Here is a 72089-nt window from a genome sequence, read left to right on the forward strand (position 1 = left end):
ACTCAATGAACTACAAAAATAAATCAATGAGAAATGCATTTGTATTGTTAAGTGCAGCTACTATATACGGATATATATTTTTGACCAGAAAGTACATAAAATGAAGCATGCTACATCATTTCAGTTAAAACTTCATTGACAAACGTGGCTTGGACAAGATTCTTTGCATTCTTTATGCAGCATTGTAAAAGATACATTACATATTTTGAAGGAAAAATGCACAATAACATCACCAATTTTGCCCCAAAATTCACAAATATGATTTCATGCATCTCACCTAAGTTCTGTATGCTGAATTATCACCCGTATCAGACATCTGAGCTGGTCATTTACAAAACCGTATTGCCCTACATTTTCCGAAAATCGGGAAGGGTAGGTATATTGTTTGTATTTTCCTCGGTCTCAATGCGCGTATTTACTTTGCATTTAGAGACGACACAAAATATACCTTTGTATTTTCCCTGGTCTCACATCCGGGCATTTTAGGATGCGTATAAAGAGATACACTTCATAAGGATCCGCGCACCAACAATATACGTCATAATAAAGACAACGCTGGATCCCAGCGTTTGCAAGTACGTCATAATGGTAAAGTGCAGAGCCTAGACCGATATTAACATGACACAATAGAACTCTATTTTTAAAAGAAATATCCCCATTATCATGATTTTTGCTCTAGATATCTGATTTGGATGATAATAAAAATATTGACTTGCTCTTCTTTCGGGGAACATCAAATATATTGCCCTTAAATGACCCATATTGCCCTCGTCTAAAGACTCGGGCCAATATGATTCATTTGCTGGCAATATATTTGATGTTCCCCTCAAGGCTAGTCAATATTATATAATTACGCAACAGTCTAGTAACACAAAGGCACCAAAGATTTCAAGTTGATTTACAAAATAAATGGATACATTGCTCAGAATTCCACTATAGCCCACTATCATAAGCAAAATAGCCATTTTAGCAGAAAAAAATATTTCAGAATGAGAATTCACAAGTTTTCATTTCTTCTCATTTCCATGATTAAAGCAAAGTGTACATGAATATTTTCATTCTAAACTACATTGCAAAAGCTCGGATGAACACAAATCTTGCATCATATATCATCTCTTTGCAGCTCACATATATATATCTAAATAACTAGGTGTAGAAGAATAGCACTGATATTTCTTTAATATATTTATATTTATGAAGACAGGTTTTCCACTTCTTAGTACCGGTATTCAAATAAGAATAAGTCAGTTGGGTCAACTCGCAATAACCGACTCAAACTCATATTCTGGAATACTGGTATGGGATTGCTAATCCTGTTCATGAAGATGTAAGAACATATATTTCACGAGTTCCTATTTTGCCTTCATATTTTTTGAAGAAGTACATGGCAACATGTTTTTCAAAAAGGCTGATTGCACTCCAATAATACAGTGCGTCATCAGCTCTACTGTGACTCAAGTGTTTGAAGGTTTTTAGGAGTTTTAGGAGCAATGTTGTTTAGTAGATCCGACTCTAATCTTAGGAACAGAGGCCAAAGATATATAATATATATATATATATAGATAGGTAGACAGATAGGTAGATAGATAGATATATGTATACCCATCCCAGTTGAAGTGAATGGGTACCCGACAGGATTAATTCCTCGAATGCACCAAGTAAGTTGCCTTATACAGCAGCTGGATCTAAAGCCATGACAATATATAGTGAGCCATTGAATAGGCAACTAAATAATAGGTTCTTAATGAATGCTATGTATTATCCTTTTTTGTCCCTCTGGTGCCTATTATTACCTGGGTAGAGAGTGGCAAATGTAGATCAATGTCTTGCCATTGGACAACTGTGTTGGGGGAAATGTTTGAAGAGTTTGCCCAAATGGCATCTTCATCAAAGTCTAGATGACAACATTGACAAGACTACAAGAGAGCGTTTCAGCAACGTTTTTGTCCGACAAATTGTCAGATCTGACAACTTTTCTGGATTTTGGTTGGCTGAGAAGCACTGTTACTATGGTAACTATCGGATAAAATGGGACTTGTCGGATAAAACGTCTGACAAGTCCTTTCATGAAATGCTCCCAAGGTTTGAAAATGGCAAGCCTATTATAACCTGGATGGAGAGTGGCAGATGTAGATTAATAATGGGGAAAAAGTTTTCCTTGAGGGACAACAACTTTTTTTCCCAGATTATAGGAATTAAAATTGAAAGAAGAAAAAATCTTCAACTGAACAATGAGTCCCAAGCACAGGGAATAATAATAGTAATGTTTTATTTACCCAGGGTAGCCACTTCAGCAAGCCCTGCATGACTTAATGTGTTACTATAACCCTTCTCCGATCTAAATGATGCACGCCTGGCAAGAAGGCAGAAGGTCCCATTTTTATACATCTTTGGTATGACTCGGCCTGGGATCGAACCCATGACCTCCCATTCATGAGGCGGACGCTCTACCACTGAGCCACCATGCCTGGTGTTTCAAGGATTAATCAGATGATCTACAAGTGAGATCCCAGGATATCTTTGTAATGTCAAATGAAGTTTGTAACCACTTTGAAATAGAAACACTGGCCCGTATTCTGAAGTTGGGTTTAATTTAAACTCTGGTTTTAAGTTGTGGTTTAACTCTGAAAAGCCAGTTGTTACATAAATCAATAACAGTAGAGGTTAAGTGTATCAGCTTCTTTGACTCCCAAAACATTATTAACTGCCTTGGAAAGATAAGTATGACAATTGTCTTCACCATTAACTAATTAGTAAAAAGCACAGTTAACACAAGAAGCATTCAATGTAAAAAAATTTTTTAAACGTTTGGCTTCCCATAATTTTAGCACAGAGTTAGACCATGCAAGTTGAACCCGACTTTAGAATACGGGCTACTGTGACAAATGAATGGTGCTCAGTACACTTTTGTCGACCAATCTCTCAGAAATTATGTGAAGGAGTGACATACACAATAAGGGCACAACTTGCACGAAAGAATTATGAAACACACAAGTTTTGAATTAGATGAGAGCGACCTGGTACCTTGTAAGGGCTTGTGGAAAAAAAATCTGAGTTGTATGGCCCTACTGGCTATCTCTAATTGCAATATAGTTTAAATAATGTCTGCAACAGAAAATGCACTTCAGCATCATGTGTACAGGTCACCAACAAAATTCAGTTACATATATTTAGAAATACTTATTAAAGGTCAAGTACATCCCGACATGCTGATTTTGAATAAACAGCGATGAACCAAATATAGACCTGAAAATTTCATCAAATTGACAATACTGACTTATTCATAGGGAGACTATACATAAGCTATTTTTTTAATAGTTTATCCTTTATATTCTTATCATCATATATCTGTCTCGTATGTGTTATTACCATTGTCTCATTTCTATTGAATTATTGTAATGTACTATTTAATTATTAATGTACCATTCTTTCTTGTTGAATATTATACTGTATTATATACATGAAAATAATCCAAACTAAAACTGAAATTGAAAATAAGATAGGAAAATTACAGCATTTCAAAGTTTACTTAATTTCACCAAACAATTATCTTCAAACATGGTTAATATGCATAAGAGATTGGATGTCACACGCTCAATATTCATTCTGTTACCTGTTGGAAAGATGAACCTGACCTTTAATTTCATTAATTGACTTTGATATCAGAATAAAGAATAATTGCTAACTATTTCTTTGGTGATAGATATCTAGGTAAAATTGCAGATTTGGAAGCCTAAACATGCCTGGTTTATTACCAAGAAGACAATTATACAACAAACATGTAGATATTGAAATCAAAGAATGCATCCAATCATCACTGCCATCTTACATGAAATTTGCGACAATTTTGAACATTCAGGTATGCACAGGTACCACTCCAGCATTGTACTACTGACCCCTCCCCGCTCCCCATGAAAAGAATATGACTGATATTTTAAATGAAATGAATAATTATTTAGAGGATGATTCAGTATCTTGTGTTTATCACCCCTGCTTTAATAAAATGTTGGAGACTGGCTGATTAAGCAATTATATAGGTTTTCCATTGACACAAGTCTTGAAAATATGGGGGATCAGTTTCTGCCAGGTATAAAGACCATTTGTTTCATAATTAACATGTTAAAAGAAACATAAAATTTTTCACAGAAACCAATGACAATTTCCTCAATATCTCAAAAACACAAAAATGTCAGTTATGCCCTTTTGCCAGTGGAGGGAGGGGGGGGGGGGGGGATCATTGTGGCAATGCTCCTGGGATTGGAAGTACAGGGATGTCGCATCATTTCTCAATCTTCAGAACCTCAAAATCATCTTCAAAGTCCTCTTCCTCACCAAACTCAGCACCATGATCCGCCTCCGGGTTGTGGGTTTGTTCACCAAGAAGGCCGAAGCTGCTAGTGGTGATGAAGTCGTAGGAGGCACTGTTGGTATTCTCAGGTGACTGACTGATCACCGAGATGTCATCAGGACTACCTATGGAGGACGGTGTGGTGAATCCCGTGGGAAGGTTGGATGACTCTGTGGTTTCCTCATCAGGAGCGGAAGCCAGGTGTCCTCCATGGGTATCTCTTGGAAAGGCTTCACTGGCCTCTGGTTCTTTAAGGGATGACTCGCACATTGAACCCATCAAGGATTCCCCATCAGACCTCTCTGACGCAGGATGGCTTACCAAGTTACCAGATTCGCTATCGCCAATAGATGTTGCTCTTTTGACCGGTGTCTTCTGCCTGGAAGGCCTGTGACTACCAAAGTCTTTTGGTCTAGGTGTTGGCTCATCCGCTTCTATAGAGTCTGAGCTGCTTGTGTCTGTATCATTCCGGAAGGTTTGTCCAGATTGAAGAGGACTGAACTTTGGTCTAACTGCAGGACCTAAACTACTTGGTCCCACTTCATAGCCCCTTTCCTCTTGGACTAGGCGCTCATCCCTCTTCACATCTGGAAATAAAACTTTGTCTTGAGAGCTGTTGAACTGACCATCTCTTCTGATACCCCGTGGGTGATCATCAGTGTCACCTCCGACTGCTCCTTGAGGCAGATGTTGGCTGCCAGGGGGTGTCTTTTGAGCAGAACCTTGTTTCCTGGGAGGTTCTTTCTTTCCTTTCCCAGCTGCAGGTAGAGTTGGCGGTTGAATATTTTCTATCCTGTTTCCTTCTCTATCATCCCCTTCAAGGTCACCATACTCTTCGTGTTCAGCAATCTGAATGAAAGAAAAAAAAATCAGAGATTTTGTTAAGTAAACTATGTCATTACTTAACACTTGCTGAAAATGCTCTGGTAAGTAAGGAAACTTTTACAACATAGCAAGGCGTTTATCTACATTTGCCACTCTTGACCCAGGTGTAGTAAATGGGTACCCGGTAGGAAAGAATTCCTGGAATGCTCGATGCGCCCAATCAGGGTAGCCTTGCTAAAGCCGGGGTTATAGTATGCAGAGCTTAGAAACATTTTTGTTAAGCGCTATATAAATGTTGCATATTATTATTAACATGAAAATCTGTCATGGCAGGAAATTACATTGATCGCCATCACATTGTATTCATAAGATGTACAGAGTTTGCATCGTCATTGGATTGTTTGATTGCTTTCATAATTGTTTCATTTTGTTGTAACCTTGTTTTTTATTCAATTTTTAAAACTGGATAGATTCTCAAATGCATGCAGTAAATTTTTGTCTCTGCCATTGCCCCATCAAAAGTATATTTCACACACAACTTCTAACATTTCAAATGACCTGTGACCATTGACCTTGTCAGGTTAGCGTCCTTTCAATATTCCTACTACTCTTCATTCGTGCACTGTGGTACGCTTTCTTTCTATTTTTGTCAGTCTCTAGCACAACCCCTAGCCTCATTCCAACACTTCCATCCATTAGTGTTTCTATCCTTCTCTACAGTTCTCTCCACCATGCGGCTTTTGGTCTACCCCCCCCCCCCATTATTTCAATATGCATCTCTTATATGATCCCTCAAGTCTTTATTCATGGTGAGAACGAGCTATTTCAAACAATGAAATGACCTCTGTGACCTTTGACCTCATGGCCCCAGAATCTAACCAAATTGTTGTCACTAGTATATGCATACATGAACTCAGTTTGAAACTGAACTCTTGAATGGCTCTTTATTCATTGCAGGAACAAGATATTTTTTGCTCACTGACCTTTTACCTCATGTCCTCAAGACCTCAAAATGTAATTAAATCATGGTGTTTTTAATATCCTTACATGACACAAGTTTGAAGATGATCCCTTAAATGGTTCTCTATTTATCGTGAGAATAAGATATTTCAATGTTTATGATGACCTCTGTGACCCGATGACTCCAAAATCAAATCAGTTCACTCTTACTCCAGTATGCAGACATAAACCAAGTTGAAGTTGAATCACATAATGGTTCGCTAGTTATCAAGAGAAACTGAGAATGTTCATTCAGGGATATATAAACTACCTCTGTGTCTGTTGACCTAGATAACCATAAAACTATCATTGTTAGTCTTATGTCCATGTTTGGACCAAGTCTGAAGTTCATACGTCAAAAGATTGTTTAGTTTTTGTGAGAATGAAAAGAGTAAGGAGGGATTGACGACCTGAAAACATGATGCCTCCGGCAACCACCAATCGTGAGGAGAGGCAGAATTAATCATCATATTACTGTTGGCCTTATTACTTTTAAATATACAGTAAAGCAGCAGCTTTGAGTTCCTTAATACACTTTGGGACCAAGAATTAAGTTCAGTTTTCACAGGGCTCACAAATGTTGTGCGGAGGATGGAAATATAAAAAAAAAAAACAGTCCAACTTTTGCATTTTATGTGGCATATGTCTTAGGTTTTAAATCTTCTTTGAGAGGGTTTTCTTTAGCTCAGTGCAAATTTTTTGTTAAAAATGTCAAAAGTACTTGCAAATGCTTCTCATGATCAAGGACACCCTTTTTTCTTAGCCGTTTGTTTGCAAACTCTTGAAAATTTAAAGTAAATGCCTTACTGGTAAGTTTTGCTCCTGGGCTGCTCCCAAAGCTTGTTGGTCTCTTCTTCTGACCATCTGTTGAGGGCGCTCTCTCAGGACCCTCCTTGGTGCGGATATGTATGCGTGGAGAGCCAGGAAACCAAATACATAGCAAGACACAAGGGCAGGTAGTGCTGCCCAGATAGGCAGGTCCCTGAAGATCTCGGCATGGAATTCACTGACGGCTCGACCAAAGTATTTGAAATTGTCTACAAAGAGCGATGAGATGGTGACGGATAAAGCCTGCAAAAAAAGGTGATGTGATTACTTTGGGAATTTTGTTGTCACTATCATCTTCATCAATATTATCATAACACTCCAATTTATACATTAATAATTATTTGTACAAGACAAGATTTGCTATTGTTTATATTCCTGGGTAGAGTGCAGTAGAATGTGGATTGATTTCTTTCGAAAGCAAGATTCAAATCCACCAGAGCATGACACTCCTGTGACATCTGTTGGTGTTTAATTAAAAGAATGGGTAAGCTATATAAACATGAAGATTAGCCCCAGAGAACATCATTGTCAACATTCTCATTCTTTATTATTGTGTAACTATCATCACTATCACCATTATCATCATCATCATCATCACCATCACCATTATCATCATCATCATCACCATTATCATCATCATCATCATCACCATCACCATTATCATCATCATCACCATCTTCATCATCACCATCACCATTATCATCATCATCATCACCATTACCATCATCATCATCACCATCATAATCATCATCATCATCACCATCTTCATCATCACCATCACCATTATCATCATCATCACCATCACCATTATCATCACCATCATCATCATCACCATCACCATCATCATCATCATCATCATCACCATCTTCATCATCACCATCATTATCATCATCAACAACATCAACATCACCATTATCATCACCATTATCATCATCATCATCATTATCATCATCATCATCACCATTATCATCATCATCATCATCACCATTATCATCATCATCATCACCATCATCATCATCATCATCACCACCATCATCATCACAATGATCATCATCATCATCATCATCATCATCATCACCTTCATCATCATCACCACCACCATCATCATCATCATCATCATTATCACCATCATCATCATCACCATCATCATCATCACCATTATCATCATCATCATCATCATCACCATTATCATCATCACCATCATCATCATCATCATCATCATCACCATCATCATCATCATCTTCATTATCATCATCACCATTATCATCATCATCACCATCACCATCATCATTATCATCATCATCATCATCACCATCACCATCATCATCATCATCATCATCATCATCATCATCATCACCATCACCATCATCACCATCATCATTATCATCATCATCATCATCATCATCATTTTATCACCATCACAATCATCACCATCATCATCGTCATTATCATCATCTCCACTACCACCACCGTTATCAGCTCCACTTTCATCATCCTCCTCATCATGGGCTCATCATCAGCTTGTAAACTCACCCTAGTTGGTGGTATATCAAAGAGGGGATCCACCTGATAGATCCTATGGTACTCAAAACACTCATCTGTGCGGATCGATGTCATGGAAGTGAACCATTCGTGCAATGCCTGGACCCAAGTCATCTTGTGCGGCATGCAATTGGCGGGGATCTTTTCATACTTCTGGGCATTGCGGTAACGCTTGATAGTTTCTTCCTATGTTTGAAATGGAAAATAAATAATAAATGAAGATGCTGAATAAAACAAATTATATTGTTCTTGGAATCTTGGTTTTTCAATGCTAAAATGATTTCTTCCTTTGTTCGAAAGATCACACATTAATGCGATTGATTGTAGAAATCAGCCGAACAATCAATTACCAAGCTTTAATTTACTGGTGACCCTACAGTTTTAATGGTTAACTTCAAATTATCGTAAAATTCACACTTGACCAATCATAATGCAAAATAATTGCTCCCATGGATGCAAAGTTATTAGAATTAAAATTATTAACCTGGTAGAGATAAATCCAATTCCATATCAGACTGATGACAAATGTGGATGTTAGGAGGCAGGCGATGAAGCGTCGGTTCCAATAGAGGTCCGAGTACATACCCACACCAAACACTATGCATAGGACTGTGACAGAAACTGTGAGCTGAAATGAAAAGAAGAGGGTGCAATTTACAGAGGGGAGTCATCATCAGAACCAAGTTGGTGCTCGGCCGTCACATGGCAAAACGATTTATCTCAAAATTTTGACTTTTTCAGGTTTTGACACGGGGGGGGGGGGGGGGTTAGAGAACAGTTTTCATTTATCTTACTCCCATAATTACAGGTATTTTAATTATTAAGATAGCATGGGCTATCTGCAGTACTTTTTTCAAATTTGCCAACTGGTTTGATGGTATAAGGATGCATCTTACAGATACACTCTAAAAATGCTGCAGTAGAGCGTAATGTTTTTCCAGCAAAAAGGTGTTATGTCCACTTTTCTGCCATAAAATGAGTGAGCGAACCCAGCTCCATATTAGGCAAAATAATGTATCTGCAACATACATCTTTTTACCATAATCAGTGAGCTTGAACTTCGTAGACTGGTTTATGACAAAATAGTGTACACTGTGCAACATACATCTTTTTTCCACAAATTATGCCTCCTCATACATCACAGACTAGTTTATAGTACAGGTTTTCCCGCTCAATATCACATTAAAATCATTTAATGTTATGACCATTTAATTTTGCGCTAGCCATGATCGCCTCGGTTATCTGTCATTGTATTTCATTATTATTTCATCACTTTGATGCATTTTCTTTGAAAAATAATTATCAAACAAGGCACTAGAAATTAGATAAACAGTATGCAATTTAATGAATTCGCAATCATAACCATTTTTCCGCATGTGGGTTCATTATCTCTGCAGGACATTCTTCACGTGATTCAAGTGACTTTTTACAAGAGCATGCAATTTAATGAATGGGCATTCTAAATAATATTTTCTACATGTGAATTCATTATATTTGCAACATCTTTTTAAATGTGTTATTTATATGTTAAGTAGGTACATGGAAATTCAAAATCAGATGTTGCATGGCGTGGCAGCTTGCATGTGTGAAATGAATTCAATCAAACATTCCTTTGTTAGGGATGCCAGTTGGAATTGATCAAGGGGCCTGAAAACCACCTAGAATACAATATTTTGTACTCAAAAATGCTAAAACTATGGCCTGAAAATAAATTGCCAGAGCTCAAATTCAGGCTTTTGCCTGAAAACTGGCATCCCTGCTTAGTTATTTTTTTTGTCAAAAAAGACCTTTTATATAATTTAGAAGTTTACTTTATCAAACTTGTAATGTGTGAAAACCACACACAAGTCATAGTGAAGCAATAAAGAGTCAAGAATATCGTTTGGATCTTTGAATATTATGACTATCATGTTTTCTGTTTTGTCATTAAAGTTAAGCATGAAATTTAGCCTCTGACACACACATAAAAAGAAGATATTATCTGGTATTAAACAAGTACAATGAAGATTCATTTTGCTGTCAAATTTAAAAATGAGGAAGATATCTATCACAGTAATGCTTTTGGAATGATCTGTATTTCAATATTTATTTTTTGCTACAGGCTTGGTCCCACTGCACTTACGGATGCAGAGAGGATGTAAAACGGGAAACGAATCTTGCCATCCGTTAAAAAGCGTTATGTATCTGTTGTGTACTCTTTGCATACATGTTTCATACGCTCTATATCCATCGAGCACCGTCCATTGTTTGCCCATTATGTCCATTGCCTGGAGCAGATGAAAATGGATGGAGCCACCCCGAAATTTTTCTTGACCGGTGTATCCGTAATGAATACGTTTTGTGTCCATCGTTTAGTGGGCACTGGGCCTAGTCTAACAAAGATGTGCGATTGATCCAATCAATCAAATCTATGGACGGCCAGCAACATCAACATATATCATGCACGTTTGTGTAAGATATTTTCTAGCTATGATTTATATTCATGCATTCATTGCTTTCCTGAAAATTCACTGCACTTCTCTTTGTTTACAAAGCACATTCTGCGAATTTCATGAATATTCATGAAAATGTTCATCAAACTTTATGATAAACATTTTCCTCTTCAACAACAAAAAAGGAGAAGAAATAGAAAACCGTGGGATACCAACAGAATTTTAAGATTTAATTAAAAAAAGAATGTTTCAAAAAACTAGACTTGCCAGTAACGAGAGAAAATTTAAAAAAAAATAGAAATAAACTTATTAATATCATTCGTATATCTCGTCAAGAATATTACAAAAAAATATCATATCTGATTCGGAGTAGTATAAAAAAGACATGGAAAACTATTAATGAGTTATTAGGTAAGAAGAAAAATCTAATCCCCAAAGTGTTCAAATGTAATAAAAAAATCTACTCTCAACCAACTGAAATATCTGATGCATTCAATGAGTATTTTGTAAATATTGAAAAAAATATTAGTGATATGGTCCCACAATCTATTCATTCTTCTCATTTTTATTGTTGAACAAATGTGGTTGGTTCCTTCTTTTTATCACCTGTACATATAAATGAATTGATTAATATTTGTAAATGTCTTAAAAGTAGTGCAAGTTGTGGAATTGATAATGTAAATTGTAAAGTTGTTAAGCGTGGCATTTATGCCATTGCTTTGCCTTTAGCTCATGTACATGTATTTAATCTGTCTTTTGCATCTGGGAAAGTCCTTCAAAACTCAAAGAATCTAAAGTAATTCCTGTTTTTAAGAAAGATGACCCAGATAAATTTGTAAATTATAGCCCAATATCCCTCTTACCATGTTTCTCCAAATTGCTTGAACGACTAGTACATAATCGATTACATAAGTTTTTAAATACTAATGATATCTTAAAGGGGAATCCAGCCTTGGCCATAAAATGTTGTGTCGGGAAGGAGAAAAATAAATTGAACAGAACGGTGAAAGTTTGAAAGAAATTGGACAAGAAATAAGAAAGTTATAGCTGGTTTAAAATTGAGATCACTAATACTATGTAGATTTCAAATTGGCAACTCATTAAGTAAATTATGACAAGGGGCAAGGACAACTTTCTCATAGGCCATGTACTTTATTATCAGGGATTTGTGGTTTTCTCCAAAGTACCAATCCCCCTGGGGCAGTAATCTAAATATAACCCAGGTAGTATGTTGTTTTATGTCCTCATGAAAGAAAAATATAATTTGAAATACAACTTTTGGGAAAAATGACATTTTAGCCAAAATATGTATTGGAGTACATGGAGGAATAGTCCTTGCCTTACATCACTATGACATCCCATATGCGGCCAATTTGAAGTCTCCATGGGTATAGTGATTACCAATATTTACAACTTTTAAAAATTCATAACTTTCTTGTTGTTTGTCCAATATTGTTCAAACTTTCACCTATCAACTTGTCTGATTTTTCTTTTCCTTATAAAAACAAGCTTTTATTTAGGTTGGATTTCCCTTTAAGTGATTCTCAATACGGATTTCGACCCACTTATTCCTGTGAGCATGTTCTTTTAAAAGTTAAACAAAAAATAATGGATTCATTTATTGCTGACAAACACATAATTGGAGTTTTCATAGATCTATCTAAAGCTTTCGATTCTATGGACCATTCATTACTTTTATTTAAACTTAATCAATATGGAATTCGAGGGATCGCGTTAGACTGGTTAAGGGATTATCTTTTAAATAGGGTTCAACATACACTTGTCCACGGTATCTTATCTTCTTCATTTAATGTTTCCGTTGGGGTACCGCAAGGATCAATTTTAGGCCCCTTGTTATTTCTTTTATATATAAACGACCTTTGTAAATCATCTAATTTGTTAAACTTTTATCAATTTGCTGATGACACAAGTATTTTTATTCTTCTAAAGATTTAATAACACCATCCACATCCTGAACAATGAACTCCAAAATGTTTCCGACTGGTCAAAAGCAAATAAGTTGTCCCTGAATATCAATAAAACTTGATGCATCTATTTTCAAAAAATAATTTTTTAACACGAACTCATACTGACAAATCTAATAATTATAATCCAATTGACACCGCTCATATTCACATTTATATCGACAAACGTATCGAATTAAATAATTCCATAAACTTTTTAGGTGTCACATTGGATAATCTTTTGAGTTTTAAGTACCATATGATAAATGTATTACATAAGATAAGTAGGAATACTGGTTTAATTTACAAACTTAAGCATAGTTTGCTTCATAACAATCTGATAACTCTATACCATTCCATAATTGTCTGGGCTACCAATGTAACCTCATATGAATTGGACTCAATATTCAAAATTCAAAAGAAATGTTTATGGAATAATTACCAATTCCCATTACCTAGCACCATCCACACCTTTATCTAAGAAATTGTCTTTACTTAATATATATGATATTAATAAGCAAGAACTCGCAATATTCATAAGTACAAGAAGACGTTGTTACCCACTCCTTTTTCAGATATTTTTCAATACAATAATCAAGTTCATAATCATAATACCCATTCTTCCAATAAATTTCATTTATGGTCTATCAAGTCTAGTCACAAAGCTAAATCATTGAGTTATGTAGGTCCCAAACAATGGAATGAGATTCCCCAAATAATAACTAATTCACAATTTATATCTTGCTTTAGAAAACAGTACAAAAATTTTCTAATAAATAATTATTAATTTTCGCAGTTGATATCAATGCATTACTTCTACCGTATCTACCCCCCCCCTTCGATTCGTGTCTTTTTGTATTCTTTGTTGTTGTTTTTTTTTCTCTTTTTTCCTACGTTGTATTTACTATAATGATATGACATTCTGTTTGTTTTTTTTGTTCAATATTGTTGTCTTTTGACTACGGTATGTTTCGGCGATCCAGCCTTACAGGTTTCTTATAACCTTCATGGAAAGCCACTCAATTTATTTTATTATCTAATCACATTATTTGATGTTTCTTTGTAGTTTTATCCTATTTTGCGAAATAAAGATTGAATTGAATTGAATTTCCAGTACAAAAAAATTATGACACTGATGGATTTCCATAGAGTTACGGTTGATTGGATCAATCATAACTCTTTGTAAGATGGGCCCCAGGCTTTAAGATTTTATTTATTAATCATTGTAACTTTGGGTGGCTTGTCTGCCAGTTTTGCACTTCCTGTACATGTATAATCCTGATGATGCATTAGTAATGATCTGTGCAGAATATTGATTTTCATCTTTTGCCAAATGGACATGAATAAATTTTCATATCATATATATAAATGAAAAGAGATCTCTTACCAAAATGACAGCAGGAGACCTCAAATTGATCTGTTCTCCGAGCCATTCCATGACACTTGTCTGGTTGAAGTAGAAGATGTTTAGGGTCATGCCAACCATGACATCGTGGATGTCGGCTCGTCTGTACTCGTCCTTACCATCGGCAAAGCTCTGGAGTTTCTTCCACTCATGACTGGTGAGGTGGACCTCAATCTGTGCTTCAACTGGGCCACTCTCTGGAGCCTGATAGCAATGAAACCATTGGGTTGGTTAAAGGGGGAGAAAACTGTGCGTCGTCTCTCAATGACTGTGTGTACCAAAAAGCAAGTCTTCAAATATACCTTTTTAGGTAATTATAAAATATACAGAGGAAAATTCAGCCAAAAATATCATTTGCGGAGAGGAAATAAAATCTTTTGAGAAGAAAAGTACTTGTTTTGCTCCTTGGCAATATTATTATTGTGGTACGAGTGTAATACGTAGTGAATTAGTGTGTTCAAGTTGGTTTGGATTACAAGACTAAACTGCTCGGAGTGTTATATTATGGGTTGGAAACCCGACCATGTTTTAGGTGTTGAGGTCTTGAGGAAAAGCTATACATGACTGCTGGTTCATATTTGCTTCAAAGTGAATCCAATGTGAGGTAGCTGCAACAAACAATGTTTTGATGAAAACAATTGAAGTCAAGGTTCATTTTCATACTGTTCATCGTAGATCTAGATCCTGGGGCCATTTCATAAAGCTGCTCGTAAGTTAAGAGTGACTGTAAGAATGACTGGTGATCCTTTCTTCACACGCTAAACCATCGCAAACGAACATTTGGTGTGCACCATTAGCATAATAAAGGATCATGGGTCGTTCTTAAAGTCACTCTTATCTTTATACAAACAGCTTTATGCAACACCCACCCGGTACAACAAAATCTAACTTTATGAAATTATGATATTTAAGATGAAAATTAATCACACTGAATGTCTATCACAACCTGTGTGTAGCAGTATGTATGCTGTTTACATGGTGTTCTTCAACAAAACACACTCACAAATCTTTGTTGTCAGGAGTCTAACATTTGCTAATTTTTTATTTAACGAAAAAAGAATTATCAATCTAATAAATGCAAAAAATAATTTGCCATATTTGTCAACCCGCAATATCAAATGTTAGGAAATGATTACTGATACAGCTTTCAAAAGTACTGGGTTGGCGTAATATCAGATTTCAAGCATGAAATAAGTTAAGACCTTTGTCTTTTTCGATAAAACCTATTGGTGCCCCAGTACCAATATATTCTCAGGTTTACCTTTTCTTGGATGACATTGGCAAAGTGACGTACAAGACGACGAAAGAACATATCTTCCGCATCATGACAAGGCGTAGGTTGAACCTCATCCTGGCATTCGATAGGTGGAGGACAGTCACATGGCTTGTGATCACTGGACGTCAGACAAGACTCCAGCTTTTGTGTTGCATCTTCTAAATTTGTCTAAAAACAGTGATATGCAATGAATTAATAAACACCTAAAGCTATATGCCATATAGGCTTACATCTATGGCAATCAGAAGGATGATGATTTATTTGTGCTACTCTTTACAAATTCAAAGCAACATATTTTACCAAGAAACAAATGGTAAGAAGAGGGTTAAAACTGATAGTAGACCAAATTGATAACATAACAAGTAGAACAAATGAATTTAGCTCATATGGTATTAGACTATCTAAGCATTAGACCAACTGCTTGATTATGACTGAGTGAATAAGAAGATTCAGGGACCCATTGCAATAAAGAGTTGTGATCAAAAGCATCCCCTAAAATCAAACGCAACTTGATTCTCAACCACTTAAATGCACGTATCGAGGCCACCGCGCAACTTACGACTGGTCCACCATCCGATTTTGGAACAAATCACATTTTTCTCATTTTCCGCGAATGTGAAATAAAAGTATTATATATCTATTTGATGTTCAAATTAACTGTAAGAATACTAATATAACCATTTTGGATGTTTGACAACCTTTATTTTTTATCAAAAGCAAAGTCCAAATTAGATTCAAATCATAGCCGATCATATGACTGTTATGACATCATTCTGACTAGATGTTCAATTCTCTTTCATTCTAAAAAGGACAGTAGCTTAGTTACAGATTTGAACAAATGTATTAATTGTCCAATAATTTAGACCATTACACAGCAAGATAGTCACATCAGATTTTACGTCTGACCTCAAAATCTCGTCGCAGACCAGTCATAAGGTGTGTGGTGGCCTCTAGGGACTTGCGCTTGATTTTTTGATTTGTTAAAATGTAACTCTTTAGAAGTGGACAAGCCACTGTTCATATATGAACCTAAAGGAACATAATAGAACACATTTGCGACTAAAGAAAGCTTCTTTGGACATGTTTTTAGGTTGCTTTAATTACCATTGCCCACCATATATATGTCTGCCTGCTCCCCATTTACCTATGCTATAATGGACAGAACCATTAATACCTGACATTGATCTTTAGCTTTCTTCTTCTCCCGTTTCATTCTCTCGCATCGAGCGCTGGTCTGTGTAACCGGGTCATAGTCAAGCATGTCGTTTATGTCGATTTCACAATCAACTTCAGAGTCAACATTGAGGGCGCCAACATAGAGAGAGAACTGCTTGGTCAGGCAAAGGCAGGCAAAGAGTAGACAGCAGCTGATCAAAGCTGGAGAGCTGCATCCTCCCATGATTCTTGTGGGCATTATCGGATTTCCTTATAGGTGATTATCTAATGCATGTACAGTACATGTAAATGCATGTTGAAAGAAAAAGAAGGAAGAACAAAAACTATGAGTTTTTGCGCAGTTGTGAGAAGTTTGCACTTTTTTCTGTCAGCTAGAGAGAAAAGTATTGCATACTGATGTCAGATCCTAAAACTAAGTTCAAGCAAAGGCGACATTTGTAATGAGAAATATTGGTTCAGAACTGGATAAAAATATGCGAAGTAATAACCAATTGAGACTTGTGCTTGGGAATAACTGCACAAAGTCCTAATGTGTTATACCAATTACCTGAGATGAATACACTTTCAGTCATTATGGCATCACTTAAATCGGTTTCATGGCAATTATCTTTCACCTGCAACTATTTGCCATAACCTCTCACATTTTCACAACGCTGCTGGGGCGACAGATATTCACATGAGTATAAGCAAGACCATGGCTGCCATAAAACAATATCCCACTGGACACAGTCAACCATATGAAGCTCTAGACACAAATAAACTGAATATGCAGAAGTCTCAATTTAACCTGTTGGATATTGGTTAATTATTCTAGAACACAAGGGGCCCGTTGCATAAAACTTTTTACCTGAGAAAACTCAGGGTGTTTTTACGGGAGTTTTGCCCTGTGTTAAAGTCAATGGCAGAAATCACACTAACCTTATTTTCAGTTTTTACAAGAGTTTTCTCAGGTAAAAAGTTTTATGCAACAGGCCCAAGGAGGTTTCCATAGATCCCAGAGGGCTGTCTCAAACAGGTTACAAGAGTAGCACATCATCTTTATACCAATCAAAATTTATAAATCCCTACATTATGAAAAAAAATATGAAAGTGCCATATTTTTTCCCACAATATTGGATCAATCTTTAATACAACTGCACCAGTTGGAGGAAAGACTTCTTTTTGGGACAGCTCACGAAGGGGGGAGGGGGGTGGGGCATAGGCGGCAGAAGCGGGGGGATGTGCCCCCCCCTAAATTTTAGGTGGGGGGACGGTCCCCCCTAATTTTTTTTTGATAACCTTTTCTTTTATTTTGCTTGTCAATTTTTTTCCTGCGTCCCCCCTAAATTCACGTGGACCCCCTGAAACGTGTGTTGTCCCCCCCCTAAAATTTAGGTTGATGACCTTTTTTTTTTGGTTAGTAACTCCTAAAATTTAGGTTGATAACCTTTTTTGGGGGCGCTTGTCAAATTTTTTACCTGTGTCCATCCCAAAATCTCAGGTGGACACCCCCTAAATTTTTTGGCTTTCGCTGCCAATGGGTGGGGGTGTGGCATTATGAAACATATCTCTCTGCAGTCAAGGGGGTTGGGAGGGTTGCAGGGAGTGGTCATGTTGCTTGCAATCGTGCAATCTAGCTTTGCAGAAGCATCCCCACTCATGTTGTTTTCATGCAGAGTTACCAAGTCTCACGCATTATGCGTGAGACTCAAGCATTTTGGAGTCTTGTTCATCCCCTCAAATCTCTGTCTCACGCAACTATCACGGCTTATCCCCATATACATTGTACACAATGTCTGTGATCTCACTCAGATTCACAGAAAATCTCACGCATAGCTGGTCTTTGAACTTGGCATCTCGTTTTCATGCTGTATACAACCAGTGCCATGTTGGTTCATTAGAATCTTATACCCCTTTCATAAACCCAATTACAATGAATTAGGCGGCTAATAGCAGCATAATTTGGTCGTAAAATTGGAGGAGGACAAGAGTTATCCGCATTACTCTGATGCTGCTATTATCCGCATAATAGCGGCATCGGGATAAGATTTTGAGTTTATGAACGCATTTCCAAATAATGCGGATAATTGCCAAGGTGCGGTCACAAGGTCACCCTTTTCCAACACAACCGCATCGGAGGGGGCGTGTCCAGTTGTCATGGCGATTATCCGCCTTTTTCAGGACGGGCGCTCGTAAAAATAATGTGGCTTATTTTCGGAGTTTATGAACGCAATTTTTATTGAATTATCCGCATTACTCTTAGGCGGCTAATTGGAGGATAGGTTTATGAAAAGGGTATTAGTTCACTTTTTTTCAAGTTTAATTAGGCACATCCCAGTCAAACTGTAATTGGAGCCCCCCTCCTCAATATGGAAGAGTAAATAAGGACAGAGTAAGAAAACTAACAAGATTTTTTACTTTGTCAACAGCATGACCGTCCTTTCTCCCATCATGTCTCCATTCGATGAATAGGAACCAGCATGCAGTATATTCCATAATTCCAAGAGAGTACATGCTGGCTCCCATTCCAATTCCAATTTCCATATTAGATCTAGAATGATCTAATTAAACTGGTCCAAAAGGGAAACTGCCAATGTAAATTTAAGTGGTGCTAATGCTATATCACACCAGCCGATTACCAGCATATCTCACCAGTAATTTTTCGCAAAATAGACCAAAAGCTTCGGTCTCTGTTATATTGGTTGTTCCGCTGAACTCTGTTGGCTCCACTCACAAATTACTGAGACCGAAGTTCTAGCTCGATCTGTACAGGGACTCAATGGCCATAGGTTTATGTAGAAAGTTCAGATAAACCAGGGTTTTTAGATGGAGTTGTGCGAAAGCCGAAGTAAATCACTGTTTTTTTTTTCCTTTCAAGCTTATTTTTTCCCCGTTTTGGTGCATTTCAGGCCAAAACAGAATAATAATCTTTACTTTGATCCAATTCTTTTATACATTTTTATGAAATAAAGACAAAAATCAATGAGCCCGTCAGGGGGATTTTGCATTGTTAATCCCCTTATAATGGCCACTGCACGATCATGACCCATCTGTTTACGAGAAACAAATTTTAAAATGTTAAAAATTCCTGGAAACAGACGGCTGCCAGCTACCACCTTTCTGAAGATCGCAGTTGGGAACGTCTGTATTTCGGGTTTGATCTCGACGTTGTTCAAGGTCTCAATCAGACATCGATTGGCTTGGCTTCGCCATAATTTTGATTTGGACTGAAGTTAGGAACAAAAAACATGTGAACATGCGGTAGTGTACTAATGGGTGAGCTGCCGTAGGCCAGATAAATCTTTTGGTCGCTAACTTCAGTCCATATCCATGAGATCAAAGTTACGGTGAAGGCGAAAGCCGAAGCGATGTCTGAGAAGTCGAATGAAAACGTCGAGATTAGAGCTGAACACAGCCATTCCCGAATGGGATATTTGGTAAAGCGGTGGGCATATTAACCTCTGAATGTGACTGAGAGACTTGCCATGACGTTTGCGACCAATTAATGGTGGTAATCGGTTGGTGCGAAACTGTATTAGCATCAGTTTAAGTTGCACAAGGCCAAGGGTCAAGCCCAGGCCAAGGTCAGGAAAGTGGTAAGTGAAGGCGCAGGGATCATCATGAATGTTTTCACGGACACGGAGAGACTAAACACTTGAGACTCGAGTCCTAAACTGTTTGTCCTTTTTTTTGGGGGGGGGGCTTTGCATCAAAATCATAAACAAAACATTTTGCACAACCGGCGCATGCAACAGAGCTACCAAGACTCACGCATTGTTTTGTATGTGAGACTCCGGGGCGAGACTCAAGCATTTTGGACTCTTGTTCATCCCTCAAATCTCTGTCTCACGCAACTATCACAGCCTATATATTGTACACAATGTCTGTGATCTCACTTAGATTCACAGAAAATCTCACACATAGCTGGTCTTTGAACTAAGCATCTCTGATGCAATTTCTATGCACACCAATCCAATGGCAATTGAGTTATCACAACTCGGTGATATACTATAGTCAATTCCAGGGATAGCACACACACACACAATCGTTGCGCGAGAACCGACTTACATACCGGTACACAGAGTGACTGACACTGCACTCAGCTCCGGTACCAGTGAACGTAATATATAAGCTAATAATAATTAATATTCACCTCTTCTTTGTGGATTGAAGAAGGGAGATTAGACTGAAGATGCAAATAGTGCTCTTTAGTTCAATACTCCAGTGTATCCTAGAGCTTTCCCTCAACATAAAATCTTGTTATTACCATGTCGTATTTTGTAAACAAATCACTTTCTGGCAATTCGCTCGACGTCTCGGTATGGAGTAATGCGCATGCGCGTGAGGCATGACGTCAAGCAGGGGAATCCCCCTATAAAAAATGATTGCAACCTGTGGGCCTGTGTCTCTCCGGGCCAGTGATAGAGCATCTCCATGGATAGACTGAGCAATATCTTACCTTCATACCTTGGAACGAAGTAGGCATAAAGTTATACAAAATTTATTTGCCTCTCGGTGTCTACAGCTCAGCAACAATCGCTTAAAATAAGTGTTGTGTTGTTGTGGAAGTGGGGGAATTGCATGTGCATGGACAATTGAATATTTCGATGGTTTTGAAAGTGGTGGTTGGGGAAGGGGGGGGGGGGCTGTGAGCCAAAAGTGGAGGCTGACCATGCCGAAAAAAGACAATCAGATGGTAATTTTTACTTGGATACGGTTTGGGAAAAAGTGTGGGGGGGGGTGGGCTGAAGCACCAGCCCCTCGCCCCCTTATTGATAGTAAGTGAGGTATCATCACTATCTCCTGCATTCTTCCTCGCTCTTCCTAACATCCACATTCCATGGTTCTTTCATCATCTGTAGAGACCTAGTCTGCAGGCACAGACCCTGACAGAAACTCTGATCAACAAGTGGGTCTCCAAGCAAAGACTAGCACATATCATACTTGCTGTTTCAGTATACACAAGACATTAATAGACTGCACATTCATACCCTTAACTCGAGTGAAGGGTTTGACGGCAGACCATGCAGACTGTAATAGAGACCGATCGCGGGATCGGCAGTGGAGAGGATGGAGCGAGGAGGAGCTATATAGGGAGGACAAATAGAGGGTAGATAAAGCGAGGGAGAGGATGAGAGAGGGAGAGGAGAGCATTAGAGAGGGAGAGAGAGAAGGGGGAGGGTCGGAAGGCGCACGGTCACGCAAAAAACCAAGGGCAGCGTCAGACAATTTTTTTTTATATAAGGGAGGAGGCAAAATAACCTCAAGATATCTACATTGATAATAATAATACTTTCATTGCCCAGCACATGATTTCAACTTCTCGTATTTCTTCTCCTTTTTTGCTCTTTACCACATTTTCTTCTTTTCCTTTCATGTTTAACTATTTAAAAATCAAAGAAGGTGAGTGTTTCCCGCCCCCATGGCACTGCTATATCTCTCATCAACATTCAACACCAACGCATACTGAAAGAAGATTATGACAAATTGCAAAACACCGATAGTTACATGTTGACGCATTTATTATCATAATTATTGAAATTGAATCTCAATGAAATTATTACCAAAATATCAAATACATTCATCAATGTATATATACCATATCTTTTGGAGATTGGGGCTAACAAAATAGACACGCTAATCGAGGTTAGTCCCAATTTAAGCACCTACAGTAAGTAGACTCACAGTAATGAAGATCGATAATAATCGGTATCAATTCTACTCGTGAATCATTGTTTCATATTTATTTCCGAACATATTTGCAATATTTAAAAGAAAAAATTACCATAATTAGTAAAATAAACACCATGTACAATCAATTTGATTTCTGTAGACCATTCAGTATTTTGTTTACGGAATAAAAACAAATCATGAAAAAACAGAAATGATTATTTATCAGTTTTCACCGAGGGCAGAATGATTTTCGAAATGAAGTACAGGGGCCACTTATCAACTACAAAAAGTATGAGCTCACAGTCCAGTATTTCAATTATGCAAGTGACCAGTGACATACGCATTGAGTCCCCCCCCCCCCAAAAAAAAAGAGGCAGGAAATGGCGTATTGGACAAACATCCCCAAAGTTGTAAGCGAGCAAAGCGAAAGAGCGAGCGAATATTTTAACCTTTTAAAAATGAATCATAATTTTGTGATAAATTTTTACATACTATCCATTAAATAACACAAAATTTCACCAATGCCCTTCTTTTACATCCATAACCTCCATTTCTGTTTTTCTTAGTCGTGGACTTTTTGAGGGACCCCAAGCTTCAAGGAAATTCGGAAATTGAAATGTATCTAATACTTGAATTTAGCAACTTTGAATATTCATGTCTAATTATGTAAATAAAAAAGACTTTCCCTCGCGGTTCGCGCTCGCATTATCGATTCTGTCTCTATGCTGCAATAAAAACAGATTTCACAAAAAGACAGAATAGTTTGTAAATTGTTATAACAGGAAATTCTGTGCACTTTAACAGAATAGGTATATTATTTCATTGCAGGAAACTTGTAAGGTTTCACAATCTATATAGAGGTAGTGTAGTAGGTTTCACGGTACACCATGTATCTTTCTTGGGCAAGTGTTGGTCCTGAAAAGGACCACCCAATTTCGACGTTTCGGCAAGTGTGTGATACATTGATTGTGTACCGTGAAACCTGCTACACTATTCTTCTTCGCCATGGAAACCTTCAGAAGTTATATCTTTATAGAGGTATGCCCGAGATTCTTCTGCAGGAAGTTTTCTGTGTCTTTTTAGGATATTTTTTTAACTGTGATAAGAGCTGCATAGACTTAAAACCGTGAAATCTCAAATTCAATGCGGGTAAATTTGATTGAGCTGTCAAAATGGTAAAAAAAAAAAAAACACTGCCACGCCACAACCATAAGAATTGACTATTCAGAAAACAATATGTCTACCATTAAAACGGCCTTGTAATTGTTTTAATTAGAAATTGATTACGAGTTTTAGTCTCATTTCTGGTGATTTTTTTTCTTGTGAGGAGCGTTGTGGCCCAGTGGATTAGTATCCGGACTTTGAAACAGAGGGTCGTGGGTTCAAATCTTAGACATGGCGTAGCTTCCTTCAGCAAGTAATTTATCAACACTGTGCTGTACTCGACCCAGGTGAGGTAAATGGGAAAATGCTTATTACGGCTGCTAAGCTAAAACTGGGGCAATAATATCCAAGTCCTTTGGAAACACAGACGTTATAATCATTATGTGATACATCATTATTATCATTATTATTATAATAAGCATCATTAGTATTATTATCATTATTGTTATTATTATTATCATCCTCATTATTCTACCACATCGGTAGTTTACATATGAAGTAATGAATCGTCATCGACGGTGACTGGACACACGGCCCATCTCGCCATAGCCCGGAGTTGAAGTCAGATCGGATGACACCGCAGTTTTCATCCCTTGTGTGGAAGTCGGGTTGTCCTGGTGCCCAGGCATTGTAATCGAAAGGCGATCCATCTGACCACTTAAAATCACCTTCCATGAACTGATCGTGCAGTCCAAACCAAAGTCCACCTCGTATATCCTAAAAAAACAAGAAGGGGAAGTATAAGCACATTAATCCACGGTCGATAAGCAGACTTTCTGCCTCCTACCCAGTTGCTGCAGGGAAGTGGAGATAGAAGGGACGTGTCTCAGACAATAATAAAATTCCAACTCTTATCTTCTAAAACAACTTTTCGGCACCCCTCCCCATCTGAGATCCGGGGTCCACCCTAGTACGCGCCCGTTGGATAAACTTGAGATTATATATCCTTAGAAAAAAAATTATGGATGAAAACTTACAATAGTGTCACTCGATTTCCGTCGCGAGGATTCGTAGAGAATATTGATGAAGTTTTGTTCTGCCTGTGAATGTATCGACACTAAGTGAGCCATTGTGTCCGGACTTGTTGCCTCGCCACTGAGAGAAGGTACGGTGTAAGACTGGCAAAACCGCTCAGCTTCGTTCCAAGTCAAATTCTGGCTAAACAACCTACACAATGAGAAACAGTTAACAAAGAATTACTCCAGTGTGGGCATAGGGCTAACTTGGTCCTGGAAGTGAAAGTCAAAAAGTGTATTCGTAAGAGAAGATGGCATATTAATAAGTCAATTAAGAAACCGGATGTGAGGATGATAGATCCTCTCCTCCCTGTCCGTCAATACGACTTGACCAGATACTAGATCACGTCCTCTCATGGTCTCGATCTTATAAAGTCTACTTGATGAGATAATAGATCTTGTCTTCTCGTCACCTCATCCTCACCAGATCAAATTGATGAGATAGTAGATCTTGCCTTCTCGTCACCTCGTCCTCATCAAGTCGACTTGATGAGATAATAGATCTTGTCTTCTCGTCACCTCGTCCTCACCAAGTCGACTCGATGAGATACAAGCTCTTGTCTTCTCGTCACCTCATCCTCACCATGTCGACTTGATGAGATAATAGATCTTGTCTTCTCGTCACTTCATCCTCACCAGGTCGACTTGATGAGATACTAGATCTTGTCTTCTCATCACCTCATCCTCACCAGTTCGACTTGATGAGATACTAGATCTTGTCTTCTCATCACCTCGTCCTCATCAAGCCGACTTGGACGAGATACTAGATCTTGTCTTCTCGCCACCTCGTCCTCACCAGGCCGACTTGACGAAATACTAGATCTTGTCTTCTCGCCCCCTTGTCTTCATCAAGTCGACTCGTCTTCATCAATTAGTTTGTCTGATCAAGACGACTTGGTGAGGACGAAGTGACGAGAAGAAAAGATCCAGTATCTCATCAAGTTGACTTGATGAGGACGAGGTGACGACAATGCAAATCTAATATATCTTCAAGACGACTTGATGAGGATGAGATGGCAAGAAGAAAAGATCTATTATCTTGTCAAGTCGACTCGATGGGGGTGAGGTGGCGAGAAGACAAGATCTATTATCTCATCAAGGCGACTTGATGAAGACGAGGTGGCGAGAAGACAAGATCTAGTATCTCATCAAGGCGACTTGATGAAGACGAGGTGGCGAGAAGACAAGATCTAGTATCTCATCAAGTCGACTTGATGAGGACGAGGTGACGGCAATGCAAATCTAATATATCTTCAAGACGACTTGATGAGGATAAGATGGCAAGAAGAAAAGATCTATTATCTCGTCAAGTCGACTCGATGGGGATGAGGTGGATCAAGGTGACTTGATGAAGACGAGGTGGCGAGAAGACAAGATCTATTATCTCATCAAGGCGACTTGATGAAGACGAGGTGGTGAGAAGACAAGATCTAGTATCTCATCAAGTCGACTTGATGAGGACGAGGTGACGGCAATGCAAATCTAATATATCTTCAAGACGACTTGATGAGGATGAGATGGAAAGAAGAAAAGATCTATTATCTCGTCAAGTCGACTCGATGGGGATGAGGTGGATCAAGGCGACTTGATGAAGACGAGGTGGCGATAATGCAAATCTAATATATCTTCAAGACGACTTGATGAGGATGAGATGGAAAGAAGAAAAGATCTATTATCTCGTCAAGTCGACTCGATGGGGATGAGGTGGATCAAGGTGACTTGATGAAGACGAGGTGGCGAGAAGACAAGATCTATTATCTCATCAAGGCGACTTGATGAAGACGAGGTGGTGAGAAGACAAGATCTAGTATCTCATCAAGTCGACTTGATGAGGACGAGGTGACGGCAATGCAAATGTAATATATCTTCAAGACGACTTGATGAGGATGAGATGGAAAGAAGAAAAGATCTATTATCTCGTCAAGTCGACTCGATGGGGATGAGGTGGATCAAGGCGACTTGATGAAGACGAGGTGGCGAGAAGACAAGATCTAGTATCTCATCAAGTCGACTTGATGAGGACGAGGTGACGATAATGCAAATCTAATATATCTTCAAGACGACTTGATGAGGATGAGATGGAAAGAAGAAAAGATCTATTATCTCGTCAAGTCGACTCGATGGGGATGAGGTGGATCAAGGCGACTTGATGAAGACGAGGTGGCGATAATGCAAATCTAATATATCTTCAAGACGACTTGATGAGGATGAGATGGAAAGAAGAAAAGATCTATTATCTCGTCAAGTCGACTCGATGGGGATGAGGTGGATCAAGGCGACTTGATGAAGACGAGGTGGCGAGAAGACAAGATCTAGTATCTCATCAAGTCGACTTGATGAGGACGAGGTGACGGCAATGCAAATCTAATATATCTTCAAGACGACTTGATGAGGATAAGATGGCAAGAAGAAAAGATCTATTATCTCGTCAAGTCGACTCGATGGGGATGAGGTGGATCATGGTGACTTGATGAGGACGAGGTGGCGAGAAGACAAGATCTAGTATCTCATCAAGTCGACTTGATGAGGACGAGGTGACGATAATGCAAATCTAATATATCTTCAAGACGACTTGATGAGGATGAGATGGAAAGAAGAAAAGATCTATTATCTCGTCAAGTCGACTCGATGGGGATGAGGTGGATCAAGGCGACTTGATGAAGACGAGGTGGCGAGAAGACAAGATCTAGTATCTCATCAAGTCGACTTGATGAGGACGAGGTGGCGAGTAGACAAGATCTATTATCTCGTCAAGTCGACTCGATGGGGATGAGGTGGATCAAGGCGACTTGATGAAGACGAGGTGGTGAGAAGACAAGATCTAGTATCTCATCAAGTCGACTTGATGAGGACGAGGTGACGGCAATGCAAATCTAATATATCTTCAAGACGACTTGATGAGGATGAGATGGCAAGAAGAAAAGATCTATTATCTCGTCAAGTCGACTCGATGGGGATGAGGTGGATCAAGGCGACTTGATGAAGACGAGGTGGCGAGAAGACAAGATCTAGTATCTCATCAAGTCGACTTGATGAGGACGAGGTGGCGAGTAGACAAGATCTAGTATTTCCTCATGTAGACTTGATGAGGACAAGGCTGCAAGAAGTCAAGATCTAGTATCTCATACTGGATGAAGGCTACTGGATCTTGTCTTCTTTTCACATCAATCCCATCAAGTTGACTTGATGAGATACTAGATCTTATTTTCTCTTCAAGTCGACTTTACGATATACTAGATCTTGTTATCTTTTTAATTCGTCCTCATCAAGTCGACTAAGACCTATTTAACGAAGAGTTGCGCTCAAATACAACAACAAAAATCAAACGTATTTGTCGCATACACAATCAAGTTTCTTTTTTTTTCGAGTTGAATTTGATTGTTGCAAGTAAGTCTTTCCTGCAGGCCCTTGATGAGATACTCGACTTCTCTTTTCCAGAGAGAGAGAGGGAGAGAGAGAGGAGGAGGAGGGAGCGATGGGAAGGGGGAAAAGAAGGAGTGGAGAGAGAACGAGAGAAAAAACAATGGAGAAAGTGAGTGGGGGAGAGAATGAAGGAGATGAATATAACTTGCCTGTAACAATGATGATCGAAGGCAGTCCAAAATGTAGGGCAACAGCATCCGGCCAGCGCCCCGGTGGGACAGGCAAGGAGGGTGATAGCCGATGCTGCTAGGAACACAAGGGTCCTACTGCGAAGCGCCATTATAACCAACAGACGATGCACTGTGTCTGGTTCCAAAGAAAGAACAAAAGTCAGAAAACCTTCATTAAAAGAAAGTCTACCCCAGCCCCCCCCCCAAAAAAAAAGAAATTTGGGTAAAGACTGAAAAATCAAATAATGATAAAGATGAAAAATTTCAGGAAAATAGGATTGTGGAAAAAGAAGTGATATTTTACGTTTTGCTTATTTTCACAAAACATTTATCAGCACACACTAGTCTGTATTCAAACGAAGAAACTGATGGCTCCATACACTCACTATTTAGTTTGTAGTTTATTACATTTAATACGAGATTTCTTATCTTTCCGCTTTACAATGTGAAACAGGGTTTAATTCCCTCATGAACATATGGAATTGCAATTGTTACAAGCTCTCAAAGTATATTTGATTAAAAAGGGAAAAATCACACAGCGAAGATGCTTTCTTATATAATGAAGTCAGAATAATGTTGAATATTCTATTGTTTTATACAATAAAATCCTACCGATTCGGTATACGTTACAATTATATCCCAAACATTAAAGGGGTACACTGCTGGCTGATAAGAGAATGGAATGAGCAGATAAAGAAAAATCAAGCAAAACAAAATACTGAAAATTTCATCAAAATCGGACAAAGAATAGCAAAGTTATAACATTTTAAATCTTTGCATTATTTCGGTGAAACATGCAGTTCTATGCATGTATTCACGAATATTCACTAAGCAAGCTGATGATGTCATGTCTCCGCTTACTCTTTTGATTCTATCATATGAAATGATAAATTTTTTTCAACTTTTGCCAACCGAGAATGAAAAAAAAATAGGCTGACAACTGATTTGATGCATAAAAAGTGAGGCATACCATACAAACATGCATGAAAAAAAAAAACGATTTCATGTAATAACATAAAGAAAAAGGAAAGTGGGGAAATGACATCATCAGCCCACCTAATAAATATTCATAACGGAGTGCATATGTTTTCACCAAGTATTACTTAATTTTAGAATTTAATAACTTTGTTGTTTATCATCAGATTATGATGAAATTTTCGGACTTTTCCTCTGAGAACTTTTACTCTATTTAATGAGATAATTATTTTTTTAGCCCGGAATACCCCTTTACACAATCACCGTACATATAAACTGTTCAAATATGCATGTGACACTCACAGTTTTCCGCTGGTATCAAATCCTTTACAACGATTTATGTTTTGCCGAAACCCATCAGCTTCTGAATTCGAATCGAATTTTTAGCTAAATTTATAATAACTCTCTCCCATAGACTTTATTGTCAGGGGTTTTTGATGGTTACTACTCTCATGATTCCAAGAAATCATTCTTGGAACATTTGAAAGTCATTTTCAATGAAACACCTGCCCTCTCGGAGCAAATATTAATAAAATCGGATATGCGTATATACGTGTTCCAATTCTTGACTTCTCTTCCTCCGAAATGCTTCAGTTAAGCACATTACGATTCAATGGTAGAGTTAAAATCGGTGGTGGTAATTGGTGTCGATGGGTATTCATGGTGGGGGGGGGGGGCGATTGACACAAATATTGCTCTATTTGACGGGGCTGCACGAAGATCTAAAATCTGTTGTTGTTGCTTTAGAGGGGTAGTTCTTAAAGGCCAATCCCACCCTATATCAAAATGTTGATTTAAAAAAAGAAAATGAATCCAACAAGCACATTTACTGAAAAGTTCATCAAATTTGGATGTAAAATACGAAAGTTAATACAATATGAAATACAAAAAGTTATATAAGCAACAAAATTTCTTCTCATGAAAAATGAGAGATTTGGTGATATCACTCACTCACATTTTATTTTGTATTTCATTGTCTTAATCATACAATATTTCAATATCTTTTCGACTTTAGTTTCTAGAGTTTTAGTTCTTCTAAAAATGAAGAGGGGCATTTGTCCCCCGTTTGTAATTTGCCATACGAACTTCTTTTTCATCCTGGCGAACTCAAGTAAACTTTACTTACTTACCGGATAGGCCTATTCCGTTTAGTTTGAATTACTTTGGCAAGCATAAAATTATGTATTGGAATAACAAGTACATATTTGGGAGTAAACGGAAACCAGAGAAAGTGCAAAGGAATGTGAAATAATGATTCTTAGTAAATATAAACAAAAAATGTTTGAAAAGTAACAGTATTTACTGAAAAGAAGGAAGTATTTAACGATTTATTTGTGTGGAATTCAGGCCTTGGAAAATACTAAGAAAATACATATCATGTCAGTGGCAGGCACTGCATGGGAAGCAAGGTGAGGAGGGTCCTGAAGCAACCCCAAGATTTAGCTTGGGGGTGCTTCATTTATAGGCAGCACCCCTGGAAATCTGGTATGTAGGCCTATGCTAAAATTTAAGCAGAAATTAAATAAAATCAGCCTTATTTTCTATCGAGCCCCTTTTTTGCTTGTCAAATTCAAACCAGCACCCCCTGTTAAAATGTGTTACCAGGGCACTTGTCGGTGTTTTTTTGTGTGAAACTGTATGAATAAACATCAATATGGTATGCAACTTGATATATTCTTTACCAAAGCAAAACTGAACGCCAGGGAGTATACTATTACTTGTAAATATCTGATAGTTCTGTAATTTATAGAAAAACACGTTTTTCAAACAATTTGGATTCAATTTATTTCATTTCATTTCGTTTATTTCCAATCCAACATTAGCATTTGTTTTGTACATTTTGATTATGCAATTTAAAACAAGAAAACAAGAAAACACAAAAGCAAATTTCTATGTACAATGACTATAATTAAAATCATTATAAAGAGGTTGGGAATGGAGGCGTCTGCTGCTTAAAGCGGAGCTTGTAGAGCGCAGCCTCCCAATTTAATGCAAAGAAACATTTCATTTTTCTTCCAATTGACATTTAATTCATTTTTCATGTGAAATATACAAACAAATAATATACATGGCCGTAATCAGATTTTTTTGCTGGGAGGGGGGGGGGGCAGGACACGTAAACTAAAAAAAAAAACCGGAGGGGAGTGAAATGACCGAGCTTGTCATGGGGGTGCTTTTTTTTTAAAGTGAAATTAAAGAATTTCATGCAGATTTTTGGTGAATTTTGTGGAAATTATCAGTTAATAAAGTGAGTTTTCAAAATTTCGGGGGGGGGGGGGGAGGGGAACTACCCCCGCTGCATACGGCCATGATGATAAAGTACAAAAAATATTTCCGGAAGAAGGCGCTAAACCCAGAAAGCAGGGGCTTGTGACGTGATACGCCTGATAGATAATAATATTTATAAAATATGTTTCTGGTCTTGCTTGTACAAAACTAAGCAGTTTAGTCTGGGGATATTTAATACTTATCAAACACGTACGTCAGGGGAAAAAGGAGTCACAATTTTGTAACTGTCACGGTGATCCACTGGCCGGGGGATTTTTTTTTCAAAATCAATTTATTGCGTGTGCACACTCGGAGGTAATGGTATGCCAAAATATTACGGAACCATGATGTCCCGGGGGGGGGGGGGGCACTTACATTGGCGAGTGGATACCATGCGCGACCCAAAAAACACGTAAAAAGGATGTCTTTTTCACGATAGGGCACGTTACGTACGTAACGTGATAAGGGTGTAAAAAACACGAAAATAATGAAAAAAGGGTATCTATTTCGCTAGGAAAATTACGTGTTTAGGGTCGAATTTGCGGGGATGATAAAACAAAATTAAAATGTTTTAAAAAGGATGTCCTTTTTGCCCCAAAACTTCGTGTTTAGAGTCCGATTTGCGCGAGGTGTAGAAGGTGGGGTCGTATACTAAACCAAATAAGGTAAAGCCGACGACCGAAGGACCCGTAACAATAAAACATTCCTGTACTTGTTCAGGGGTTCATTTCAGGGAATATTTGCCAAGAGTATCGTTTTGTTTCCAATACTTGTTAAGGGTAGGGTTTCACACGCCAATACTTGTTCCCGGGGGGGGGGGGGCACTTCCATTCACGAGTGGATACCATGCGCGACCATGGGGTCTCGAAAAGCACCCTAAACACGTAATTTCCATATTCTGAAAATGCAACCCTTAACAAGTATTAGCGTGTGAAACCCTACCCTTAACAAGTATTGGAAACAAAACGATACTCTTGGCAAATATTCCCTGAAATGAACCCCTAAACAAGTACAGGAATGTTTTATTGATACGGGTCCTTCGGTCGTCGGCTTAACCTTATTTGGTTTAGTGTCCGACCCCACCTTCTACACCTCGCGCAAATCGGACTCTAAACACGAAGTTTTGGGGCAAAAAGGACATCCTTTTTAAAACATTTTAATTTTGTTTTATCATCCCCGCAAATTCGACCCTAAACACGTAATTTTCCTAGCGAAATAGATACCCTTTTTTCATTATTTTCGTGTTTTTGACACCCTTATCACGTTACGTACGTAACGTGCCCTATCGTGAAAAAGACATCCTTTTTACGTGTTTTTTTGGTCGCGCATGGTATCCACTCGGCAATGTAAGTGGCCCCCCCCCCCCGGGAACTTGTTAAGGGGTGCATTTTCAGAATATGGAAATTACGTGTTTAGGGTGCTTTTCGAGACCCCATGGTCGCGCATAGTATCCACTCGTGAATGGAAGTGCCCCCGGGCATAATGTCGGCAACTATAGGTCTTTATATGTTTTATTCCCCGTCCATCCCCTATCAAAACGCTCCAACGACATTCTGCAACCAAATAAGAGTGAATTAGGTCCATCATTGATTTTACAGGAGATGTAACTGTGATAATCAATTCCGTCCAGAGTTTGTGGTGAACGTAATTCTTCTACCACATCGGTAGTTTACAGATGAAGTAATGGATTATTCCTGTCGGTGGTTGGATACACGGCCCATCGCGCCAGAGCCCGGTGTGCGTACTTGATCGCACGACACCACAGTTGGAATCCCTTGTGCTGGAGTCGGGTTGTCCTGGTGCCCAGGCATGAAAGTCCATAGGGGTTCCGTCTGACCACACGAAATCACCTTCCATTAACCGATCGTGAAGACCGAGCCAGAGACCACCATGAAGATCCTGTAAGCAAGAAGGGTTAGTACCTCGTTAGTACCTCGAGTACCTCGTTATAGCGGGATCGAATTCATGATTTTCGGCCCAAGCAATAGCCTGGGAAGTGGGGGGGTGCTGAAGCGCCCCCATATTATTATTGTGTGCTGCGTATGTTGTACACCATAGGCAGCACATAGCAAAAACTCTGGTGTTAACTGGTGTACATAGAGGACCACACCAATTATTTTACTCCCATGTCAAATTGACAGTGTTAGTTTAACCCCTACATGTGTTATTAATAGTATTACAACACCTTTGGGTGTTACATTTACACTCTTTGGTGTTATGTTCAACCTCTAGGGTGTAATTTTAACACCCCATGGTGTGGTCCTCTATAGACACCAACTGGTGTCAGTTTTAACACCACAGTTTTTACAGTGCACCCTCTGGAAAATCTGGGACCCGTTTCAGGAAGAGTTACCACTGTTGTAACTTTGCCATTATGGCAACTACCACGGAAACCTTGATTTTGATTGGCTGCTGAACCCTGTTGCCATGGTAGTTGTCATAATGGCAAAGTTACCATAGTAGTTATACCTCTTTATGAAACGGGCCCCGGGCCCCGGGTATGTAGAAATTTGACCAAAATCACCTTCATCGGCATGAGACCTTTTTCTTTGTCACTTGTCATTTTTTTTTAGATCTGGGCCCCGTAGGATTGAGCTTAGCGATTAACCATCTGGTTGATTTATAAGAATAATTGCACTCATTATTGTTTATGATAAATCGTAAAACTCTATAGATATCTATAAGCTTCATGTTACGGGTCTCGGGTTGGACTATGCGCCATGAAAATACAGAAAAGGGGGAAAAGTATCGTTGACGCATGCGTGGAAAAAAAATCGATTTGGTTGGTAATTTTTTCGCCTTTGAATCCTATTATACATTTAGCTTTCTCGGGGAGTTTCTCGCCTCGTAACATAATATAAAGTTCCTATTGTGATGAAACTTACCAAAGAATCACTCGACTTCCTCCGAGAGGATTCGTAGAGAATATTGATGAAGTTTTGTTCGGGCTGAGAATGAATCGACACCAAGTGAGCCATTGTGTCCGGACTTGTTGCCTCGCCACTGAGAGAAGGTACGGTGTAAGACTGGCAAAACCGCTCAGCTTCGTTCCAAGTCGAATTTTGGCTAAAGAACCTATACACAATGAGAAACAGTTCACAAGTAATTATTCTAGTGTGTGCAAAGGATTGCCTTGACTATTGAATCCTGTAAAAAAATATATATAGCCCTATTTATTAAAAAAAAAACGTAACCATGTATACGACACATAAAAGCATCACACTAGAAAACACCGGTGTTAATTTAACACCAGCCCGGTATCTTTATCGGTCAACACCAGTTAAGAATCAAACCGATATTGGTTTAACACTTATTTGGTGTCGCTTAAAATGTCAATTTGGGGCTAGCTTAACGCCAAACCAGTGTTGTTTCAACACCTCTCTGGTGCGAACCGATACCAGGCTGGTGTTCAATTAACACCGGCGTTTTGCAGTGCAATCGTTTACATGATGACGATATACAGTTAATTTTAAATAAGAATCTCTGCAAACCATGACGAGAAATTTCAGTGTGAAGACGAATGACGAGATCAAGGCTGGTGAGGGGTGAGATCTCGTCATTTGGGTTCCGTAACACAAAGGTCAGCGATTAATCGATTGATTGCACATAGTAATCAATGGAATCAATCGTAAAAAATGTTTTACGGTGCTTGCTAAGCTTTGTGCTTCGATCCCTTGATATCATCGTCCGACCATAGGGTCCATGGTCCGACGGAGTCACGGAAGCTTATAGGTGCCAACCAGATGACGAGATATGAAAGACGAGAAGACGGATTAATATAGACAAGATTAAGACCAGTTGTTTGAACCCAGCAAGTCGATTTCTTTGAGACGAGAATACAGGATGACAAGTTGTCGAAACTTGGCAAGTCGACTTGTTTGTGAAATGAAGAGAAGATGACGAATTGTTGGATAAAATCCAACTTAATTTTCCTTACTATTCTTTCGGAAAAATTATAAGTGCCAACCAGATGAAGAGATAGGAAGATGAAAGAAGGGTCAAATGACGAGAAAAAGAGTTGTTGAAACTCTTTAAGTCGACTTGTAAATTAACATCACTTTTGAAATTAGAAGACATGATGATGAATTGTTATAATTTGGACAGCCGACTTGTTTGGGACAAGAAGACAAGATGAAGAGTTGTTGGAACTTATCGGCCCGAATTCACAAAGGTTCATGGTTTCTGCAGAAACCATGGTTTCAACCGTGGGTTTTCGGCATGATTTTGAGTCAACTGTTTTAGGTGGTTTTAAACCGTGAGTTTTAGAAACCATCGTTTGTGAATACCAAATTTTAGAAACCATGGTTTTTCAAAAACCATGGTTTCTAAAACCCACGGTTTCTAAGAGCCATGGTTTCAAACGAAACCACCTTTGTGAATTCGGGCCATCAAGTCTACTTGTGTTTTACATGACAACAAGATGACGAGTTGTTCAAACGCGAAAAGTCGACTAATTAAGGACAGTATGAATTGATTATTATTAAACTAATCGTGATACGAGGGCATATTTTTATCATCGAACATATATAGATATATACATATATATATATATATATATACATATATAGAACATTTAGAAAAAATGTAATGTTTGAAATTTCATACGATCAATCGCTATAGGCCTGTTATACGGGACCTTGTTTGGCACTTATAGGCTCCTGTAAAGACATAATGAAACACAGTTCAAGTATCCATTCCTCTCGACATCCACTGTCTAAAAAGACCGTTTAAGTTAAGGGGCTCGCCCTGGTTCGACAAACCCCTAACCTTGTCCTTGAGTCCGTGCTCTTCCCCAAATTTGACAGACTGCCCCAGCCCAGCGAATATTGATACATTGGTATATATATATATATATATATATATATATGCAACAATTTTGTCTATAGAAATGATGAATGACCAATGAAAGAGAGATGCTCTCTCTGTAGATAAAAATCAATCTAAGATCGGATCGAAAGTTTCAATCGAATAAGATCGATTTCTTAATAAAATCTATTAGATTGAAAACGTAAATCCAATTTTGGGTCGGTCCCTGATGGCAATCTATTTCAATTTAAGGAATTTAGAGAGAGGGAGTAAGATGGATTTGAGATTTGGAGAGGAGAATAAAAAGAAATAGAAGAGAGGGAGAGAGGGATGAGGGGGGGGGGGTAGAACTTGCCTATAACAATGATGATCGAAGGCAGTCCAAAAAGTCGGGCAACAACATCCGGCCAGCGCCCCGGTGGGACAGACAAGCAGGATGATAGCCGATGCGGCTAGACATGCTAGAAGGAACGTACTCCTATAAAGCTCCATCACAAAGAACATACATTAATCCTTTACTAAACGTTTCTTGTAGACACGAGTTCTTGGACGAATCACAAATTGTGATCCTCGGCACATTAAAACACCCATTTATAATGAATTTGGAAACCGAAATATTGGAACCTTTGGTTCTGAACAATGACAGAGATTAATTGGACCAGAAATTGGCACTGACCCTGACTTTAGGATTTCCAGAAACCATTCTTAGTAGTCGTTTTCAATAAACACAAGTCTCCTGAAAGCAAATGTTTATCAAATCGGATATCCGGATTGATTAAAGCAGGTATCATGGTTATCATCTGGTTGTATTTTAAACCAGATATGGATAATGTAGAGCATTCAGTGAGCCATTAAATTTTGGGTAAAAGATAATAAACAAGCCAGCGAATAATATTAAAAAATATTTACAAGAATTTTTGTTGACAGTGTTCGACTATGAACTAATATCATATACGATAAAAAATGAAAAAGGTTATCAATTTAATTCAGTTCAATTTATTTTCCCGTACTGATTTTAACTTGTTAACCTGATTTCCAGGGATACTGCCTATGGTAAAAAAAAAACATAATTATGCAGAACCCCTTGCAAACTCTTGATGTTGCTTCAACAACCCCAGCACCCCGCTACCTAGTGCCATGGTTTTACTGAAGTGATAATGGCGGTTTATTATTTGATCAAGATCTTTTGTTAATTTACAGGTGCAGTTCTACGAAAGACTATAGATGTAGATGCTATGTCGGTGTATAAAAGTTCATTTCGATGATAAAGTAACACCACAATTTCCATGGGCGGATCCAGGATTTTTCGAAAGGGGGGGGGCACATTTTCCCGAGGAAAAATTTGATAAGCAAAAAAAAAGATTTCAACCTAATATTAAGGGAATTTCGTCCACGAAAAATTTGATAACATCACCGGTAGGTGCATGATTTTAGAAGTCAGCATCCTTTAAGGCGTTACAAATTAACCATGGTGTTTGCGGTTTGGATATAACTTATGTTGAATCTATACTTTTTATATATAAATCATTTTATATAAATCATTTTGTATCTCATATAGGATTCATATCTTTATGTACTGTCAATCATAATTTACAGTATTTTGACTTCTATGTTCTCCATTTCACCCTCCTCTTCTCCACCACTTTCTGTTTTTTTTCTCTCTATACCTCAATCAATTTTCTCTTTACTATTTGGAGGACATACCCCCTCTCTTTCTTTCCATTATACTCTCATTTCTCTCTCTCTCTTCTTCTTCTTCTTCTCTTTCCCTCTTCCCCTTTGCTTATTTCTCTCTTTCTCAGACTTCTATTTATGAGATACATCTTTTAGTTGGAGATAAGTTTTGACGTAGAGTACTGTAATTATGTTTTTATGCATTTGCTTTGTTATATCTGTATATTGTACTTCATGATTTTTGTAAATTGACCCTTTCAGCTTGTGCTGCTGGTCAATTTTTATGTGCATAATTACCAATAAATAAAAAAAATAATAAATAGATAACACCAAGGAGTGTCCATTTAATAATTTCTTTGAAACTGTTAGTAACCTAGCAACGAAAAGGAAAGGATGTAAGGATATTGACGAATTCGTTCAAATATTGCTTAAAATATAATCCAGCAAATTTATCACCACTTGCTCATTTTCTACTGGATATGTACTGAAAATATATTAAGAAACATGTATTATTGTGCCTATCAAACAAAGAGGCGATAACACAAGTCAAATAGAAGTCAGGTGATTATACACCAAATTCATCACTGACCTTTCTCGCAAAATTGTAAAAAACCCTGCATGTATTTTAGAAATTGAAGAACTATCAGATTTTTGCAACTAATGGTGTTCTTCCTGACATTAAATTCTGCTTTGGTTTAGAACAAACCATGCCACCTTGATGTTCATTCACAATGTTGTAAACTGGAATTTGAATACCATAATAATATCTTTGACTTCTCTTAGGCCTTGCATACACAACAAATCATTCCACCTTCTTATTTTCATACATACCTGATCTTTCACATTTTCTTTATAAATATTCTGTGGTTTCCGTTCACTTCAATATTTCCCTGTTCATAATTTTTATGCTGGTCAAAATCAAATAGTGATCGAATTGAACCGAATAGGCCCTATCCGGCCTTTTCGGAAAGGCGAGTAGAGTTTACTTGAGTTCGCTAGGAAGAAGGGGAAAAAACATTTGGTAAAGTACAACTGGGGACGCATGTCTCTCTTAAATTCAGGGAAAAAACTAAAATGTAAGAAACTCTATGTATGAAATATCATCAACAAAATAGGCATGGGAATGTTTATTAATGGAGTTGCTCTCAAGCATGGGCGGACTCAGGATTTTTCAGCGAAAAAAAAAATTGACACGCAAAAAAAAAAGGTTTCTAGCAAAAAAATTAGGATATTTCGTCCATGAACAAAACTGACAAGCAAATAAGGGTCTTTCAGAAGGGGGGGGGGCACACTTCTGTTTTAACAGCAATTTTACATTACAAATTTCTATTGTGCCTCTCAAAAGAGGGGGCACGGGCCAGCTTTGCCCCCCCCCCTGGATCCTCTAGTAGTCTCAAGAGTTGCACAAGACATAAAAAATGTATCGTCACAGCACGGCGTGGTGCCAGCTCTTCACATTACAGAGTTATCAATAAAGTGTCTGAGGGGGGGGGGGGGTAGGGTGTAGAATCATCCCCCAGTATTGTTGGAGTTAAGGAGATCAAAACTGCTTATTAATTATCCATCTTCAATGTATAGATGTTGGTATCCATAAAATGAGAGAGTGGATGATGTCATCCACTCAGGGACGGCGATCATTGGGACCAGGGAGCACAGTTCCCCACCTTTTGAAGCACTAAAAAAATGCCACTTTTACGCAAGAAAAATGCCCCCTCACGAGCGTGTACTGTGTCCCGTTCACCTGAGAAGGACCGTTTGTTTTATGTGTGGGCAAATGCTACCGGAATTGTAAGGGGTTGTGTCTTTGAAGAATAACACACTCAACACCCCATAGCACTAGCGTACCTACGGACGGGGGGGGGGGGGCAGTCTGCCCCCCTGACGAGTCACAACCCTTGCAAAGGACGTATCCCTGCCCCCCCCTGACGAGCATGAAACATATTTTTGCCCCCCCCGACGAGCTTGAAGACTTTTATTATTATTTTTTTTTTGCTTGTAATTTTTTTTTCTGGTACAATATCCTTTATTTGTGATTGAAGACCCTTTTTTTTTGCTTCTCATTTTTTTTGGCGGACGGTTTTGTCCCCCCTGTGGAAAATCCTAGGTACGCCTGCCCCATAGGAAAATTTTGGGGGTGCTAAAACCCCACTCCCAGCATCCCCCGCTTCTCAGGGCTATGACGTTGGAGGAAGAAAACTCACTAAGTGGAATAGGTCCGGATATCCGATTCTATAAATATTTGCTCCAAGGAAGCAGGTGTTTATTGAGAGCGACTACAATGAATGATTTCTCAAAATCCGAAATCCACGATCATTACCAATATCTGGTCCAGTTTATTTGTCTTTGTTTATAGACACATAATATAGTTTATTAAGTACTGCAGGGGTATAACACTTTTCTGTTAAACGTGTTATATACACCTCTCAGGTGGCGTAATGAGTCAATATTTTGGAGGGGCCATATTTGGCGTACTGGTGGCAAATTGAGAGCTGCGAGAGTATGAAGCGAGTGAAGTATCTTAAAAATTGTAGATACTGATATATAATTTTGTGTTAAAGTTTTTGACATTAAAAAAACAATGAAATCATATCATAATTGACCCTTTCTTTCTTCGTTTTTTCTTTTTTTCCTGTTTTATATTTGGTCATGATCTTTTTTGTTTGGGGGGCCTCCATCTGTACGACAGTTCACTTTTTAGATTTTAAAGAAGACTTGTACTTTTAAAAGGCCAACAATGTAACAAGGGGTAGGAATTGGATGGAGAGGGGTTAATTGGGAAGAAACCCCAAAACAGCTATTACAAGTTGGAAGATGTGGTCATTTAACATGAATTTCAGCATGTTCAGTAACTGTTCTCGGTCGGGCCAATAGAATTTGCAAGATTTACTTATGAAGGTCTTAAATAAGAAGGAAGAAAGGAACAATAATCATCATTTTATAAGTATTGCCATTTTTAGTTTATTTGTATGAAATTTCCTTAGAATCATTTTACCTTTGTTACTTATTGATATAGTTTCTTATACACGTGGAGCGTTGTGGCCCAGTGAATTAGTCTCCTGACTTTGAAACAGAGGGTCGTGGGTTCGAATCCCATCCATGGCGTAATTTCCTTCGACAAAAATTATTTATCCACATTCTGCTGCACCCGACCCAGGTGAGGTGAATGGTTAACCGGTAGGATTTAATCCTTGAACGATTTAGCCGTGTTAGCGCCTATTAATATGGCGGCTAAGCTACAGCCAGGGTAATTGTGATACCAAGTGTCAAAGCGCAGTTGAGTATATATGCACAAAGTAACTGCGCTATATAAATGGACATATTGTTATTATTGTTATTCGTATTATACGACGTGCTATCTTCAAGATGATCTGAACTGAAGGTCGAAAATTAAGTTCAATTCCTTCCTGTGTTAAATAGTGCACGGGCATGACGGGAATGTACATCTTAAATAGACAAATCATAAACTTTGCACTAAGATGCTTGTTTATAGAAATGTGATAAGAACAGCAGTCAGGAGAAAAAATGGACTTAACGTTTAGCTGATGGATATTAAATAAATAATTGAGAATCTGACTTTGCATCGACAACTGGTCACCACTCGTACTTTCAGCATGTTTTACCTGAATTTCTGTTGATTTTGGAGCACATCCAATATCCCTGTTCTCCCCGATTTTCTTTCCCCCCCTCTCATTCCTGTATTTCGTATACCTCCTGATTGTTTTCTTTACCCTCCTCTCCTTTCTATTGTTGGTGGTTCATCTTCCTTCTTCTTCTTTTTAATCCCTCTTCACACTTCTTCTCTTTTATACCAGCAACATAGCCAAATCAATTGGCTGTAAAAGTAATAGTCTACTAGCGCCATCTCGCGGTGGGCTTGTTGAAAGTTTTGCAGATTAAAGGGGAAGTTCACCCTGAAGAAAACTTTCTTGTAAAAATAGCAGAAAAAATAGTAAAAAATATTGGTGAAGGTTTGAGGAAAATCCGTTAAAGAGTAAGAAAGTTATTAGAGTTAAAAATTTTGGATTTGTGACGTCATAAACGAGCAGCTGTCCCAGTGTTATGTAATATAAAATGCATACATTTCAAATTTTGTATGGTTCCTGATGACTTAATTTTGTTTTCTTTTCATGATCGGGTGTGAAACGATTTGTCTATTGATATACAAAAGTTACAGTGAAAACCATTTTCAATTTTCTGAGAAAATGACATTTCATTGATTTTTTACCATTCGCTATGTAGGAATGCTGCTCGCATATGACGTCACAAATCAAATAATTGAAATTCTAATAACTTTTTAATTATTTGATGAATTTTTCTCAAACCTTCGGCAATATTTTTCATTAATTTTTCTGCTATTTTTACAATAAACTTTTTGTCAGGATGAAATTCCCCTTTAATGGCAACGGGGGGGGGGGGGGGTCACATCCTACAAGCAATGCTGTTCAGTTGACCCCCCCATTCCTACAGATATGTTGTCATTATGCAATTCAAAATTTTCTCGATGAAGCAATATATTAATTTGCATTTTATATTTTCAGTTATGCTGTTGTAGAGGATTTTGTATTCTTATATGGAAATAAAATGAAAAAATACGAATTTTAAACAATAATCTTAAAAACGTCTTTAAAAAAAGAAGAAATCTGGATATATCTAAAAAAATAAAATTGTCCTGCCAAGTACTAGCATTTTACACTACAACCTTTGGTGTTCAAATTCATAATGAATATTGGAAATATTAATTTTCACAACGTACCATATAGCTTTTTAATTCCAGTGGAGAAACTGCATACCCTCTTGTAGGCCCTTATCACATACCAGGATAAAGCTATGTAAAAAAAATCTTTCTTGATAACAACAAGCTTGAGTCTACAAATAACGTTCTTTTTACTCTTTCTTCTTTTTCATTCAGATGACCAGTCCCACGTATTCAAGTTAATGTTAGTGTTTGTTCAATACCTGGATGTTAATCGTGTAGGCAAACAGAGTCTCTCATCCCCTATATAGCACAACAAACCTTCCCACTTTCGATGAAATATCGAGTGTTTGCCAACCTTGTGCTGACAAACTCTTACGTAATGCAAAGAAAGCTGCCACTAACATTTAAATGTACTACATTTCTGTTTTCTCCCCTTCCTTTACTTAAAGAGGGAGTTCACTCCACCGACCTCAAGTTAACAGAGAAATATTATAGAAACATGCATGGTAGAAAGTTTGGCATTTTTTTCATATCAGATTTCTACTTTTGCAGTCATGTATGCGGATATTTTTCCCCTTCCAGTAGCCTTTGTAAATGGTTTAAGATGATATAATAATAATAATGATATTCAGCTCATATACAATACATATTGATCTCGACGAACCTGGAAACTTTAACATTTTAATTTCAATTGATATCGTGATACGTAATAACATTTTTTAACGCAGATTTGAACCAAAATAATCTGATTTGTTTAGGAGGTCGTTCCATATCATAGTGTGTATATAATCATAATATCAATATAAACATTTCATACCAGGCTTAATACTACAATATTCCTGCTACTAAACGTTGGCAAGCTTATGACGGCATCCCAGGTAAAAATTATTCAAAAGGTTTGACCAAAAAATCGTATGATGTTTATTTCATATTTATTTTTGTTTTAAATTTTATTTTATTTCCAGGAACACAATTACAATCATTACAATAATAAATGTCAGTACATTGAAATGGTCATCATACAATATTCAAAATACAATATCGAAATGTAAGAAAAAAACAGACTAAAAAGGGAAAATAACACCAGCTAATGCCTGGGGGTATCAAAAGTCATAACTCCATGACAGATGGATTTTCATACAATTTTCCTGGGTAGCTTCTCTATTCAAACCAAATTTTACTTGGACTGGATTTTTCCTCTAACTGGATAATTATATTTTGTTCAGTTGATAAATCTGAATTATTCACATTGTGTGAAAAAAACTGGGCCACCTTTGATAAGCGGTTAAAAAGTGATCAGATAAAGTAATGGGGCAATTCCATAAAATAATAAACCTTTTTTGTTCATCCGACCCCCATTTTTCTCAAGTTTTACTTCACTTTATAAACTGGCCAAGTGATGGTCCTTTACGAACATTACAGACTGTAAATCGAACAAGAAATCAGAGACACAAAATTTCATGAAGGTTCTAAATAATATCGTAGGGCGTAGCACATTCATATTTTATGGAATTGCCCAATGATATCACCCATCATAATTATTCCCTGAAACAGAATGAATTGATAATATTGACATCACATAACTTGCTGGAATCCTGGAATAGATGCTTTGCATATATATATATATATATATATATATATATATATATATATATACGTAAACAGGCGCGTACGCAAGGGGGGGTTCAAACCCCCCCCCCCTTTTCGTTTCGTTTCCTTTTTTTTTTTTTTTTTTTTTTTGCTTGTCACCCCAGAGGAGAGGTCGGTCTGGTCAAGGAGTTACTCCTTGGTCTGGTTACGGACAGTTCCCCTACCCAATAATGTATATGACAGCAATAATGAACAGAATCTCATGTTTCCGACGAAAAACACAGAAAAAATTTCCGCTCGCTCGCTCCATTTTATTAGATCTTTTATTTCCGCATGTCGCCGACATGATCACGGTATCGCCATTAACAAGGCCATACATGATTATCATGATGTATACTTATGAATACAAGTGAACCAAGACAAAGACATACGTTTTCTTACAAAATATGTTTTACCAATATGAAAACCAAAATGACGGAAAACGCTAAAATGTCGGTTGGCTCGCTCCGCTCGCTCGTAATTATTTATGAAATTCCATAAGTATCTAGTCTCCTGTTCAAGGCCGTATTATGAGTGTTGCGAATAGAAGGACATGTAGCATCGACTAATACTTGATTAACTAACAAACTATTGACAAGAAATGTATGTTTTGACGGGAAAACGCGAAAATTTCGGCTCGCTCACTCCGCTCGCTCGTAATCATTTATGAAATTTCTTAAGTTTCTAGTCTCTTGATCAAGGCCATATCATGAGACTTACGAGCAGAAGGACATGTATCATGAACTAATATGTAATCATTACCAATGAGAAGAATTGTATGTTTTGACGGAAAAACGCAAACATTTCGGCTCGCTTGCTCCGCTCGCTCGTAATTATTCATGACATTTCTCAAGTTTCTAGTGTTCTGATCAAGGCCATATCCAGGCGCGTAGCCAGGGGGGCGGTCGCCCCCCCAAAACGTCCCCAAAAAGAAAAAAAAAGAAGGGAAAAAAGGAGAGGAGAAAAGGAATAGGGAATGAAGGAAAGGGAAGAAAGGTAGCTTTGTGTTTTTTCTATTTATTCTTTATTTTGTTCTCAAAAGAGAAACTCCTTCACTCTTCTTGCTTTAAATTCATATATGAATTTTGCTTCCGCGCTGCGCGCGGTTAAATGACAATATTGAAGTTCTCCATGTTCCCCCACCTTTTCTCTAACCCTGTTTTTCCACCTCAGCTATGTGCTTCTTGCCAGTTAAAGTTAAAATTGTATACATTAGGGCATGAATTTGAGTAAGGTTAGGCCGAAGTAAATGTATGAAGTTATCTTTTTTTTTTCAATTGATCGCGCATCTTCTGGTCTGGTCGGCTCCGAGCGGGTAAAATCTTTATATCAGTTTCTGCCGTCACCTCCATAAAGTCAGCTTCTCCCGCTTTTCAGCTCATTACTATAAACAACCATAATTTGGGGGCAAACAGGTTCCTAATTTAAAAAGAGGAAGGTATGGAATTCGTGTCGTATTAAATAAAAAAGTACAATATTTTTTTATCAAATTGTATTAAACTTCATGTCATTTCCCTGTATACATTCATCTCCTGTCCTGTTTTGCGCCCTCAGTTTGAAATTTTGAATGACACTTAAGTTTCTTTATATTCAAAATGAAGCGCTTCAGGATAAGTAAAAAAAATTAATCATCCTTTATTATATAGATAGATAATTTCAATAAATCACAGAAGTTTCAACTTTATGCGCACTATTTTCCTTGTAATGAAGTTCAATAATCTTAGAAAATCAATTGAATTAGAGACGATTGGGTATTAGAGATATCTACATTTGATGAAACGTCCGCCCTTTGAAATTTCAGAGTTTCATTGCTCATCGCGGGGAGGAATATCTTCCTCTACCAATCTTCTCCTCTGTTTTGCGAGTTAAAAATATGCACTGATGCTAAATTGTTTGTAATCAAATCTGATCTTTCCAAAGAAAGTTTCAATATATCTTTGAGAATACCCTTTTCTCGGGACCCTTTTTATGGCAAGAAAAATTGATAAATCACATTAGCATCATTTTAATTTCCTCCATTGTATACCTCTTTTGTGCGTTTACAATCATTTTTGAAAACAAGGTTCAAAATCGCAATATAGTCAACCGAATTGGAGGTACTAGAGACAAGAGAAACGGCTCCTTTTCATTTTAATTTATGAAACACTAAAAGCTTCGCGCTTCGCGCGGGAGGGGGAAACTCCCCCTCCCTGCACCCACCCCCTAGGGAGCGCGCTTCGCGCGCTCTTTAAGTGTTGGCACGCTTCGCGTGCATTTACCGCACCCTCCAAAATGAAATCCTGGCTACGCGGTTGGCCATATCATGAGTGCTACGATCCGAAGGACATGTAGCATCGACTATGATACCGACAAACTATTGACAAAAAGGTTATGTTTTCAACCCCAAAACGAGAACATTTCTGCTCGCTCGCGGGTCATGATCGCACTGTTACATACCCATCCCCACTTAAATGTTATTGTCTTATTTGCAGCGCTGATAAAAAAGAAAAAAAATTATCACCTCCCCCCCCCGCTCATCACTTTTTAGAGACTGGGCTGGAGATTAAAAAAAAAAAATCAGCTCGAAACCCCCCCCCCCCTTTCAAAAATCCTGCGTACGCGCCTGTACGTAAAGGAAGGTATGAATATACATAAAAAATACCTTAAGACGTTAATTATATATATTTAATAAAATATTAAGAGTTTCACAGCTTACAATCAATAAATCTGAAGAATATCATGCAAAAGGTAAAATTTCTTTGTAACGCTTGTGGTAACATTCAGATTCGTGTAAAAACATGAAGAAAATTGTATCTTTTTTGTTTGTTTATCTCTGTACGGCGAATCTACAAAAGCGCCCTCAATCGTGTAAATATATTTTGTATTTTGTGTTCTGGAGATAGGCAGATATTGCGCAAAGTAATTTTTACAGCATATTTTTTTTTATTAAAACGAAAATTTGATAAAAATTCTTGTCTTAAATCATGAAAAACACCAAATTTATTCAAAGCATATATTCAAACCGTTTGGATATCACGTATTTGGGTTAAGTGGGCAATTTTAGACAAAACAAGTGAGCCCCAACGTGAGCGATATCTTTTTGTAATAAATTCATCATAATCGGAGGGCCAAAGCTGAAAACGAGGGGTTTCATCTTAGTCATCATACAATACTTTTAAAATATTAGTTTAATACTTAGCTAAAATCATAAAACATGAGGTTTAAAAGGATCTCCAGCTAAAAAATATGTTGGGAGGTCCAAAAATATTATGGCGTCGTTTGAAAACGGCCCATATTTTGATGGCCTATCATATTTTTTATGCAGGATTCTAAGGATTCGTGTAATTGCAACAATACGGAATCGTATGAAGGAAAATCAATTCCCTACAAATTGATATCACTTCGGTAGCTGGGCCAAACCAAGAATTTTGAGATTAAAAAAAATATGTTAATTAAAATAATTTGTGATAAATCTATCAAGAAATTATGGCTTGATCCCCGGGGGCCAGTCAAATATATTGCTGTACACATGCATGACAAAAAAAGCGCGTTTAAAGGGGTGTTTTTTTTCAGTTTTGGACGCGGGCCTCGCGTGCACTCGTTCAGGGTATAAAACACAAATAAAAAAAAAAGGTTTTGAAAGACTGGTCAATGATAAATGGCGGGGTCAAACGAATTTAGGGTATGTCTTTTTTCCCCAAAGCTTTTTGTTTTAAGACTAGCCAAACGTGTTTAGGGTATGATCCCCCAGCTTTTCCCCAGGGATCATATTCTTGTTTAGTGGGCCAAAATGTGTACATGAAGCCTGCGAAAAACTTGTTTAAACAGTTATTTTGCACAAAGAGAAAAAACTTGTGAAGGGGGTGTTTGGAAATAATTTGGTCCCGAAAGTGTACAGCAATACATTTGACTGCCCACTTGGGGATTGATTTATAAATAATTTAAAAAACTTTATTAATGCATAACACTTCAGAAAAAAAACCACATAACACAATCATCAACAACAACAAAGCCAATATTTTGATTAAAAATTCATTAGGCATCAAAGACTCAAATACCGTGATAATACAGCATTAAAAGGTTTGCCTGTATATTCTACGTCGGAATATTATCCAAAAATGGGCCTTTACACACTTCATGATCAGTACTTCATTCTCGCTTTTTGGTCAAGATCTGAAGAAGACTTAAACTGCAGGAATGTCGCATCAGAATAGCAGAGGCATGCAGGGGCGACTGCCCCTGTGATATTTAAAACATTGAACATAATAGATACATAATACTGAACATATAAAAGAGGGGGAAAGGGAAAGACTGAAAACAAAGAAGGAATTATATATAATTATCAATAGCGTATCCATCATGAACTTTGACAAAAATAAATGTATGGGCCCATGGACAAGCATAGTAGGTCACTATTGTCGTGATCGTCATGATTGTTCCCAGGCCCATGAATATGATATACACAAAGATATGAAAAAAATATTGTGTCAACTTTAGCCCCCCCCCTCAGCTCATCAAATTGTCCTGGCTCCGTACCTGGCTAAAAGAGATGGTGAAATTATGTAAGGATTATTGGCCCTTGGGAAAAGGGTCCATTTTGAAATGTTAAGATATGTTTTGGGCCATCAACCTCTAATCACGGAATGTATATATAGATCATGAGAAGACAGAGTTTCGGAAGGCAGTGAGTGCATGCTATAAGGAGCGTGGAAAGGGTATCGATCATCAATAGATAGAATTTTAGTAAGGTTTATTTTATAGATATGCTAGTGATTGCGCGCTCTATCGCGTCGTACATTTGCATGACAAAGCAACCAAGAATGTGGCATGCCCATGTCATTATTCTGCGGCGAGAATGCCACAATTATCCCGTAATTATGTTTGATCTTCTGCTTGTAATTAGCGCCCCGAGAAGATAACAGATTACGCAACACTCGAGTCAAGTGCGTACCAATCATGATGTGATCAATCTGACCGATCAATCAACTCATTAAGATGGCCATCACGTGACCAAAGCGGCGGGTTTATGCCCTAAACTCTTACCCCCCCCGAAATACCCCAAAACAAGTTCCTATATTTCACTTTTCATCATATTACACAGATATCAGAAGTACTTTCCTTTCCTCGTATTTACCCCCTCTCTCGTTACTGTTTTTGCTGGTCGACAGAGGCTTCCCTCTTTGAAGGAGGGAGGGTGAGAGTAGGGACTGTTAGCCCCTCAAAGTTTCCAAAACAGTCATTGTATTGTAGTTTTCAACTCCCTTGAAAATCTGCGCACTTTTATTTTTTGTTACATTATATATATATATATATATATATATATATATATATATATACAAACATGATTATTTTCGTTTGCTCGGTCGCTTCTCTCACTCATCAATCTTCAGTCCTTAACAACCTTTCCCTCCTTGCGCCAAAAATGTCTTCGTCCTATTCTCCTCAATCATGTCCATGCTCTATTTGTAAATTAATTCAATTTATTATCTATTAGTTTGTTATTCAGCTTTATATTATATTTCACATCCATACATTTGTTAATGAATTATTTTAGTAATTCATTTATCTAATTATCATGATGTTCTTTTAGGTATTTAGCTTAAATAATATTTAAAAAAAGGTTTATGCATTTGTTCGTTCAATCATTCACAGGTACTCATTTACTTTTTATTTTTTAAAATCATTTAAAAAAATATTTTTGAAAGTCTGGAAACGTGGAAGGGGGAGTAGATTTAGGAGTAAGTGTGTACGGAAATATAATGATTACAGAAATATATGAGCAAATTTACCAATTGATAAACAAACAAGTGAACAAGCGTTGTAAAAATAATATTAAATTTCATTTCTTTTCGATTCACGACACAAAGATTCAAAACATGCAATAGCAATATAAGAAGAAAAAAAATAGTAAGGGCGGGATAAATTTCTCAACACGATCAAACTGAAGAATTAACGTTTGAAATATTTTACGATGTCTTAGCCGTAATGACCCACCCTAAAAATACTGGGGTAATTTGAAGGCTGAAGGGGCAGGGGTGGTTAGATTTCGGATGTTGTTTCTTTATTTCTGATGCACGTTTTCTAAATGCATTCATAGTCAAATTGCTACTGTTATTTGCATTTATACAGATATTCTTAATCAATTATTCAAAATATACACCTTTTTCTGAAAATTATGATATTTATTATGAACATCAACTTGTCAATAAATTATAGTCTAGAAATTTGGTCAAAATATGTATGTTCAGATTATGCAATACCTTGTGCAAAGGTAAATTAATGAATAAAATAACTAAAATGATATTATGCAATGCGTTTCTATATACTTGTTTCTTTTATTCACAATGAATATTTTAACTTTAAAGAATCAAATGAAATTATAGTTTGAAAACGGTATATTTATTCAATGATTTCTCATTGACCTCCTGACAAAATAATTCCCCACACACGAATGCAAAATGTCATTTTTTAAAATCTTTAAATGCCTGCATGCCTAAAACTCTGTAATCATACATGGGGGAACGCAAATTTGGGATCAACATTTGCACAAAATGTTTAGAAGTAAAAAACTACGATACGACAGTGCGATTTTTAAAAGAGTAATTCAAATGGTTACAAAATGATAAGAGATTTTGTAGAGGGAAGGGGCAAATCATCTCGGGGTTAGCTGAAATCAAAGACTTTATACAAGAAAGGGAGAGACTTGTAAAAAAAAGATCTCTATGATCTCTATGTTGTATTCCTTTCCCTTCCTTGCAACTCTTTTCTTCCTGTTGTTTGTCTTCTCTATCCATATTTCTCTCTCTCTTTTTATCCATCTCTCTTCCTCTCTTTCTTTGAAATGTTGAATTGTAAATACTACTTTTTTTTATTAATGTAGAAGAACTATACACCGGTAAATGATAATCTGGACCACCATACCAATATGTGTTAAGGATAATATTTTACTTTCAAATTCTTCTAACTTTGTTTATTCTTACGTACAGCCTTACAACTTCATGTTTTTACCTCTTTCATAATGTTTGTACTTTCTTTTCTTCTGACTTTTTGCTCCACTACTTCCCTTCACTCCACCCCCCTCTCTCTCTATCTGCCTCTCCTCCTTCCCACCTCTCTCTTACCTTTCCAAAATTCCACAAAACAAGTAGTTTTCAATACCATACTTTATCCGTATTATTTATTTTGTAATTATCTGTGTTATTGTTTGAATATTTTTGTGTCTTTATTACCTTGTGAATACATCGCAATTCGGCCTTAGCCGCGACGATGTCTTGATTTTTATCAATAAACCATTTATCTATCTATCTATCTATCTATTTATCTATCTATCTAAAAAACGCTGAACCCTTGCGAAATGCCGATCATATATAACAAAGAATTTCTAACGTTCAATGTGCAGAAAATGATGTTCATTTTTTAAGGGAAAATTTGTTTATAAAATTATACATTTGTTTAAATACTTACATAATAATATTGTTGCTCTCTTAACCCCCTTTCCCCCTCGAATTATCCTGGATTTGACAGTGTTGCCATGTAAACACACAATCTTGATACGCGTTAAGGATGTTCTTTTAATTGGCCTTTGATATAGATGCGTGGTAGGGTACACAAGTTACATTGTTTGGGACCATTCCTTCGGGTGGTGTATCTAAATACCTATTATCAATGATCCTATCTTCCCATTATAAAAACTGCCTTTTGTTCCCTTTTCTTTGACATTGGCCTTGGTGTGAATGATATCCACTCTGAATGGAATCCAATTTAAAATGCATTCTTTTCATGCATCTCCATTCAAGATCCAAATCTTCTTATTAATCCTAGACTGTCTAATTCCCCTTTTGAAATAATGTGGGTCAAGGTGCACTTTTTACATCATGTTGTTCTTCAAAATGCACCACGACTTTAGAATACATGATGACAAAACTATTATTATGATTATGCTGATTAAAGTGTAAATCCATGTATTTCTCATATGGGAGGGTTTTTTTGGAGGGGAGGGGGCAATGGACCTCCAAAAATTCACGACTAAGAAATAAAAGAATTAAAACAATCACAAATGATACAAGACAATATGTTATTATTTTCTGATAGATCAAAATAAATTATCACAAAATTAAAATTTCATTCAAAATATCAATTAATTCTCGGATTATTCATGTAGGCCTTATAAGCCAAGTTGAACAAAAAACTTACTTCTAACAAAGTATCAAATATATTTATTAGTTTGGGATATAGTTTTGAAACCTGTGTAGTATATGTTGCTGGCGATATGCATGAGGGGGGGGGGGTAAAGTCATATGTTTATTATTACTTTCGCATTTTGATGTATCAGATTTTTTCTTTTCCGATAAAGTAAAACATGTAAAATGTAGTTCGGGTGTGCGGATTCGTCATACGGTGATATCACAGTTCAACAATGTATATTCCTTATTAAATATAGACTTATAATTTTGAGAGACTTCATATAGTAAAACAGATGAAAATAGAATGAGTTTAATGTGACACCTTTCTTATGCGTTCATAATATCACCATTTACTGAAAAATGAAACTTTCCTGTTTAACATATGATTTTGATAATGATATTCAGTATCGGTTATCAAATTAACATATAGCCTTCAAATCAATTTAATGACATTGATGTGCAACTCTGCTTTCGGGATTTTTTTCTTCAGAATTTGAATAAATATAAGGCAATGCTACTCGGTTTAAATATAATATCTACAAATAAGATATGAATAAACAAAACAAAGTAAAATTATGGAATTTTGCCATGAGCTCTCTTTCGTGGCGGGGAGAGGGCGGTCTATTGACACCCTGCCTGTATGTTGGCAGTGGGTTTGGTATAATTGTACGAATTACAAAGCTAATTGTTATATAGGCGTTGGGCGTGGGTTATAAGGATGGTTTCAAAAGGAATACAAACAATATAAAGACCAAGTACACATTTATTTTTTGGTAGCCTTGTTTAATCTCTGTGACCACAATGGGCCCTGCCACCATGGAACATGGAATCATGAAAACAAGGATTCCCGGCAAGGATTAGATCCGAATAAAAGCTTACGGAGGCTTTCATTCTTTCAGTGTCATTAATTAACAATATAAGGGAGAGGATTAAACTTAATCCTTTATTGTATACCCCCTTTCACCATTAAAAACGTCCAATGGGGCTAAGATGAAATGAATTCAATCAAGCAAATACGTGGAGTCATTACGAAAATATCCCGTTTGATTCTCGACCTCACTTCGGACTGCAAACTGCGGTTTTATACCCCGATTCGCGTTTGGAAACTTTTCCAACCCCGATAAACCCATCTTGGCCAGGTAATCCCCTTGTCTCGATTTCACCACCACGGGCCAGCTAAATGAGCGTTGAGCCAAGGACGAAATGATAAACAACGCTGTGCTATTACGTAAGACTTGTCTGCCTGTAGAAGGAGTTTCGGAATGAAATTATTGTATTCGATATTAAACACGTTTTCAAAGGCATATTACATTCAGACATCCAATGCTAGTCCATTTTCAATTTCGAACGAAGAAAATCGACCTTGAAATAAGGAAAGTAAGCGAATAAAAATTACGGTATGCTTAGCATGCAAGGACCGCGATGCATGCATAGTTTCTGTCCGTCCAGCAAGAAAATGGGTTCACTCGCGCAATGATACAGTCTTAACGTTCGAAAAATAGTAGTAATGGCATACCAACATACAAAGTATAATAATCATGCTGCTGATATGCACAAAAATATGAAATCATTATTTTTTTTACACCAAAGTCTTATTCATAATTTAAATACAAACTATGCCTGTAACTATTTTTTTAATCGCAGACGTATTATTGCACCATACGTGGTTCTCCGGTAAACTGCCCATGTGCGCTGCATCCATTCCACCGTTTGTTTTGGGTCGTTTTAGTTTCCACCATTAAATGTCTGACTTAGGTATGTTGTGCTAATTTTTTTGTAAGTCAAAATGTTCAAAATTTGTCATTTTGCTAATATGAAGTGATTAAAATATTAGCGCCCTGTCCTTTTTGTCGGGAGAAAGAGAGAGAGAGAAATAGAGATGGGGTGGAATTTCCACCCCATCTCTATTTCCCTCTATATATCTTTAACAAGGGCGCCGGAAGCGAGGGGGGGGCAGGGGGGCACTTGCCCCCCCCCCCAATAAATTTTTTTGGGGGGCAAAACGAGATTTTGCCCCCCCCCCCATGTGCCCCCCTGAAAGTAGAAAAATGATAAATTATTAAATAATTAAAGGACAAAAGTATACGATGAAGGCACTTTTATGCCCAAAAATTGTCATTTCTATTGTCAAAAATGAACAATTTTGCCCCTGACGGGGCAATTACATTATCATAGTAAGCCTGGCGTCTTTTGACGAACAGTTCCTCTGTGAAACATACCTTTGAAAAGCCCCTTTTCCATCTTATTACAGTGTGATAACGTTTAACCTTTTAATGAATACATTTCAGACTAAAACCGAATGGCAAGCTAATTTTCTTTAATATCTAAACCTACAAATTATGAAAAAGATGGATATCTTCTTAGATAAATGATTTGATTTTATATATTTCGATCCAAAAAAGTGAAAAAAAATCAAGCACGTTTTGAAATAAAAAGATGGCTGTGTATTTATGCAAAGCGCAAGCGATTTTATTATTTTTATAACATGTCCTGAAAGTTTTCTTTTTTCCCAATTATTCACCTCCCTTCCATCATTCAACTTTCTTCCCGGTCCTATCTTTCTTCTTATTTTTCGCCTCACCTTCCGCCGCTTCGCCCCTTGATCTACCTATGATGACCCCTCCCACGGCAGGAATTTTGTGTAAAAATGGAGTATAAGTCTCGTTAATAGAGTGTTTAAAAACAAATTTGGGGGATAAAGCATAGTTAAAGTTCATTGTGAAGGATTAATCATAACTCATGAAAACTTCTTTATACTGAGTACGCAAACAATGAAAATATTCTCAGTATATTCCAAGTAAATTTGGAATAAAGGGAAAGTGAATTGGATTAACAAAGGTATGATTTTACTGGGTATGGAACATTCTCGTCTAACCGTCTATGCACTAAATTCAGAGGCGATTTTCTTTTTTCATCATTTTTATTAGTTATGAAATTGACAATGGCCATCGATGTCATCAATGTCATCACTCTTTGGCTGGTATATAGGGCTAGATGAGAGTTGGAGAATAGTTGGGCCGGTATGCCTTTTCTTTTCCTAACCAAGTTCTTAACAAAAACTATCTGTTTATATATATTTCGAAATTCGAGGATATAATTTCGATTTGAAATTATGTATTTTTTCCATAATAAAAGAGCACAAATAGTAGGGGGACATTTGATATTATGTACCCCTTTCCAAAATGGTAGGGGGACGCGTCCCCCCTGTCCCCCTGGGATTTCCGCCCATGGTGATGGGGGAGCTTTTGCATTTTCTAGAATAAAATTGAAAGATTTCGTGCACACTTTGGGTGAATTTTGCCCTCTCGATCGGTGGCCCCCGGATGCATACGGTCATGTTTGTCATCTTAAAGTCTTTAAAAGGCCTATATTACATTGGTTTAAAACAATAGAGTTTGCAATAAGGCTCGTAATTTGCTGGAACTGCGACCCTGATCATGAAGAAACACCAGTCTGGGTCAGAAGGGAGGAAACAGGATCAAAAAGAACCCCAAGACTGTTTAATTCTCAAGAAATTTATTTTTGAATGCTCTTAGAAACGCAACTTTTACACTCAATTTTTACACCCTCAACCACACCCTCTCCCGCTCGATCGCTTCCGTATCTCACGCTTTCAAAAATATTGTGCCCCCTTCGGGATTTTGCCCCCCCCCCACAAAAAAAAAAAAAACTGAAAGTGTTCCGGCACGCCTTGGTGGAAACAAATCTGAAAGAAAACATGAAACCAAGAAAGGTATTTCAGAGGGAGGTTTACCGTATACACAGGCTATAGGCCTACAAAATGAGAACAATAATGGGAGATAAAGAAGATCACCTGCTAATAACGCATGTGAATTAGAAAACGTTCTGAATAGATATGAATAGAACATTGAAATGCTATCCAAACATTGTGATTCATAATGCTGGTCTTTGTATTTTAATGTTCTATGTATAGGCCTACACCTCAGCTTTGAGAAAAGGACATTCATAGGCCTTACTACAGATATGATTGGCAAATGCACGTTCTTTAGAGGTGTAGATCAAAAGGGGGTGGATGAAGAAAATAAGTCTAGAAAGAAAAGAATTAGACAGCCAGACAGAGAGAAAGAAGGAAAGAAAGGAAGGAAGAAAATAAGTCTAGAAAGAAAAGAATTAGACAGCCAGACAGAGAGAAAGAAGGAAAGAAAGGAAGAAAGAAAGAAAGAAAGAAAGAAAGAAAGGAAGGAAGAGAGAGAGAAAGAAAGAAAGAAAAAAAGAAAGGAAGGAAGGGAGAGAGAGAAAGAAAGAAAGAAGGAAGGAAAGAAAGAAAGAAAAAACTTTCTATCAACGCGTGTATACATCCATGGCCATGCGCTCGCCGGAACTACACACATTGCAATCCATCGTGTGTGGCCCCCTGCTGTGACCGTAGATGCTGGGGTGAATTATCTTCGCGGACCGAGGTCAAGAAACAGGTGTTTCTATACTTAAATTTAATCTCTTGAGGGCAATAGGATTTGTATTACTGGGAGAAGATATTTGTTGATAAGGAAAAATGGGGTATACAGCCCTCAAACGAGAGATTTTCGTCATGGCATACATTAAATGGGAAATTCACCCTGGGACTCAGTGAAACCCTGGGCAAATATCCAGGTTAAAAATACATAGAAGATAATAAGAATCAGAACCGAGGCCCTTATCAATTTCAAGCTATGTCTGCTATTTGTTTTAATAATTAAAAAAATATCAAGTATAAATATATATCATTTAGATTGTTAGAATATGTATGCATTATTATGTTATTCATTATGTCATTTGCTTATTGCTATGTTATGCTAAGATAAAATTATTACACTTGTACATGTATATATTTTTGTTGTTGGAATGTGGAAATAAATAAATCAAATCAAGTGTAGCATGAGTAGTAGACCAACAGACGATTAGACTAACTTGATAGTAGATCAAAATTGTAACCCATTTGGTATCAGATTGTTTGAGGAGTTGACAAATTACATAATTAGATCAAGTCGAATATTACTGTTGTAGTAATTTGGTCAACTCATGAGTGTACCCTAACAGAATTTCGAAGATCCCCCTGTTTCAGTTGACAAATTTTTTGCCTCCCCGGCGAAGTTTTCCATGTATGACACTGATTCCTACTCATATTACTCATATAATCTTGTAAACTGCTCTGGCCAAGTCCCGGTGCCAAGTTTGATTTCAGCTTGATAAAGATGATTACGTGCTTTTATGTTGGCCTGATATGAATACAGGTAATAATAGTAATGAAAATGAATCAATGCGATGCATTGTTCTTACTACCACTTCTAGTAAGAGAGAAGAACGATGATAATGATGTTGATGATGATGATGATGACGATGGAGGTGGTGACGATGATGGTGATGATGATGATGGTGTTGATGATGGAGATGATAATGGTATTATGGTAATGATGATGATAATTATGAAAATAATTAAGATAATGATTAGAATAACAGTGTTGATAAAAGTTGGAGTTAACAAACTCCCTTTACCTTGTTTACATAATTCATTACACATCGACAATGGCTGTCATGATGATCACTGTCTCTAGCAAACTTGTATAATTTCAAGGGCTTCATGAATTTAATTACCAGTTTCTTGTTTAATTCAGCATGTTCAGCCTAACAAAGATCTATTACAGAAACAATACATTGTTGGATTTAATAGGTAATAAAATAAATCATGGTTGGAAATATATAGGCCCAAGGATACGATAGATTCATAAAACCTGACCATTACATCATAATGGTCGGTCAAACTCTCACATTTCAAAAAAAAAAAAGAAAGACGGAGAAGAAAAACTTGCCCGGTTGCATGTTTTACAAAGCACTTCTACCAGTATATTGAGGCCTCTGTATCATTATTTTGTTACCATTGCATATATATATCTTACGCCTGTTGTAACCGTGATGGTACCAGCAGGAGCGGGATCACCGGGGGTGGGGGCGACAGGGGCTGTCGCCTCAAGATTTTTCAAGACGCGGAGAAAGAAAACAAGGAAGAAAAAGAGGGAATAAGAAAAACGGAAGCAGACCTGGAAGTAAAAGAAAAATGAGTTTAAAAACAGATCTGGGTTGTGTAAGTCTATAATATCACTGTCATTCATTGTTATTGAGGTGAAAAAGAAAACCTTCATGGTCCTTTTAAACAGAGAATTACGTTCAAATTTTAAAGGGGAATCCAACCCAAATAAAACTTTGTTTTTATAAGGAAAAGAAAAATCAGACAAGTTGATTGCTGAAAGTTTGAACAATATTGGACAAACAACAAGAAAGTTAAGAATTTTTAAAAGTTGTAAATATTGGTAATCACTATACCCATGGAGACTTCAAATTGGCCACTTATGGGATGTCATAGTGATGTAAGGCAAGGACTACTCTTCCATGTACTCCAATACATATTATGGCTAAATTGTCATTTTTCCCAAAAGTTTTATTTCAAATTATATTTCTATTTCATGAGGACATAAAACAATATACTATCTGGGTTATATTTAGATTACTGCCCCAGGCGAATGGGTACTTAGGAGAAAACCACAAATCCCTGATAATAAAGTACATGGCCTATGGGAAAGTTGTCCTTGCCCCTTGTCATAATTTACTTACCCAGTTGCCAATTTGAAATCTACATAGTATTAGTGATCTCAATTTTAAAACAGCAATAACTTTCTTATTGCTTGTCCGATTTCTTTCAAACTTTCACCATTCTGTTTAATTTATTTTTCTCCTTCCCAACACACCATTTTATGGCCAAGGCTGGATTCCCCTTAAAGTAACTGCTTGAATCTGTATAGACCAACTAGAGCTCTTAGATCGGCCAGTGATCACCTTCGCCTCACATATTCATTAACTCGTACATTAGCTGGTGACAGAACTTTTACGGTGTCGGCTTCAAAATCCTGGAACAACCTGCCACTAATAATTAGACAGTCTCCATCATTAGCAATCTTCAAAGAGTCATTAAAAACTCATCTCTTTAATACTTTGTAGTTTTTAAAATAGTATATCTTATTCATTGTAAGCGATTTGGGCCTAATGGGAAAAGCGCAGTACAAATAATAAGTAATAATAATAATAATAACACAAAGGTTAGCGATTAATCGTACACTTAATTTTACGATTGATAATACACTGTGGTCAATGCAATCAATCGTACATATATTCTTTTACGATGATTGCTATTACTATGTGTTACGGGCCCCCAGGTCGTTCAATACCCCGACATCGCCCCTTGGTACCAGCACATGAATATCATTGATAACACAAGAATAATTATATAGAACAGTGGAAACATTGAAACGCTATCATTATCATCCATCGCATTATCTCTGAATATATTTTCATCAAATATTCTTGTATTGTTGTCTTTCAGTAATATCAATGTATGTAAAGACGTAACAAAGAAATTGCAATAATTGACCAACAGATTTTTTCACCACAGACTATGACCACGGTACCAATAGAATCAAAGAAAGATGAATAATTCTCATGCATGCCGACATAGGTAGTCTTGAAAATAACAACGTTAACTTCATTTACTCTAATTTTTCTTTCAACGACGGGAAAGAGAAATAGTTGAAGGGTGGGTGGGGGGAATAAAACAAATAAAACCAACCGACGTACCCGCATCATCCTTCCTCTTCAGCCCCGTTTAATAGTAATTGGATCATTATTCCAGTTTGATGGAAAAATAGTCAGCCCCCTTTGATAGTATTCGTTCACTTTTCCAGTTTACTGAAAAGAATTAGTCAGAAAAGTGGTTAATTTCTAAAAATTTTATTAATCATAAAAAAAACAAAGAAAACAATTTTTTTTGGGGGGTCGGAGATTATTCTTTAACATTTCAAACTAATTTTTATCATCAATTATTTTCCATGAGAAAATAAATTAACAAAACACATTATTTATTCATAATATGTCTTTTTATCCATCACGTATACTAGCAAAGCAAAAATTACAAATTAGCAAATACTTTTAATTCATGAATTTGTCTTTTAATATAAAAATGTGAAAATTTAGGAAGAGTGGAAATAATTCGTGAGAAAAAGATTATTTCAAATATTAAGGAATGTTCATTGAACAAAACAAATACAGTTTATCTTTGTTTGGGGGAAGGGGGGGGGGGTAAGACCACTTTTTTGATATGGTGTGGATAGGGGATATGCCTATGTGGTTATATCATAAGACTATGTCTGACGCATAGGACGGGACATCATCAGGTTGGTTTATGTTTTTAATCAAATCGATCAATTTTCACTATTACTGTATTCTCTTAATAAATCCAATCTTTTTTTTCGTTTTTTGTATCAAATATATGCATCGTTTTAAGTTTATTTATAGATTTTCAGGATATGCAAACGTGAATTTATATGATACGTGCCCAAAGGTCCCTTATAAGATGAATATGTGAACACTTTTGAGAGACGGCTAAATCATCTCACAGAATACTCAAATTAAAAGAAAATATCAACGGATGAAATCAGAGTTGAAAGGTCACTACTCTTTCCGTCTCTCTGCTTTCTCCTCTCCCCTCTCAGCTATGCCCATCGCCCAACATCTCTCTCTCTCTCACCCTACCACTCTATTTAAACTCATTTAAAGGCCGTCACACCACCAGAACTTTGCTGGAGCGTTCCTGGAACGGTGAAAAAAACAAATCATCACCGCTCATTACACTCTAAAAAATGAAGTGCTAATTCAGCTCTTAAAGAGCGTGTATAGTGACTGCACTTCGGAGTGCTGATTTTTCTCGTTCAAATTTGAACTAGACAAATCAGCACTCCGAAGTGCAGTCACTATACACGCTCTTTAAGAGCTGAATTAGCACTTCATTTTTTAGAGTGTACCATAGGCGGATCCAGCTTTTGGCGAAAGGGGGGGGGGGCGCACTGCCGAGCGGCGCACATATTTTTGCACTTCACCGGCGCCATAAAAGAAAATGTTGAAAAAGGGGTAAAGTCTGACCCTGTCAAAACACACGCATACACACATGCATAAATAAATAAATATATATACGACTCATGAGATAGAGACACATATCTCAAAATCAATGCGAGCGCGAAGCGCGAGCTGAAATTTTTATAGTATACTGACCTGAAAACAGGAAAAATGTGCCTGTTTAGGACTGCTTGTAGTAACACATGAGGATGATTCATATCTCACTACACAGATAATGCGAGTGTCGAGGGCTAGCTGAAATTTCTTTATATTCTGACCAGAAAGCTTGATATTCTAAGCATTTTTGGTACCAATGATTAGGATGGATATCTAAAGAAAAACAATAGATGCGAGCGCGAAGCGCGAGCTTAAAATTTTGATATTTCGATCTGAAAAAATGACAGTTTAATGGAGTTTTAATAAAGAACAAGATTATATCCAACAAAAGATGATTGCAAATGAAAGCAGGATTTCTTTTGAGGTTCAGAACTGAAAACGGGACATTCTATTCACCTATTTAATCATGAAAAGTATGGGGTTTTGCTACAGAAATGATGCGAGCGCGAAGCGCGAGCTGAAAATTTTTATATTCAAATCTAAAAAGCGCACAATTTGAGCACGATTTTGAATAGAGAACGAGTTGTGTAGCTCAATCTCGTTTGCTGATTTCTGTGTAACATCACTATCTTATTGTATTTTTGCACATGCAGAATTATTGGGGGAGGGCAAAACGATATGTTTGCCCCCCAATATTTTCAATGGTGGGGCGATCCCCCTGCCCACCCCCGGATCGATGCCTCTGCATATACAATGATGCTACATCATGAATCATTTGGAATACATCACAAATTCAGGTTTATATATTGTCATTCAATTTTCATGTACATGATGTATAGGCCTACATCCAGAATTTAGTATTTATATACATGTATATTGTGATGCTAAATAATGAGTAATTTTTATCTAATCACTTTGATGAAAATGGATATAATGCTTATGACCTGAATTCAGAAAGAGATCCTTCAAGTCGGAGCTTTGGAAATAGTTCTCCAGTTTTACAAGTATCGTTATCTTTGTTTTAAACTGAATTCTTCCAGAGTGATCAGATGAATAATATTTAAATAATGGAAGATGAAAGTAAATCAAATTTTGTGGCGTAAACATTTAAAGGTTAAAACAAAGGTATTGACAAACTGTATTTATACATTGAAAATTATATTTATCGGTTTAAGGTCTAACTAATATACGTCTGGTTGCGTAATTATACACTCCCGGTATAAGCAACGGGTTTTAGCAAAGTTTTGGACTAAAATATCGAATCATCTTCATTGGGAAAAAGGTAGTTAAAGAAAAGATAATGAAGATGATATGATTGTGCTTTGCTGGGGGATAGTCTTTCCTTTACTGTTGCTGTTATATCAGTGTATAATGTTTTTAAGCAGCGCCTTTTCTTTCCTTTATTTTTATTTTTTCAAGCGGCGCCTTTTCTTTCTTTTACTTTTCTTTTATTTTTTTATTTGGAGCGGCGCCGCTCAAATATTAGGGGGGGGGGGCGCCCCTGCGCCACCCCCCTGGATCCGCCGATGATTACCGTTCACCACCGTTAAAAAAAGTTGTCCCCCTTAAGGCAATGCCGTATACGCTCGGCCACCGCTGATTACCACCGCTCCAACAGCGCCCAGTCAAGGTTTGGCACCGCTAGATGCAAGTTCGTGGACACTTGGGTCCGCTAGGCCAACGCAGAAATCTTGAACGCTGGACCACCGCTGCTCCACCAGCTTAAACGTTGCACAAACTTTGATGGAGCAGTTGTAAGCGTTTTACGAGCGGATAAGCGATTGCTCACTGGAACGATGTCGGGCGTTGAAGCAGCGATCCAATGCGATGATAAATATTGGTTTGGCGTTGGTATGGAGGTGTCGGACCGGACCAACGCTCGCTACCGTTTAATCAACGCTAAAGCAACCCCGGCTTCAGCGGTGCACCGCTTAGGGCAACGCCCGTGTTTTCATTTCCCCCCATATTTTGCGCGGTGACGAGCGTTGTCGAAATTCGGCCCCCTCTCCCTACCGTTCAAGGAACGCTCCAACAAAGTTCGGGCGGTGTGACCACGCCCATCTCTTTGCAATGAAACTAATGAACGTTTCTTATGAATTGGTGTAGCAAATCCTCTCTTTTAATGCAATTATATTAAAAATTTAGTTCACGATTTGACGCTCCGACGTTGGATATTAAGAATTCATCTGAAGTCCAGAATGTATCTCTTGAATTCCCTTTTTTGCACTCTGGTTTCTTTTCGAAATACTAGCAATTGCAACAAAGCAAATAGTTTCGATTTATTCGCAGATACTGACCAGAACATTCTATTTATATTGTGTCACCTCGATTTGCTTTTCTTCTTTTCCCCCTTTTTCTTCTCTTTTCTCGTCTCTCTCTCTCGCTCTCTATCTATCTCCCTCTCTCTCCTCCCCTCTCCCTATTATCCCCGTGTCTCTTTCTTTCTGTCTCTCCAATTTACACCACAATAAGAAGTCAGGTATTTGATTCTCGAAAAAGAGAAGTCCTCACAAAATAGACTCTATTGTCAGAAACAAAACTCTACTAAAAAGAAGTGACGTCACACGACTGGACAAAAGGACCAGGTTGGCCACCGCGTTGGAAAGTTTTGTACCCCGCTCCATTCTACAGAGCAGCCTCACGTATTTTGAGTTTACACACTGTGGTCGTGCCTATATTTGCGCGGTAACTTAATGGTTATGACGAAAGTTGACTCAAGGCATTATGTCGAATTAACAAAAAGTAAATATGCCGAATGGAATAGATTCATATTTGTGCATACCTCTGAGTTACAAGACGCACAGAAGGGCTTTCGGTTGAATATTCACCCAATATTCATATCTTGTCTACAAGCTTTGCTTTTTATTAGGTTTCTCATATTTCACGATATTGTATTTCCTTGTAAAACACTACAATTATGTATTTTTGTCATCTTCTCATTATTATGTTCAAGATGTATGTTTTTGTGGAATGTGAAACAAACAAACAATCATGTTGAATGGCTCAGAAGGGGAAATTTTCCACGAGTTATGGTCCATGTTGATCGAATTGTTGTTGATGATGAGTGCAATACTGGCACTAACAAATGTAAAATTTATGGTATCTCAAGAAGAAAGCCATCAAATGTGATATCATTATTTTCTATTGATCAATACACAAAGTAGCCCGTGCAATATAATATGTTATTGCACAGCAAATTTTATACATAAGGCTATGGGTAATTTGTCAGATTTCGGCGCATCGTACAATACGCTCTGACATTGCACAGGCAAATCTTGCAGATATGGCCTATAGACAATAATACTAAACATTAGTGGAGTTTATAGCCTATTTTGCGTAATGTCAGGGAAAATGTCTACGATCTATAGGCAAAATGTAAATAGAAGGAAATAGATTTCACAAACCTGTCCTAAATGTATATCATTTTCATATATTAATTTAGATTTTAGTATGCTGGTATATAATTCAAATGCATTTGTAAAACATTGTTGCCCATGGGAAGGGCTAGGATAGGTTTTTCAGCATGCAATTCACCTAAAATGACATATATATATAGTGAATCAGTGGCGTACCGTGGGTCACGGCATTGGGGGGGGGGCACCAGCAAAAATTTTGAGTCGCTCAGTGAGCGCACAAAGCGCGCTCAATTACCAAGTATAGGCCTATTGACCTTATATAGAGAACATTTTAAGGACTGTGCCATTAAACGGATATGTAATGTATCTCACTGATCAAATGATGCAAGCGCGAAGCGCGAGCTGAAAATTTGTGAAATTCATACCTAAAAAGGGTCAAAATAAGTTATTTAATAGAAAAAAAAACGTATCTGTCTCGCTAAACAAACAATGCGAGCGCGAAGCGCGAGCTGAAATTGTTGTATTTATTGACCCCGAACAGAGACAGTTTAAGGACTATTTTTAGAAATCAAATAAGAGAATACATATCTCACCATACTCATCTAATTTGAGTGCCAAGCGCTTGCTGATTTTGTTAGAAAACATGAAACACCTTTTGTAGTCATTGTAATCATGATTAAAATAGGCATCTCACTAATCAAATATTGCGAGCGCGAAGCGCGAGCTAAAAAATTAGGAAATTCAGACCTGAAGAGAAGCATTTTAAGACTTGTTTGTAGGAATTTACGGAGACCATACGTATTTCACGTACAAAATGATACGAGCACGAAGCGCAAGCTGAAAATTTTGTATACATTGACCCCAAACAGGGACATTTTAAGGACTATTTCTTTTTTGAATCCATTAAGCGTTTACATATCTCACCATAGTCATCCAATGTGAGTGCCAAGCGAGTGCTGATTTTGTTAGAATCACATTCAAACACATAAAGAGCTTTTTATAGTCATAGTAATCATGATTATCATACGCATCTCAGTAGCGCAAAGTGCGAGCTGAAAATATAGGAAATTCAGATCTGAAGAGGGGCATTCTAAGGCTTGTTTGTAGGAATCGACTATGACCCTACGTATTTCACTAAACAAATGATGCGAGCGCGAAGCGCGAGCTGAAAATTTTTGATATTTACATTAGAAAAAGAGACATTTTAAGGACCGATTTCAGGAATTCATGAAGAGCAGACATTATCTCATCAATCCACTAATTCGAACGTAAGCACGAACACGATTTTTTTTATATGCAGACCTTAAAATGGGGCTATCACTTTAAGTAGTCATGAAAAGAAGCATATGTCACTACATAAAACAATAATAACTCGAAGTGCGATGATATATATTTGGTGCATATTGACTTGAAAACAAGACGTTTTGGTACAACATGATTGTACATGTATATCTCGTTAAACAGACAAATGTAGTACCAGGAATAATGACCAAATAGGCCCTGAGCACATTATGTTTCATAAAGTTATGAAAAAAATTCTTATGTAATACAACACAACATATAATATAACATTATAATGTACAATAAATTCTTCTTTCCCACTACGTTTCTTTCTTCTCCCTCTTTTTCTCCCTTTTCTCCCGTTTTTTTTTTGGCCAGCCGATGGGGGGGCACCCCCATGCCCCCCGTAGTTACGCCACTGTTGTGAATGATTCAACCAACATAATATATCATCATAAAACATAACAAAAAATGAATTTTACGGAATTTGGATACAAATTTTGTCTTAAAGTATGAACATTCTGAGCAATGTTTGTGATCCTGAACAAGATGTGTTTGCAACTGAATAATTATTGTGAGCGCGAAGTGCGTGCAAAAATTTTGTATATACGTTTTGAACTGATCGAAAAGGCTAAGGGCTGCTTGCAGTTAGCCATGAAGAGGAAGCGCGAGCTGATTTTTTTCTGACATTTCTACCTTTTTGTAATAGTGAACAAGATCATTGGCGGCGGAAGCCAGTAAATTTAGGGGGTGTCCACCTGAAATTTTGGGATGACACACGTTTCAGGGGGGGCCACGTGAATTTAGGGGGGGACGCAGGAAAAAAATTGACAAGCAAAAAAAAAAAAAAAAAAAAAAGGTTATCAAAAAAAAATTTAGGGGGGGGGACCGTCCCCCTACCTAAAATTTAGGGGGGGACACGTCCCCCCCGCTTGCGCCGCCTAACACTAGTACAAAGCGATTGAACAAGATAGGTATATAACTAAACAACTGCATAATGCGAAATCGAAGCGCGAGCGGAAAAATTCGAGATTTAGACCTAAAAACTGTAACGGGACACTATTCATGTTTTGTAAACCATGAAAAGGATGAGTAATTGGGGATCTTCATACATGCGAGCGCAAAGCGCGAGAAGAAAATTGTTGACATTCTGATCTGAAACTGGAGAGGATTTAAATAGAAAACAAGCTGCGTATCTGAATAAACATGCGCTCACGTGTTTCAGATTTAGACTTAGCATCTGAGCATTCTAAATACTTAAAACAGGGGCCGCGAAAGGGGGGGGGGGCTAGGGGGTTTAGCCCCCCACTTTTTTCCAAAACCGTGTACAAAAACGTAAAAATGACCATATGTTTGCGATTGTTTGCATGGTTAGCCCTAAATTTTTGGCTCAGCCCCCCACACTTTGAAATCCGTTCCGCGGCCCCTGTTTTTTCATGAAAATCGATAAAGCGAGCGCGAAGCGTAAACTTAAAACATTTGATATTCCGATCTGAAAAGGGGTCAATTTAAGCTGTTCTTTCAATAATTTTGTAGGAAAATTGTAAGATGGATATGGATCGTATAAAGAGCTGATATTTTTCTCTATTATTACTTTGAGTTTTGACATAGGACCGGGACGTTCTAAGGATATTATGTCATCATAATTCATGGAAATGATGACTATCTTCCTATTCCTCTCCCTAACAGCGGAATGAAACTTGTCGATTTTCCATTCTGAAAAAAGGGACAATCTAATTATCAAATTAATATATTATTAATTAATCTAATAAGCCCAAACGAGAGCGCAAATTCTGTTAATATTATGGCCTGAAAACTGGACATTTCAAGCATTTTGTAATTATGAATAGGATGCATGAGTTAATATATTCTTAACAATTTTTTAAAACAATTTTTAAATTAATGCGAGCGCAAATCGCGAGCTGATATTTTGGATAATCTGTCATGAAATGGGGATTTTAAGTAATTTATAGAATTAATATTGAGATATACATAACTCACCAATCAAAATGTGAACTTGCAGCGCTAGCTGATACGCTGACAATCAGAACTGAATAGGGATATTTCGAGAAATCTATGGAATACACGAAAATAATAGTTACTTGACAAATCACATTTTGCAAGCATGCAGCGCAAACAGAAAATGTCAATTATCAGACCATAAAACTGACATTTTTACAGAGAACTTTTAAAACATCAATTTGTAAATCAAAGATAATAATGAAAGTTCGATTTCCGAGCTGAAATATGTTTTTTATATTGACTTACGAACTTGATATTTTAAGCTCCATATTGAGCAAGATATGTAATCACCTAACAGGCAATGCGAGCGCGAAGCGCGAGCGAAAATTTTATAAAGAGACAGAAAAGATTTTGTTTATTCAAGTTTTCCAAATCTTCCCCTCATCTTATTTCATTCACTCGCCTTCCTCTTTTTTTTCCTCCTCTCTTTTCCCTACTCTTTTCTTTCTCCTCCCGTTTTATTCCCTTTTTGTTCCGCCAATAGGGAGGGGGCCCGGGCCCCTCGGATCCGCCTATGTAACATGCCACCTGAAGCAAAAAAAAAAAAAAGGTTTTCAACCACAATAAGGGTATTTCGTACCCGAAAAAAAATTTGACAAGCAAAACAAAAGTCTTCAATTTCAAGAGGGGGCACTATTATATTTTCATGGCATTTTTACATTACAAATTTTTAACTTTGCTTCTCAAAGGGGGGGGGGCACGTGTCTCCCTGGACCTGCGTCTGGGTTCCCAGGAAAGAATCATACATCTACTTGGATCACTTAACTTTACAATTTTCGGAAGTATGAAGGGGGTTTTTTGTGAGGGGGGCTAGGGAAGGCGACAGCCCATGTGTTTATTGTCAAGATAGAAAAAGAAAGAAAAGAATAGGCAGAAAAGGGGGAGGGGGAAGAAGATAGAGGAACATTAAAATGTAGAGGTATTGGTCGTATAGCGATTTCCCTAGTAAGTGAATTCAGAAAAAATAGGTCTTCTTGCTGCATATTAAAAAAAAGAAAAATCACTGGAAATGTTCAAATTTCAATTGGAATATTCTTTGTGTACCAGTCGATTCACAATCTTCGAGAAAGTGTTTAGCTGTTTTAGAAAATGCCAAATTATCTAATTCCAAACGGGAAGTCTATTCCATTCAATATTCAGACACAATGTAGATGAAATGCAACATGACGACAAGAATGAATCAGGGGCCGCGGAATGGTTTTCAAAGTGGGGGGGGGGGGGCTGACCATGCAAAAAAAATCACAATCCTATGGTCATTTTTACGATTTTGTACACAGTTTTGGAAAAAAGTGGGGGCTGAAGCCCCCAGCCCCCCCGCTTCCGCGGCCCATGTGAATAATTGTAGCAAAAAATATTTTTCTATATTTTTAAAGCGCGTCACGAGAGATTTTTTGTTAATAATGTATTGCGGGAATGATAAACTAAATGTGACGTTTTTTCTCTCTACTTTCCCCCAGTTCCCATGACCCTACTTAAACATGTTAAAGAACGAAAGGAGGCCGACTAATAGAACAGTTTACTAATGTAGTCAAATTTATGGATGTTTCTTCCCTCGGGGCCTAGCAACGTGTTATTCCATTAACCTGTACCTAACAATGGTATTTCAATACTTGGAATCCACTTTGCATACATTAGTTGTTGCTATGTTGGGCAAACCTCGGACAAGCTTTCCGGTTGTTAGAGTCAACCTTTGTTTACTGGTATGCATAAAATTTGAATATGTTAGTAAACCGGTCTATTAATGTTAAAGTGATAACTTTGAAGATCGTCGAATTATCTAGACTCTTCCGATTATAAGATGAAAGGATTTGAAGGATTTTAAAAGGCTTTCCAATAGGCCAATACATTGGAATCGAATCGAATAAACTAAAGTACACGGAATCCCGTATTCTTATGCATCAATCGATGATAGGTCTGGCAAGCATTCGCTTAATCAATAACAAAAGTTGTGCAAATTGGAAATATGCGTCACGTTTTGTAGATTGTAAACTGGTCTTTTGCTGCTGACGATGTGGGGGAGTTCATTAACCTCTAAAGTTTCACCTTTGGGTCCAAAAGAAAACAAAGAATCAAGATCAAAGAAGGGAATACTTTGAACATTCAAATTTACTTTAAAGGACAAGTCCACCCCCCAAAAAATTGATTTGAATAAAAAGAGAAAAATTTAAGAAGCATAACACTGAAAATTTCATCAAAATCGGATGTAAAATAAAAAAAGTTTTATGACATTTTAAAGTTTCGCTTCAATCCACAAAATGGTTATATGCACATCTCGGTCGGTATGCAAATGAGGGAACTGATGACATCACTCACTATTTCTTTTGTATTTGATTACATGAAATATTAAACATTTTGATTTTCTCGTCATTGTCATATGGAATGAATTTTCAATCCTCCCTGAACACGTGGAATTCCATTATTTTAACATTTTGTGCTTCAGGCAAGTAGGTCCTAATCATCAAATTCGTAAAATTTGAAATATTCTATAATTCAAACAATAAAAAACTAAAGAAATAGTGAGTGAGTGACATCATCAACTCTCCAATTTGGATGTAACTGGCTCGTTCATATTACTATTTTGTTAAAAATAAGCGAAACTATATGAAATGTCATAACTTTCTTATTTCACATCCGATTTTGATGAAATTTTCAGCATTGTGCTTGTCTGATTTTTCTCTATTGATTTAAATCAACATTTTTCTGAGGTGGACTTGACCTTTAATCATGCCAATGGTTTCAAAACTACCTGATAGAGCAATTTTACAACAAGCATGACGAGTATTTCAATTAAAGAGTATTGAACTTTGGGGAATGTAACTATCTCAATGTTTTATTCTTTCCGATGAGGCGTCAGTACATTTTTATAAAAAGGGCGGGGGGCAAAATGACCAATAATTGACTTTTTTTTAATTATACGGGTTACATGGTCCAAAATCTTCTTTTTATTATCTCATCCTTCCTTCTTCTTCCCTCTCTTTTCCTGCGGTCTTTATGCAAAATATTTTTTTTTCCAAAAAGGCACATATTTATAGTGTTATCATGATCGTTTGGGAATGAATTTGGATTATGATTTCTAATTCTTCTCTTTTTTTTTGGGGGGGGGGTGGGTGGTTTACCAGAACTAAAAGTTGGCTTTAAGAATAATAAGCCTGTATCTGACGTCTTAGTAATGTATGAAGTATAGGAACTGAAGTAACGTTTGCTACATTCAGCAGCTGTAAACAAAACGTTGGAGTAGGGTGGCCTAACTCATCGAGGATAATTAACATGTTAAAGTTTGAAGATCGTTATTGAAATTCGACCGGTTTGAAGATTTTTGAGTGCATCGGCGAGGAAGAGGTCATGCCCCTTGCGACATAGGCCTAACGTTTAGAAGAATATAGTGCAAAATTATGAGTGTATGAAATAGAAAAGAATTATGGAAAAAGAAGGAAAACGAAGAGGATTCGAGAGGGAGAGAGAGAAGGGGGGGGGGGGGGAACGCCACGTCAAGACGCACAAGTGAGTCTTTGCTTGTCGTATCCCTGGGTTACATGTGTTGATACCAGTATTGACCGTCTTTTCTTTCTTTTCCCCTTTTCAATTTCAAAGGTTTACTCATGCTTCTTAGCCCTGAGGGTTTACAAAGAAAACTAAGAAGGTCAAATGATCCGGAGAGAAGCACTGGAAATAACTGAGAAGAAGAAAACAATGATGTGAAAAAGAAACAATAATTTCAGAATGGTCGAAAATATTATTTTACGGAACTTAAAATCATTTAAGATAATTATTTCATGGCTTATTTTTGTATCATCTGATCATGGCATGATCTTTGTTTGTACTCATTATGTTTTTTAATCAAATCATCAGGAATTACGGAAGAAATGCTTGTTAGATCTGAGAGGGAAAGGGAGAAAGAGTAAGAAGGGGGGTGTGGATGGGTCGGTGCAAACATACCATCAGAAATATAACACTTTCAAATTATCACATAAAATACTTGGCAAGTGTGTGGTGTGGACGAGTGTGT

The 72089-nt window shown here is 37.3% G+C and overlaps 3 protein-coding genes across 4 annotated transcripts; all 3 read right to left on the minus strand.

The window, feature by feature from the left end:
* Positions 1–1783: 1783 nt before the first annotated feature.
* On the minus strand, positions 1784–21087 carry LOC121423906 (chloride channel CLIC-like protein 1). Its single transcript, XM_041619447.1, has 8 exons — positions 20928–21087; positions 16794–17059; positions 15605–15787; positions 14326–14547; positions 9027–9170; positions 8534–8728; positions 6980–7243; positions 1784–5197 (listed from the first exon to the last, which is right to left on the minus strand). The coding sequence occupies exons 2-8, from the start codon at positions 17031–17033 to the stop codon at positions 4280–4282; spliced, it is 2166 nt and encodes a 721-aa protein (XP_041475381.1). The 5' UTR covers positions 17034–17059; positions 20928–21087; the 3' UTR covers positions 1784–4279.
* A 2955-nt stretch (positions 21088–24042) lies between these two features.
* Positions 24043–31252, minus strand: LOC121424398 (echinoidin-like). The gene is made up of 3 exons (XM_041620065.1): positions 28200–31252; positions 24589–24778; positions 24043–24328 (listed from the first exon to the last, which is right to left on the minus strand). The coding sequence occupies exons 1-3, from the start codon at positions 28328–28330 to the stop codon at positions 24083–24085; spliced, it is 567 nt and encodes a 188-aa protein (XP_041475999.1). The 5' UTR covers positions 28331–31252; the 3' UTR covers positions 24043–24082.
* Positions 31253–32863: 1611 nt separating this feature from the next.
* LOC121424396 (echinoidin-like) lies at positions 32864–42780 on the minus strand. Of its 2 annotated transcripts, XM_041620064.1 has the most exons (3): positions 36625–36854; positions 34349–34538; positions 32864–33362 (listed from the first exon to the last, which is right to left on the minus strand). In XM_041620064.1, the coding sequence occupies exons 1-3, from the start codon at positions 36771–36773 to the stop codon at positions 33117–33119; spliced, it is 585 nt and encodes a 194-aa protein (XP_041475998.1). In that variant the 5' UTR covers positions 36774–36854; the 3' UTR covers positions 32864–33116. The 2 variants fall into 2 exon arrangements, 1 of the variants encoding a protein (XP_041475998.1); XR_005971367.1 differs by lacking the exons at positions 32864–33362; positions 36625–36854 and adding an exon at positions 42697–42780 and having other exon boundaries at positions 34455–34538.
* Positions 42781–72089: the final 29309 nt, after the last annotated feature.

This window comes from Lytechinus variegatus, chromosome 11 (genome assembly GCF_018143015.1).
Source record: "Lytechinus variegatus isolate NC3 chromosome 11, Lvar_3.0, whole genome shotgun sequence".
Lineage (NCBI taxonomy): Eukaryota > Metazoa > Echinodermata > Echinoidea > Temnopleuroida > Toxopneustidae > Lytechinus > Lytechinus variegatus.

What these genes read in the sequence shown, in the direction of transcription:
- LOC121423906 (XM_041619447.1), bottom strand. Translation starts at nt 17,033, where the DNA reads ATGCCCACAAGAATCATGGGAGGATGCAGCTCTCCAGCTTTGATCAGC. An exon ending in ATTGGATTTATCTCTACCAG is followed by an intron (nt 8,729 to 9,026) that starts GTTAATAATTTT and finishes TTTCAAACATAG; the next exon opens with GAAGAAACTATCAAGCGTTA. An exon ending in CCCAGGAGCAAAACTTACCA is followed by an intron (nt 5,198 to 6,979) that starts GTAAGGCATTTA and finishes TCTTTCATTCAG; the next exon opens with ATTGCTGAACACGAAGAGTA.
- LOC121424398 (XM_041620065.1), bottom strand. Translation starts at nt 28,330, where the DNA reads ATGGCGCTTCGCAGTAGGACCCTTGTGTTCCTAGCAGCATCGGCTATC. An exon ending in TTCGATCATCATTGTTACAG is followed by an intron (nt 24,779 to 28,199) that starts GCAAGTTATATT and finishes CTCATTGTGTAG; the next exon opens with GTTGTTTAGCCAGAATTTGA. An exon ending in GGAAATCGAGTGACACTATT is followed by an intron (nt 24,329 to 24,588) that starts GTAAGTTTTCAT and finishes TTGTTTTTTTAG; the next exon opens with GATATACGAGGTGGACTTTG.
- LOC121424396 (XM_041620064.1), bottom strand. Translation starts at nt 36,773, where the DNA reads ATGTTCTTTGTGATGGAGCTTTATAGGAGTACGTTCCTTCTAGCATGT. An exon ending in TTCGATCATCATTGTTATAG is followed by an intron (nt 34,539 to 36,624) that starts GCAAGTTCTACC and finishes CATTGTGTATAG; the next exon opens with GTTCTTTAGCCAAAATTCGA. An exon ending in GGAAGTCGAGTGATTCTTTG is followed by an intron (nt 33,363 to 34,348) that starts GTAAGTTTCATC and finishes TCTTGCTTACAG; the next exon opens with GATCTTCATGGTGGTCTCTG.